The sequence below is a fragment of the Heterodontus francisci genome, unplaced genomic scaffold, assembly GCF_036365525.1.
Source record: "Heterodontus francisci isolate sHetFra1 unplaced genomic scaffold, sHetFra1.hap1 HAP1_SCAFFOLD_374, whole genome shotgun sequence".
NCBI classification, from domain to species: Eukaryota; Metazoa; Chordata; class Chondrichthyes; order Heterodontiformes; family Heterodontidae; genus Heterodontus; species Heterodontus francisci.
Window position 1 is genome coordinate 348,655 of NW_027140800.1, and position 72,089 is coordinate 420,743.

Here is a 72,089-nt window from a genome sequence, read left to right on the forward strand (position 1 = left end):
GATTCACTCAGTCATCGTACCTTCTGATACACCAGTGAGTTCACACTGGGGCGAGACCATTCACCTGCTCAGAGTGTGGGATGAGATTCAGTCAGTCATCCTGCCTGCTGATACAACAGTGAGTTCTCACTGTGGAGAGACCGTTCACCTGCTCAGAGTGTCGGAAGAGATTCACTCAGTCATCCTACCTTCTGAGACACCAGTGAGTTCACACTGGGGAGAGACCATTCCCCTGCTCATAGTGTTGGATGAGATTCACTCAGTCATCCTAACTGCTGATACAACAGTGAGTTAACAATGGGGAGAGACAGTTCACCTGCTCAGAGTGTGGGAAGTGATTCATTCAGTCATCCAACCTGCTGATATACCAGTGAGTTCACACTGGGGAGAGACTGTTCACCAGCTCAGAGTGTCGGAAGAGATTCACTCAGTCATCCTACCTTTTGATACACCAGTGAGTTCACACTGGGGAGAGAACATTCAGCTGCTCAGAGTGTGGGATGAGATTCACTCAGTCATCCTTCCTGCTGATACACCAGTGAGTTCACAGTTGGGAGAGACCGTTCACCTGTTCAGAGTGTGGGATGAGATTCAGTCAGTCATCCTGCCTGCTGATACAACAGTGAGTTCTCACTGTGGAGAGACCGTTCACCTGCTCAGAGTGTCGGAAGAGATTCACTCAGTCATCCTACCTTCTGAGACACCAGTGAGTTCACACTGGGGAGAGACCATTCCCCTGCTCAGAGTGTTGGATGAGATTCACTCAGTCATCCTAACTGCTGATACAACAGTGAGTTAACAATGGGGAGAGACAGTTCACCTGCTCAGAGTGTGGGAAGTGATTCATTCAGTCATCCAACCTGCTGATATACCAGTGAGTTCACACTGGGGAGAGACTGTTCACCAGCTCAGAGTGTCGGAAGAGATTCACTCAGTCATCCTACCTTTTGATACACCAGTGAGTTCACACTGGGGAGAGAACATTCAGCTGCTCAGAGTGTGGGATGAGATTCACTCAGTCATCCTTCCTGCTGATACACCAGTGAGTTCACAGTTGGGAGAGACCGTTCACCTGTTCAGAGTGTGGGAAGGGATTCACTCAGTCATCCTAACTGCTGATGCACCAGTGAGTTCACACAGGTGAGATACCGTTCACCTGCTCAGAGTGTGGGATGAGATTCACTCAGTCATCCTACCTGCTGATACACCAGTGAGTTCACACTGGGGAGAGACCATTCAGCAGCTCAGAGTGTGGGATGAGATTCACTCAGTCATCCTGCCTGCTGATACACAAGTGAGTTCACACTGGGGAGAGACCTTTCACATTTTCAGAGTGTCGGAAGAGATGCACTCAGTCATCCTACCAGCTGATACACCAGTGAGTTCAAACTGGGGAGAGACCATTCAGCTGCTCAGAGTGTGGGATGAGATTCACTCAGTCATCCAAACTGCTGATACACCAGTGAGCTCACACTGGGGAGAGACATTAAACCTGCTCAGAGTGTGGGAAAGAGATTCACTCTGTCATCCTACCTGCTGATACAACAGTGAGTTGAAAATGGGGAGAGACCGTTCAGCTGCTCAGAGTGTGGGAAGTGATTCACTCAGTCATCCAACCTGCTGACAGACCAGTGAATTCTCACTGGGGAGAGACCGGTCACCTGCTCAGAGTGTCGGAAGAGATGAACTCAGTCATTCCACCTTCTGATACACGAGGGAGTTCACACAGGGGAGAGACCATTCCCCTGCTCAGAGTGTTGGATGAGATTCACTCAGTCATCCTGCCTGCTGTTACACCAGTGAGTTCACACTTTGGAGAGACCATTCACCTGCTCAGCGTCTGGTAGGAGATTCAGTCAGGCATCCTACCTGCTGATACACAAGTGAGTTCACACTTGGGAGAGACCGTTCACCTGTTCAGAGTGTGGGAAGAGATTCACTCAGTTATCCTACCTGCTGATACACCAGTGCGTTCACACAGGGGAGAGACCGTTCACCTGCTCAGAGTGTGGGATGAGATGCACTCAGTCATCCTACCTTCTGATACACCAGTGAGTTCACACTGGGGATGGACAATTCAGCTGCTCAGAGTGTGGGAAGTGATTCACTCAGTCATCCTGCCTGCTGATACACAAGTGAGTTCACACTTGGGAGAGACCGTTCACCTGTTCAGCGTGTGGGAAGGGATTCACTCAGTCATCCTACCTGCTGATACACCAGTGCGTTCACACAGGGGAGAGACCGTTCACCTGCTCAGAGTGTGGGATGAGATACACTCAGTCATCCTGCCTGCTGATACACCAGTGAGTTCACACTTGGGAGAGACCGTTCATCTTTTCAGTGTGTGGGAAGGGATTCACTCAGTCATCCTACCTGCTGATACACCAGTGAGTTCACACTGGGGAGAGACCGTTCACCTGCTCTGAGTGTGGACAGAGATTCACTCAGTCATCCTACCAGCTGATACACTAGTGAGTTATCACTGGGGAGAAACCGTTCACCTTTTAAGAGTGTGGAATGGATTCACTCAGTCATCCTACGTTCTGATACACCAGTGAGTTCACAATGGGGACAGACCGTTCACCTGCTCAGCGTCTGGTAAGAGATTCACTCAGTCATCCTACCTGCTGAAACAACAGTGAGTTCAAAATGGGGAGAGACCATTCACTTGCTCAGAGTGTGGGAAGAGATTCACTCAGTCATCCAACCTGCTGATATACCAGTGAGTTCACACAGGGGAGAGACCGTTCACCTGCTCAGAGTGTGAGAAGGGATTCACTCAGTCATCTACCTGCTGATACACCAGTGAGTTAACACAGGGGAGATACCGTTCACCTGCTCAGAGTGTGGGATGAGATTCACTCAGTCATCCTACCTGCTGATACACCAGTGAGTTCACACTGGGGAGAGATCATTCAGCAGCTCAGAGTGTGGGATGAGATTCACTCAGTCATCCTGCCTGCTGATACACCAGTGAGTTCACACTGGGGAGAGACCATTCACCTGCTCAGACTGTGGGATGAGATTCACTCAGTCATCCGATCTGCTGATACACCAGTGAGTTCACACTGGGGAGAGACCTTTCACATTCTCAGAGTGTGGGAAAGAGTTTCACTCTGTCATCCTACCTGCTGATACACCAGTGAGTTCACACTGGGGAGAGACCGTTCACCTGTTCAGAGTGTGGGAAGGGATTCAAAGAACAAAGAACAAAGATAATTACAGCGCAGGAACAGGCCCTTCGGCCCTCCAAGCCTGCGCCGATCCGGATCCTCTGTCTAAACATGTCGCCTATTTTCAAAGGTTCTGTATCTCTTTTCTTCCTTCCCATTCATGTATCTGTCTAGATACATCTTAAAAGACTCCATCGTGCCCGCGTCTACCACCTCCGCTGGCAACGCGTTCCAGGTGCCCACCACCCTCTGCGTAAAGAACTTTCCACGCATGTCCCCCCTAAACATTTCCCCTTTCACTTTGAACTCGTGTCCTCTCGTAATTGAAACCCCCACTCTGGGAAAAAGCCTCTTGCTGTCCACCCCGTCTATACCTCTCATGATTTTGTACACCTCAATCAGGTCCCCCCTCAACCTCCGTCTTTCTAATGAAAATAATCCTAATCTACTCAACCTCTCTTCATAGCTAGCGCCCTCCATACCAGGCAACATCCTGGTGAAAGTCCTCTGCACCCTCTCCAAAGCATCCACATCCTTTTGATAATGTGGCGACCCGAACTGTACGCAGTATTCCAAATGTGGCCGAACCAAAGTCCTATACAACTGTAACATGACCTGCCAACTCTTGTACTCAATGCCCCGTCCGATGAAGGAAAGCATGCCGTATGCCTTCTTGACCACTCTATTTACCTGCGTTGCCACCTTCAGGGAACAGTGGACCTGAACACCCAAATCTCTCTGGACATCAATTTTCCCCAGGACTTTTCCATTTACTGTATAGTTCGCTCTTGAATTGGATCTTCCAAAATGCATCACCTCGCATTTGCCCTGATTGAACTCCATCTGCCATTTCTCTGCCCAACTCTCTAATCTATCTATATTCTGCTGTATTCTCTGACAGTCCCCTTCACTATCTGCTACTCCACCAATCTTAGTGTCGTCTGCAAACTTGCTAATCAGTCCACCTATACTTTCCCCCAAATCATTAATGTATATCACAAACAACAGTGGTCCCAGCACGGATCCCTGTGGAACACCACTGGTCACAAGTCTCCATTTTGAGAAACTCCCTTCTACTGCTACTCTCTGTCTCCTGTTGCCCAGCCAGTTCTTTATCCATCTAGCTAGTACACCTTGGACCCCAAGCGCCTTCACTTTCTCCATCAGCCTGCCATGGGGAACCTTATCAAACGCCTTACTGAAGTCCATGTATATGACATCGAAAGCCCTTCCCTCATCAACCAACTTTGTCACTTCCTCAAAGAATTCTATTAAGACATGACCTTCCCTGCACAAAACCATGTTGCCTATCACTGATGAGCCCATTTTCTTCCAAATGGGAATAGATCCTATCCCTCAGTATCTTCTCCAGCAGCTTCCCTACCACTGACGTCAGGCTCACCGGTCTATAATTACCTGGATTATCCCTGCTACCCTTCTTAAACAAGGGGACAACATTAGCAATTCTCCAGTCCTCCGGGACCTCACCCGTGTTTAAGGATGCTGCAAAGGGATTCACTCAGTCATCCTACCTGCTGATACACCAGTGCGTTCACACTGGGGAGAGATCATTCCCCTTTCGGAGTGTGGGAAAGGATTTCCTCAGTCATCCTACCTGCTGATACACCAGTGATTTCACACTGGGGAGAGACCATTCACCTGCTCAGAGTCTGGTAGGAGATTCACTCAGACATCCTACCTGCTGAAACAAAAGTGAGTTCACAATGGGGAGAGACCATTCACCTGCTCAGAGTGTGGGAAGTGATTCACTCAGTCATGCAACCTGCTGATACACCAGTGAGTTCTCAATGGGGAGAGACCGTTCACCTGCTCAGAGTGTCGGAATGGATTCACTCAGTCATCGTACCTTCTGATACACCAGTGAGTTCACACTGGGGCGAGATCATTCACCAGCTCAGAGTGTGGGAAAGTGATTCACTCTGTCATCCTACCTGCAGATACACCAGTGAGTTAACACTGGTCAGAGACCGTTCACCTATTCTGAGTGTGGACAGAGATCCACTCAGTCATCCTACCAGCTGATACACCAGTGACTTATCACTGGTGAGAGACCGTTCACCTGCTCAGATTGTGGGAAGGTATTCACTCAGTCATCCTACCTTCTGTTACACCAGTGAGTTCACACTGGGGAGAGACCATTCACCTGCTCAGAGTGTGTGATGAGATTCACTCAGTCATGCTGCCTGCTGATACACCAGTAAGTTCACACTGGGGAGATACCATTCACCTGCTCAGACTCTGGTAGGAGATTCACTCAGTCATCCTACCTGCTTATACAACAGTGAGTTGACAATGGGGAGAGACCATTCAGCTGATCAGAGTGTTGGAGGTGATTCACTCAGTCATCCAACCTGCTGATATACCAGTGAGTTCACACTGGGGAGAGACCGTTCACCTGCTCAGTGTACGGGAAGAGGTTCACTCAGTCATCCTATCTGCTGATACATAAGTGAGTTCACACTGGGGAGAGACCGTTCCCCTTTCAGAGTGTGGGAAAGGATTTACTCAGTCATCCTACCTGCTGATACACCAGTGGGTTCACACTGGGGAGAGACCATTCACCTGCTCAGCGACTGGTCGGAGATTCAGTCAGGCATCCCACCTGCTGAAACAACAGTGAGTTCACAATGGGGAGAGAGCATTCACTTGATCAGAGAGAGGGAAGAGATTCACTCAGTCATCCTAACAGCTGATACAACAGTGAGTTAACAATGGGGTGAGACCGTTCACCTGCTCTGAGTGAGGACAGAGATTCACTCAGTAATCCTAACAGCTGATACACCAGTGAGTTCACACTGGGGAGAGACGTTTCACATATTCAGAGTTTGGGAAAGAGATTCACTCTGTCATCCTCCCTGCTGATACACCAGTGAGTTAACACTGGGGAGAGACCGTTCACCTGCTCTGAGTGAGGACAGAGATTCACTCAGTAATCCTAACAGCTGATACCCCAGTGGGTTTTCACTGGGGAGAGACCATTCACCTGCTCAGAGTGTGGGATGAGATTCAGTCAGTCATCCTGCCTGCTGATACAACAGTGAGTTCTCACTGTGGAGTGACCGTTCAACTGCTCAGAGTGTCGGAAGAGATTCACTCAGTCATCCTACCTTCTGATACACCAGTGAGTTCACACTGGGGAGAGACCATCCAGCTGCTCAGAGTGCGGGAGGTGATTCACTCAGTCATCTCGCCTGCTGATACACAAGTGAGTTCACACTTGGGAGAGACCGTTCACCTGTTCAGAGTGTTGGAAGTGATTCACTCAGTCATCCTACCTGCTGATACACCAGTGCGTTCACACAGGGGAGAGACCGTTCACCTGCTCAGAGTGTGGGATGAGATGCACTCAGTCATCCTGCCTGCTGATACACCAGTGAGTTCACACTTGGGAGAGACCGTTCACCTGTTCAGAGTGTGGGAAGGGATTCGCTCAGTCATCCTACCTGCTGATACGCCAGTGAGTTCACACTGGGGAGAGACAATTCCCCTGCTCAGAGTGTTGGATGAGATTCACTCAGTCATCCTGCCTGCTGTTACACCAGTGAGTTCACACTGGGGAGAGACCATTCACCTGCTCAGAGTGTGGGAAGAGATTCACTCAGTCATCCTAACTGCTGATACAACAGTGAGTTAACAATGGGGAGAGACAGTTCACCTGCTCAGAGTGTGGGAAGTGATTCATTCAGTCATTCAACCTGCTGATATACCAGTGAGTTCACACTGGGGAGAGACCGTTCACCAGCTCAGAGTGTCGGAAGAGATTCACTCAGTCATCCTACCTTTTGATACACCAGTGAGTTCACACTGGGGAGAGAACATTCAGCTGCTCAGAGTGTGGGATGAGATTCACTCAGTCATCCTTCCTGCTGATACACCAGTGAGTTCACACTTGGGAGAGACCGTTCACCTGTTCAGAATGTGGGAAGGGATTCACTCAGTCATCCTAACTGCTGATGCACCAGTGAGTTCACACAGGTGAGATACCGTTCACCTGCTCAGAGTGTGGGATGAGATTCACTCAGTCATCCTACCTGCTGATACACCAGTGAGTTCACACTGGGGATAGACCATTCAGCAGCTCAGAGTGTGGGATGAGATTCACTCAGTCATCCTGCCTGCTGATACACAAGTGAGTTCACACTGGGGAGAGACCTTTCACATTTTCAGAGTGTCGGAAGAGATGCACTCAGTCATCCTACCAGCTGATACACCAGTGAGTTCAAACTGGGGAGAGACCATTCAGCTGCTCAGAGTGTGGGATGAGATTCACTCAGTCATCCAAACTGCTGATACACCAGTGAGCTCACACTGGGGAGAGACATTAAACCTGCTCAGAGTGTGGGAAAGAGATTCACTCTGTCATCCTACCTGCTGATAAACCACTGAGTTAACACTGGGGATAGACCGTTCACCTGGTCTGAGTGTGGACGGAGATTCACTCAGTCATCCTACCAGCTGATGCACCAGTTGGATATCACTGGCGAGAGACCGTTCACCTGTTCAGATTGTGGGAAGGGATTCACTCAGTCATCCAACCTTCTGATACACCAGTGAGTTCACACTGGGGAGAGACCATTCACCTGCTCAGAGTGTGGTAGGAGATTCACTCTGTCATCCTACCTGCTGATACAACAGTGAGTTGACAATGGGGAGAGACCGTTCAGCTGCTCAGAGTGTGGGAAGTGATTCACTCTGTCATCCAACCTGCTGATATACAAGTGAGTTCAAAATGGGGAGAGACATTTCACCTGCTCAGAGTGTGGGAAAGAGATTCACTCTGTCATCCTACCTGCTTATAGACCAGTGAGTTAACACTGGGGAGGGACCGTTCACCAGCTCTGAGTGAGGAAAGAGATTCACTCAGTCATCCTACCAGCTGATACACCAGTGAGTTATCACTGGGGAGAGACCGTTCACCTGTTCAGATTGTGGGAAGGGATTCACTCAGTCATCCTACCTTCTGATACACCAGAGAGTTTTCACTGGGGAGAGACCGTTCACCTGCTCAGAGTTTCGGAAGAGATTCACTCAGTCATACTACCTTCTGATACACCAGTGAGTTCACACTGGGGAGAGACCATTCAGCTGCTCAGAGTGTGGGAGGTGATTCACTCAGTCATCTCGCCTGCTGAGACACCAGTGCGTTCACACAGGGGAGAGACCGTTCACCTGCTCAGAGTGTGGGATGAGATATACTCAGTCATCCTACCTTCTGATACACCAGTGCGTTCACACAGGGGAGAGACCGTTCACCTGCTCAGAGTGTGGGATGAGATGCAATCAGTCATCCTACCTTCTGATACACCAGTGAGTTCACACTGGGGAGAGACCATTCAGCTGCTCAGAGTGCGGGAGGTGATTCACTCAGTCATCCTGCCTGCTGATACACAAGTGAGTTCACACTTGGGAGAGACCGTTCACCTGTTCAGCGTGTGGGAAGGGATTCACTCAGTCATCCTACCTGCTGATACACCAGTGCGTTCGCACAGGGGAGAGACCGTTCACCTGTTCAAAGTGTGGGATGAGATGCACTCAGTCATCCTACCTTCTGATACACCAGTGAGTTCACACTGGGGAGAGACCATTCAGCTGCTCAGAGTGTGGGAGGTGATTCACTCAGTCATCCTGCCTGCTGATACACAAGTGAGTTCACACTTGGTAGAGACCGTTCACCTGTTCAGCGTGTGGGAAGGGATTCACTCATTCATCCTACCTGCTGATACACCAGTGCGTTCGCACAGGGGAGAGACCGTTCACCTGCTCAGAGTGTGGGATGAGATTCGCTCTGTCATCCTGCCTGCTGATACACCAGTGAGTTCACACTTGGGAGAGACCGTTCATCTGTTCAGAGTGTGGGAAGGGATTCACTCAGTCATCCTACCTGCTGATACACCAGTGAGTTGACAGTGGGGAGAGACCGTTCACCTGCTCTGAGTGTGGACAGAGATTCACTCAGTCATCCTACCAGCTGATACACTAGTGAGTTATCACTGGGGAGAAACCGTTCACCTTTTCAGAGTGTGGAATGGATTCACTCAGTCATCCTACCTGCTGATACACCAGTGAGTTCACACTGGGGAGAGACCATTCCCCTGCTCAGAGTGTGGGAAGTGATTCACTCAGTCATCCAACCTGCTGATATACCAGTGAGTTCACACTGGGGAGAGACCGTTCACCTGCTCAGAGTGTGAGAAGGGATTCACTCAGTCATCCTACCTGCTGATACACCAGTGAGTTAACACAGGGGAGATACCGTTCACATGCTCAGAGTGTGGGATGTGATTCACTCAGTCATCCTACCTGCTGATACAACAGTGAATTCACACTGGGGAGAGACCAATCAGCAGCTCAGAGTGTGGGATGAGATTCACTCAGTCATCCGAAATGCTGATACACCAGTGAGTTAACACAGGGGAGATACCGTTCACATGCTCAGAGTGTGGGATGAGATTCACTCAGTCATCCTACCTGCTGATACACCAGTGAGTTAACACAGGGGAGATACCGTTCACATGCTCAGAGTGTGGGATGAGATTCACTCAGTCATACTACCTTATGATACACCAGTGAGTTCACACTGGGGAGAGACCATTCAGCTGCTCAGAGTGTGGGAGGTGATTCACTCAGTCATCTCGCCTGCTGATACACAAGTGAGTTCACAAATGGGAGAGACCGTTCACCTGTTCAGAGTGTGGACAGAGATTCACTCAGTCATCCTACCAGCTGATACACTAGTGAGTTATCACTGGGGAGAAACCGTTCACCTTTTCAGAGTGTGGAATGGATTCACTCAGTCATCCTACCTGCTGATACACCAGTGAGTTCACACTGGGGAGAGACCGTTCACCTGCTCAGAGTGTCGGACGAGATTCACTCAGTCATCCTACCTGCTGATACACCAGTGGGTTCACACTGGGGAGAGACCATTCACCTGCTCAGCGTCTGGTAGGAGATTCAGTCAGGCATCCCACCTGCTGAAACAACAGTGAGTTCACAATGGGGAGAGACCATTCACTTGCTCAGAGTGTGGGAAGAGATTCACTCAGTCATCCTAACTGCTGATACAACAGTGAGTTAACAATGGGGACAGACCGTTCACCTGCTCAGAGTGTGGGAAGTTATTCACTCAGTCATCCAACCTGCTGATATACCAGTGAGTTCACACAGGGGAGAGACCGTTCACCTGCTCAGAGTGTGAGAAGGGATTCACTCAGTCATCCTACCTGCTGATACACCAGTGAGTTAACACAGGGGAGATACCGTTCACATGCTCAGAGTGTGGGATGTGATTCACTCAGTCATCCTACCTGCTGATACACCAGTGAGTTCACACTGGGGAGAGACCATTCAGCAGCTCAGAGTGTGGGAAGTGATTCACTCTGTCATCCAACCTGCTGATATACAAGTGAGTTCAAAATGGGGAGAGACATTTCACCTGCTCAGAGTGTGGGAAAGAGATTCACTCTGTCATCCTACCTGCTTATACACCAGTGAGTTAACACTGGGGAGGGACCGTTCACCAGCTCTGAGTGAGGAAAGAGATTCACTCAGTCATCCTACCAGCTGATACACCAGTGAGTTATCACTGGGGAGAGACCGTTCACCTGTTCAGATTGTGGGAAGGGATTCACTCAGTCATCCTACCTTCTGATACACCAGAGAGTTTTCACTGGGGAGAGACCGTTCACCTGCTCAGAGTTTCGGAAGAGATTCACTCAGTCATACTACCTTCTGATACACCAGTGAGTTCACACTGGGGAGAGACCATTCAGCTGCTCAGAGTGTGGGAGGTGATTCACTCAGTCATCTCGCCTGCTGAGACACCAGTGCGTTCACACAGGGGAGAGACCGTTCACCTGCTCAGAGTGTGGGATGAGATATACTCAGTCATCCTACCTTCTGATACACCAGTGCGTTCACACAGGGGAGAGACCGTTCACCTGCTCAGAGTGTGGGATGAGATGCAATCAGTCATCCTACCTTCTGATACACCAGTGAGTTCACACTGGGGAGAGACCATTCAGCTGCTCAGAGTGCGGGAGGTGATTCACTCAGTCATCCTGCCTGCTGATACACAAGTGAGTTCACACTTGGGAGAGACCGTTCACCTGTTCAGCGTGTGGGAAGGGATTCACTCAGTCATCCTACCTGCTGATACACCAGTGCGTTCGCACAGGGGAGAGACCGTTCACCTGTTCAAAGTGTGGGATGAGATGCACTCAGTCATCCTACCTTCTGATACACCAGTGAGTTCACACTGGGGAGAGACCATTCAGCTGCTCAGAGTGTGGGAGGTGATTCACTCAGTCATCCTGCCTGCTGATACACAAGTGAGTTCACACTTGGTAGAGACCGTTCACCTGTTCAGCGTGTGGGAAGGGATTCACTCATTCATCCTACCTGCTGATACACCAGTGCGTTCGCACAGGGGAGAGACCGTTCACCTGCTCAGAGTGTGGGATGAGATTCGCTCTGTCATCCTGCCTGCTGATACACCAGTGAGTTCACACTTGGGAGAGACCGTTCATCTGTTCAGAGTGTGGGAAGGGATTCACTCAGTCATCCTACCTGCTGATACACCAGTGAGTTGACAGTGGGGAGAGACCGTTCACCTGCTCTGAGTGTGGACAGAGATTCACTCAGTCATCCTACCAGCTGATACACTAGTGAGTTATCACTGGGGAGAAACCGTTCACCTTTTCAGAGTGTGGAATGGATTCACTCAGTCATCCTACCTGCTGATACACCAGTGAGTTCACACTGGGGAGAGACCATTCCCCTGCTCAGAGTGTGGGAAGTGATTCACTCAGTCATCCAACCTGCTGATATACCAGTGAGTTCACACTGGGGAGAGACCGTTCACCTGCTCAGAGTGTGAGAAGGGATTCACTCAGTCATCCTACCTGCTGATACACCAGTGAGTTAACACAGGGGAGATACCGTTCACATGCTCAGAGTGTGGGATGTGATTCACTCAGTCATCCTACCTGCTGATACAACAGTGAATTCACACTGGGGAGAGACCAATCAGCAGCTCAGAGTGTGGGATGAGATTCACTCAGTCATCCGAAATGCTGATACACCAGTGAGTTAACACAGGGGAGATACCGTTCACATGCTCAGAGTGTGGGATGAGATTCACTCAGTCATCCTACCTGCTGATACACCAGTGAGTTAACACAGGGGAGATACCGTTCACATGCTCAGAGTGTGGGATGAGATTCACTCAGTCATACTACCTTATGATACACCAGTGAGTTCACACTGGGGAGAGACCATTCAGCTGCTCAGAGTGTGGGAGGTGATTCACTCAGTCATCTCGCCTGCTGATACACAAGTGAGTTCACAAATGGGAGAGACCGTTCACCTGTTCAGAGTGTGGACAGAGATTCACTCAGTCATCCTACCAGCTGATACACTAGTGAGTTATCACTGGGGAGAAACCGTTCACCTTTTCAGAGTGTGGAATGGATTCACTCAGTCATCCTACCTGCTGATACACCAGTGAGTTCACACTGGGGAGAGACCGTTCACCTGCTCAGAGTGTCGGACGAGATTCACTCAGTCATCCTACCTGCTGATACACCAGTGGGTTCACACTGGGGAGAGACCATTCACCTGCTCAGCGTCTGGTAGGAGATTCAGTCAGGCATCCCACCTGCTGAAACAACAGTGAGTTCACAATGGGGAGAGACCATTCACTTGCTCAGAGTGTGGGAAGAGATTCACTCAGTCATCCTAACTGCTGATACAACAGTGAGTTAACAATGGGGACAGACCGTTCACCTGCTCAGAGTGTGGGAAGTTATTCACTCAGTCATCCAACCTGCTGATATACCAGTGAGTTCACACAGGGGAGAGACCGTTCACCTGCTCAGAGTGTGAGAAGGGATTCACTCAGTCATCCTACCTGCTGATACACCAGTGAGTTAACACAGGGGAGATACCGTTCACATGCTCAGAGTGTGGGATGTGATTCACTCAGTCATCCTACCTGCTGATACACCAGTGAGTTCACACTGGAGAGAGACCATTCAGCAGCTCAGAGTGTGGGATGAGATTCACTCAGTCATCCTGCCTGCTGATACACCAGTGAGTTCACACTGGGGAGAGACCATTCACCTGCTCAGACTGTGGGATGAGATTTACTCAGTCATCCGAAATGCTGATACACCAGTGAGTTAACACAGGGGAGATACCGTTCACATGCTCAGAGTGTGGGATGAGATTCACTCAGTCATCCTGCCTGCTGATAGACCAGTGAGTTCACACTGGGGAGAGACCATTCAGCTGCTCAGAGTGTGGGAGGTGATTCACTCAGTCATCTCGCCTGCTGATACACAAGTGAGTTCACAAATGGGAGAGACCGTTCACCTGTTCAGAGTGTGGACAGAGATTCACTCAGTCATCCTACCAGCTGATACACTAGTGAGTTATCACTGGGGAGAAACCGTTCACCTTTTCAGAGTGTGGAATGGATTCACTCAGTCATCCTACCTGCTGATACACCAGTGAGTTCACACTGGGGAGAGACCGTTCACCTGCTCAGAGTGTCGGACGAGATTCACTCAGTCATCCTACCTGCTGATACACCAGTGGGTTCACACTGGGGAGAGACCATTCACCTGCTCAGCGTCTGGTAGGAGATTCAGTCAGGCATCCCACCTGCTGAAACAACAGTGAGTTCACAATGGGGAGAGACCATTCACTTGCTCAGAGTGTGGGAAGAGATTCACTCAGTCATCCTAACTGCTGATACAACAGTGAGTTAACAATGGGGACAGACCGTTCACCTGCTCAGAGTGTGGGAAGTTATTCACTCAGTCATCCAACCTGCTGATATACCAGTGAGTTCACACAGGGGAGAGACCGTTCACCTGCTCAGAGTGTGAGAAGGGATTCACTCAGTCATCCTACCTGCTGATACACCAGTGAGTGAACACAGGGGAGATACTGTTCACATGCTCAGAGTGTGGGATGTGATTCACTCAGTCATCCTACCTGCTGATACACCAGTGAGTTCACACTGGGGAGAGACCATTCAGCAGCTCAGAGTGTGGGATGAGATTCACTCAGTCATCCTGCCTGCTGATACACCAGTGAGTTCACACTGGGGAGAGACCATTCACCTGCTCAGACTGTGGGATGAGATTTACTCAGTCATCCGAAATGCTGATACACCAGTGAGTTAACACAGGGGAGATACCGTTCACATGCTCAGAGTGTGGGATGAGATTCACTCAGTCATCCTACCTGCTGATACACCAGTGAGTTAACACAGGGGAGATACCGTTCACATGCTCAGAGTGTGGGATGAGATTCACTCAGTCATACTACCTTATGATACACCAGTGAGTGCACACTGGGGAGAGACCATTCAGCTGCTCAGAGTGTGGGAGGTGATTCACTCAGTCATCTCGCCTGCTGATACACAAGTGAGTTCACAAATGGGAGAGACCGTTCACCTGTTCAGAGTGTGGGAAGAGATTCACTCAGTCATCCTACCTGCTGATACACCAGTGCGTTCACACAGGGGAGAGACCGTTCACCTGCTCAGAGTGTGGGATGAGATAGAACATAGAACATAGAACATAGAACATACAGCACAGAACAGGCCCTTCGGCCCACAATGTTGTGCCGATCCTTTGTCCTCTGTCAAGGACAATTTAATCTATACCCCATCATTCTCCTTTATCCATATACCTATCCAAAAGCCTTTTGAAAGTCCCTAAAGTTTCTGACTCAACAACTTCCCCGGGCAAGGCATTCCATGCCTCGACCACTCTCTGGGTAAAGAACCTTCCCCTGACATCCCCCTTATATCTCCCACCCTTCACCTTAAATTTATGACCCCTTGTAACGCTTTGCTCCACCCGGGGAAAAAGTTTCTGACTGTCTACCCTATCTATTCCCCTGATCATCTTATAAACCTCTATCATGTCACCCCTCATCCTTCTCCTTTCTAATGAGAAGAGGCCTAGAATGTTCAGCCTTTCCTCGTAAGACTTATTCTCCATTCCAGGCAACATCCTGGTAAATCTCCTCTGCACCCTCTCCAAGGCTTCCACATCCTTCCTAAAATGAGGCGACCAGAACTGCACACAGTACTCCAAATGAGGCCTTACCAAGGTCCTGTACAGCTGCATCATCACCTCACGGCTCTTAAATTCAATCCCTCTGCTAATGAACGCTAACACCCCATATGCCTTCTTCACAGCCCTATCCACTTGAGTTGCAACTTTCAATGATCTATGCACATAGACCCCAAGGTCTCTCTGCTCCTCCACATGCCCAAGAACCCTACCGTTAACCCAGTATTTTGCATTCATGTTTGTCCTTCCAAAATGGACGACCTCACACTTTTCAGGGTTAAACTCCATCTGCCACTTTTCAGCCCAGCACTGCAACCTATCCAAGTCCCTTTGCAGACGACAATAGCCCTCCTCGGTATCCACAACTCCACCAACCTTTGTATCATCTGCAAATTTACTGACCCACCCTTCGACTTCCTCATCCAAGTCGTTAATAAAAATCACAAACAGGAGAGGACCCAGAACTGATCCCTGCGGCACGCCACTGGTAACTGGGCTCCAGGCTGAGTATTTACCATCTAAGACCACTCTCTGCCTTCTATCAGTTAGCCAATTCTTAATCCAACTGGCCACATTCCCCACTATCCCATGCCTCCTGACTTTCTCCATAAGTCTACCATGGGGGACCTTATCAAATGCCTTACTAAAATCCATGTACACCACATCCACTGGTTTACCCTCATCCACTTGCTTGGTCACCTGCTCAAAGAATTCAATCAGGCTTGTGAGGCAAGACCTACCCCTCACAAAACCGTGCTGACTGTCCCGAATCAAGCAGTGTCTTTCCAGATGCTCAGAAATCCTATCCCTCAGCACCTTTTCCATCAACTTGCCTACCACCGAAGTAAGACTAACTGGCCTGTAATTCCCAGGGTTGTTCCTATTCCCTTTCTTGAACAGGGGCACAACATTTGCCACCCTCCAATCACCTGGTACCACCCCCGTCAGCAGAGAAGATGAAAAGATCATTGCCAACGGCTCTGCAATTTCATCCCTTGCTTCCCATAACATCCTTGGATATACCCCGTCAGGCCCGGGAGACTTGTCTATCTTCAAGTTATTCAAAAACCCCAACACATCTTCCCTCCTAACGAGCACTTCCTCGAGCTTACCAGTCTGTTTCACACCGTCCTCTTCAGTAATACACCCCTTCTCATTCGTAAATACCGAAGAGAAGTACTCATTCAAAACCTCACTTATCTCTTCCGGCTCAACACACAGTCTCCCGCTATTGTCCTTGACCGGACCTATGGTCCCCCTGGTCATCCTCATATTTCTGACATACGCGTAAAAGGCCTTGGGGTTTTCTTTTATCCTACCCGCCAAGCATTTTTCATGCCCTCTCTTAGCTCTCCTAATCCCTTTCTTCAGATCCTTCCTGGCCATCTTGTATCCCTCCAGAGCTATGCCTGTGCCCTTTTTCCTCAACTTTATATACGCATCCTTCTTCTTCCTAACAAGACTCTCAACCTCTCTTGTCAACCACGGTTCCCTCACATGACCATCCCTTCCCTGTCTGACAGGGACATGCTTATCAATGGCCCCTACTATCTGCTCCTTGAAAAAGTTCCACATTTCGACCGTGCCCTTCCCTGCCAGCATATGCTCCCAACTTATGCTCCTCAGTTCCTGCCTGACAGCATCATATCTACCCTTCCCCCAATTGTAAACCTTGCCCTGTTGCACATACCTATCCCTCTCCATTACCACAGTGAATGCTACAGAATTGTGATCACTATCTCCAAAGTGCTCGCCCACCAACAGCTCTATCACTTGCCCTGGTTCATTACCTAGTACCAAATCCAATATTGCCTCCCCTCTGGTCGGGCAGTCTACATACTGAGTCAGAAAAGCTTCCTGGACATACTGCACAAACACTACCCCATCCAAACTATTCGATCTAAAGAGTTGCCAATCAATATTTGGGAAGTTGAAATCCCCCATAATTACTACCCTGTGACTTCTGCTCCTTTCCAAAATCTGTTTCCCAATCTGCTCTTCCACCTCCGTGCTGCTATTGGGGGGCCTATAGAAAACTCCCATCAAGGTGACTGCTCCTTTCCTGTTCCTGACCTCAACCCACAGTGCCTCAGTCGGCAGATCCTCCTCGAAAATTCTTTCAGCAGTTGTTACACTATTTCTAACTAACAATGCCACCCCCCCACCTCTTTTACCACCATTCCTAATCTTATGAAAACATCTATAACCAGGTACCTCCAAGAACCATTCCTCCCCCTCACCTATCCACGTTTCAGTGATGGCCACAACATCGTAGTCCCAAGTGCCCATCCACGCCTTCAATTCACTCACCTTATTCCTGATACTTCTTGCGTTGAAGTATACGCACTTTAACCCTTCTCCGTGCCCATCTGTCTGTCCTCTGTGACAGTGCTACCTTCCCCAATACCTCACTACACTCTTTGTCTTTCTGAGTGGACCCACTGGTCCCTGGATTACAAGTCCGGTTCCCATCCCCCTCCCAAACTAGTTTAAACCCTCCCGAACAGTACTAGCAAACCTCCCTCCCAGGATATTGGTGCCCCTCTGGTTCAGATGCAGCCCGTCCTGTTTGAACAGGTCCCATCTTCCCCAGAATGCAGTCCAATTATCCAAGAACTGGAAGCCCTCCCTCCTACACCATTCCTGCAGCCACGTGTTCAGCTGTGCTCTCTCCCTATTCCTAGCCTCACTATCACGTGGCGCCGGCAACAAACCAGAGATAACAACTCTGTCCGTCCGAGCTTTCAGCTTCCAGCCTAACTCCCTAAACTCACTTCTAACATCTGTGCCACCCTTCCTTCCTACGTCGTTGGTGCCAATGTGCACCACGACCTCTGGCTGCTCCCCCTCCCCTTTAAGGATCCTGAAGGCGCGATCACAAACATCACGGACCCTGGCACCAGGGAGGCAACAAACCATCCGTGCGTCTCGCCTGCGCCCACAGAACCGCCTGTCCGTACTCCTCACCATCGAGTCCCCGATGACTAGTGCTCTCCCATTTTCCCTCCTTCCCTTCTGAGCCACAGTGCAGGACCCCGTGCCAGAGGCCCGGTCACTGCAGCCTGCCCCCGATAGGCCGTCCCCCCCAACAGTATCTAAAACTGTATACTTGTTGTTGAGGGGAACGACCACAGGAGATCCCTGCACTGACCTCTTCCCACCTCTAACTGTTACCCAGCTGCCTTTGATTTGTGGAGTAACGACCTCCGTGTAGCTTCTATCTATCAACCCCTCAGCTTCCCGAATGATCCTCAGTTCATCCAGCTCCAGCTCCAATTCCCTAACACGGTCTGATAGGAGCTGGAGACGGATGCACTTCCAGCAGGTGAAGTCGGCAGGGTCACCGGAGGTTCCCCTCACCTCGAACATTCTGCAGGAGGAGCAATACACTACACTGGCTGCCATTTCTTTTATTCAATTACCCCTTAGTTAAGTACAACTATAGATATTAACAAAAACAGTAAATAGCTTACTTTCTCAGTCCTTTTTGGTTAGAGGAGGAGGGTAAAAAGGGTCTTATTATTAGGTTAGAGGAGGAGGATGGGTGGGACACACTACATGCGTAGTGGCTCGGGTTTACTCAGCTCCGCACCTTTAAGGAAAATACCTACCCAGGAGTCCTCGCTGCCGACCAGCTTCCGGTTCCTCCGGCGCCAAAAGAAACTCAAAGACAAGGAAAACAGTAAGTAAAACAGTAAGTACTTACTTTTAAAACACAGCTCCTGATGCCTTCACTCACCCAACGAAGAGTCGCTACCTTCTCCTGCTGCTCCGCCGGGAAAAAAAAAAAAAAAAAAAAAAAAAAAAAAAAAAAAGATGCACTCAGTCATCCTACCTTCTGATACTCCAGTGAGTTCACACTGGGGAGAGACCATTCAGCTGCTCAGAGTGTGGGAGGTGATTCACTCAGTCATCCTGCCTGCTGATACACAAGTGAGTTCACACTGGGGAGAGACCTTTCACATTCTCAGAGTGTGGGAAAGAGATTCACTCTGTCATCCTACCTGCTGATACACCAGTGAGTTCACACTGGGGAGAGACCGTTCACCAGCTCTGAGTGAGGACAGAGATTCACTCTGTCATCCTACCAGCTGATACACCAGTGAGTTATCACTGGGGAGAGACCGTTCACCTGTTCAGATTGTGGGAAGGGATTCACTCAGTCATCCTACCTGCTGATACACCAGTGAGTTCACACTGGGGAGAGACCATTCACCTGCTCAGAGTGTGGGAGGTGATTCACTCAGTCATCCTGCCTGCTGCTACACAAGTGAGTTCACACTTGGGAGAGACCGTTCACCTGTTCAGAGTGTGGGAAGGGATTCACTCAGTCATCCTACCTGCTGATACACCAGTGCGTTCACACACAGGAGAGACCGTTCACATGCTCAGAGTGTGGAATGAGATACACTCAGTCATCCTGCCTGCTGATACACCAGTGAGTTCACTCTTGGGAGAGACCGTTCACCTGATCAGAGTGTGGGAAGGCATTCACTCAGTCACGCTACCTGCTGATACACCAGTGAGTTGACAGTGGGGAGAGACCGTTCACCTGCTCTGAGTGTGGAAGGGATTCACTCAGTCATCCTACCTGCTGATACAGCAGTGAGTTCACAATGGGGAGAGACCATTCACCTGCTCAGCGAGTCGGAAGAGATTCACTCAGTCATTCTACCTTCTGATACACCAGTGAGTTCACACTGGGGAGAGACCAATCCCCTGCTCAGAGTGTTGGATGAGATTCACTCATTCATCCTGCCTGATGTGACACCAGTGAGTTCACACTGGGGAGAGACCATTCACCTGCTCAGCGTCTGGTAGGAGATTCAGTCAGGCATCCTACCTTCTGAAACAACAGGGAGTGCACAATGGGGAGAGACCATTCTCTTGCTCAGAGTTTGGGAAGAGATTCACTCAGTCATACTACCTGCTGATACACCAGTGAGTTCACACTGGGGAGAGACCGTTCACCTGCTCAGAGTGTCGGAAGAGATTCACTCAGTCTTACCAACCTTTTGATACACCAGTGAGTTCACACTGTGGAGAGACCATTCAGCTGCTCAGAGTGAGGGATGAGATTCACTCAGTCATCCTGCCTGCTGATACAACAGTGAGTTCACACTTGGGAGAGACCGTTCACCTGTTCAGAGTGTGGGAAGGGATTCACTCAGTCATCCTAACTGCTGATACACCAGTGAGTTCACACAGGGGAGATACCGTTCACCTGCTCAGAGTGTGGGATGAGATTCACTCTGTCATCCTACCTGCTGATACACCAGTGAGTTCACACTGGGGAGAGACCATTCAGCAGCTCAGAGTGTGGGTTGAGATTCACTCAGTCATCCTGCCTGCTGATACACAAGTGAGTTCACACTGGGGAGAGACCGTTCACTTTTTCAGAGTGTCGGAAGAGATTCACTCAGTCATCCTACCTGCTGATACACCAGTGATTTCAAACTGGGGAGAGACCAATCAGCTGCTCAGAGTGTGGGATGAGATTCACTCAGTCATCCAAACTGCTGATGCACCAGTGAGTTCACAATGGGGAGAGACATTAAACCTGCTCAGTGTGTGGGTAAGAGATTCACACTGGGGAGAGACCGTTCATCAGCTCTGAGTGAGGACAGAGATTCACTCTTTCATCCTACCTGCTGATAAACCAGTCAGTTAACACTGGGGATAGACCGTTCACCTGGTCAGAGTGTGGACGGAGATTCACTCAGTCATCCTACCAGCTGATACACCAGTTACTTATCACTGGGGAGAGACCGTTCACCTGTTCAGATTGTGGGAAGAGATTCACTCAGTCATCCTACCTTATGATACACCAGTGAGTTCACACTGGGGAGAGACCATTCACCTGCTCATAGTGTGGGATGAGATTCACTCAGTCATCCGACGTGCTGATACACCAGTGAGTTCACTTTGGGGAGAGACCATTCACCTGCTCAGAGTGTGGGATGAGATTCAGTCAGTCATCCTGCCTGCTGATACACCAGTGAGTTCACAATGGGGAGAGACCGTTCACCTGCTCAGAGTGTCGGAAGAGATTCACTCAGTCATCCTACCTTCTGATAAACCAGTGAGTTCACACGGGGGTGGGACCATTCAGCTGCTCAGAGTGTGGGATGAGATTCACTCAGTCATCCTACCTGCTGTTGCACCAGTGCGTTCACACTGGGGAGAGACGATACACCTGCTCAGCGTCTGGTTGGAGATTCACTCAGTCATCCTAACTGCTGAGACAGCAGTGAGTTAACAATGGGGACAGACCGTTCACCTGCTCAGAGTATGGGAAGTGATTCACTCAGTAATCCAACCTGCTGATATACCAGTGAGTTCACACTGGGGAGAGACCGTTCACCTGCTCAGAGTGTCGGAAGAGATTCACTCAGTCATCCTACCTTCTGATACACCAGGGAGTTCACACACGGGAGAGACATTTCACCTGCTCAGACTGTGTGAAAGAGATTCCCTCTCTCATCCTACCTGCTGATACACCAGTGGGTTAACAGTGGGGAGAGACCGTTCACCTGTTCAGATTGTGGGAAGGGATTCACTCAGTCATCCTACCTGCTGATACACCAGTAAGTTCACACTGGGGAGAGACCGTTCACCTGTTCAGATTGTGGGAAGGGATTCACTCAGTCATCCTGCCTGCTGATACACCAGTGAGTTCACACTGGGGAAATACCATTCACCTGCTCAGACTCTGGTTGGAGATTCACTCAGACATCCTACCTGCAGAAACAAAAGTGAGTTCACATTGGGGAGAGACCGTTCAGCTGCTCAGAGTGTGGGATGAGATTCACTCAGTCATCCTACCTGCTGATACAACAGTGAGTTGACAATGGGGAGAGACCGTTCACCTGCTCAGAGTGTGGGAGGTGATTCAATCAGTCATCCTAACTGCTGATACAGGAGTGAGTTAACAAGTGGGACAGACCGTTCAACTCCTCAGAGTGTGGGACGTGATTCACTCAGTCATCCAACCTGCCGGTATACCAGTGAGTTCACACTGGGGAGAGGCCACTCACCTTCTCAGAGTGTGGGATGAGATTCACTCAGTCATCCTACCTGCTGATACACCAGTGAGTTCACACGGGGGAGAGATCATTCAGCTGCTCAGAGTGTGGGATGAGATTCACTCAGTCATCCTGTTTGCTGATACACCAGTGAGTTCACACTTGGGAGAGACCGCTCACCTTCTCAGAGTGATGGATGAGATTCACTCTGTCATTCTACCTGCTGATGCACCAGTGGGTTCACACTGGGGAGAGACCTTTCAACTGCTCAGAGAGTGGGAAAGAGATTCACACTGTCATCCTACCTGCTGATGCACCAGTGAGTTGACACTGGGGAGAGACCGTTCACCTGCTCTGAGTGTGGACAGAGATTCACTTCGTCATCCTACCTGCGGATACACCAGTGAGTTCACACAGGGGAGATACCGTTCACCTGCTCAGAGTGTGGGATGAGATTCACTCAGTCATCCTACCAGCTGATACACCAGTGAGTTCACACTGGGGTGAGACCAGACAGCATCTCAGAGTGTGGGATGAGATTCACTCAGACATCCTGCCTGCTGATACACCAGTGAGTTCACACTGGGGAGAGACCGTTCACCTTTTCAGAGTGTCGGAAGAGATTCACTCAGTCATCCTACCTGCTGATACACCAATGAGTTCATACTGGGGAGAGACATTTCACCTGCTCAGAGTGTGGGAAAGAGATTCACTCTGTCATCCTACGTGCTGATAAACAAGTGAGTTAACACTGGGGAGAGACCGTTCACCTGGTCAGAGTGAGGAGGGAGATTCACTCAGTCATCCTACCAGCTGATATACCAGTGAGTTATCACTGGGGAGAGACCGTTCACCTGTTCAGATTGTGGGAAGGTATTCACTCAGTCATCCTACCTTCTGATACTTCAGTGAGTTCACACTGGGGAGAGACCATTCACCTGCTCAGAGTGTGGGATGAGATTCACTCAGTCATCCTACCAGCTGATACACCAGTGAGTTCACACTGGGGTGGGACCATTCAGCTGCTCAGAGTGTGGGATGAGATTCACTCAGTCATACTGCCTGCTGACACACAAGTGATTTCACACTTGGGAGAGACCGTTCACCTGTTCAGAGTGTGGGAATTGATTCACTCAGTCATCCTACCTGCTGATACATCAGTGCGTTCACACAGGGGAGAGACCGTTCACCTGTTCAGAGTGTGGGAAGAGATTCAATCAGTCATAGTACCTGCTGATACACCAGTGAGTTGACAGTGGGGAGAGACCGTTCACCTGCTCTGAGTTTGGACAGAGATTCACTCAGTCATCCGACCAGCTGATATACCAGTGTGTTATCACTGGGGAGAGACCGTTCACCTGCTCAGCGTGTCGGAAGAGATTCACTCAGTCATTCTACCTTCTGATACACCAGTGAGTTCACACTGGGGAGAGACCATTCCCCTGATCAGAGTGTTGGATGAGATTCACTCAGTCATCCTGCCTGCTGTTGCACCAGTGAGTTCACACTGGGGAGAGACCTTTCACCTGCTCAGCGTCTGGTTGGAGATTCAGTCAAACATCCCACCTGCAGAAACAACAGTGAGTTCACAATGGGGAGAGACCATTCACTTGCTTAGAGTGTGGGAAGAGATTCACTCAGTCATCCTAACAGCTGATACATCAGTGAGTTAACAATGGGGAGAGACCGTTCACCTGCTCAGAGTGTGGGAAGTGATTCACTCAGTCATCCAACCTGCTGATTTACCAGTGGGTTCACACTGGGGAGAGACCTTTCACCTGCTCAGAGTGTGGGAAAGAGATTCACTCTGTCATCCTGCCTGCTGATACACCATTGAGTTAACACTGGGGAGAGACCGTTCACCTGCTCTGAGTGAGGACAGAGATTCACTCAGTCATCATACCAGCTGATACACCAGTGCGTTATCACTGGTGAGAGACCGTTCACCTGTTCAGATTGTGGGAAGGGATTCACTCAGTCATCCTACCTGCTGATACACCAATGAGTTCATACTGGGGAGAGACATTTCACCTGCTCAGAGTGTGGGAAAGAGATTCACTCTGTCATCCTACGTGCTGATAAACAAGTGAGTTAACACTGGGGAGAGACCGTTCACCTGGTCAGAGTGAGGAGGGAGATTCACTCAGTCATCCTACCAGCTGATATACCAGTGAGTTATCACTGGGGAGAGACCGTTCACCTGTTCAGATTGTGGGAAGGGATTCACTCAGTCATCCTACCTTCTGATACTTCAGTGAGTTCACACTGGGGAGAGACCATTCACCTGCTCAGAGTGTGGGATGAGATTCACTCAGTCATCCTACCAGCTGATACACCAGTGAGTTCACACTGGGGTGGGACCATTCAGCTGCTCAGAGTGTGGGATGAGATTCACTCAGTCATACTGCCTGCTGACACACAAGTGATTTCACACTGGGGAGATACCATTCACCTGCTCAGACTCTGGTAGGAGATTCACTCAGTCATCCTACCTGCTGAAACAACAGTGAGTTCACAATGGGGAGAGACCATTCAACTGCTCAGAGTGTGGGAAGAGATTCACTCAGTCATCCTACCAGCTGATACACCAGTGCGTTATCACTGGTGAGAGACCGTTCACCTGTTCAGATTGTGGGAAGGGATTCACTCAGTCATCCTACCTTCTGATACACCAGTGAGTTCACACTGGGGAGAGACCATTCACCTGCTCAGAGTGTGGGATGAGATTCACTCCGACATCCTGCCTGCTGATACAAAAGTGAGTTCACACTGGGGAGATACCATTCACCTGCTCAGACTCTGGTAGGAGATTCACTCAGTCATCCTACCTGCTGAAACAACAGTGAGTTCAAAATGGGGAGAGACCATTCAGCGGCTCAGAGTGTGGGAAGAGATTCACTCAGTCATCCTACCTGCTGATACAACAGTAGAGTTCACAATGGGGAGAGACTGTTCACCTGCTCAGAGTGTGGGAGGTGATTCAATCAGTCATCCAACCTGCTGATATACCAATCAGTTAACACTGGGGAGAGACCGTTCACCTGCTCAGAGTGTCGGAAGAGATTCACTCAGTCATCCTACTTTTTGATACACTTGTGAGTTCACACTGGGGAGAGACCATTCAGCTGCTCAGAGTGTGGGATGAGATTCACTCAGTCATCCTGCCAGCTGATACACCAGTGAGTTCACACTTGGGAGAGACCGTTCACCTGTTCCGAGTGTGGGAAGGGATTTACTCAGTCATCCTACCTGCTGATACCCCAGTGAGTTGACAGTGGGGAGAGACCGTTCACCTGCTCTGAGTGTGGACAGAGATTCACTCAGTCATCCTACAAGCTGATACACCAGTGTGTTATCACTGGGGCGTGACCGTTCACCTGCTCAGCGTGTCGGAAGAGATTCACTCAGTCATTCTACCTTCTGATACACCAGTGAGTTCACACTGGGGAGAGACCATTCCCCTGCTCAGAGTGTTGGATGAGATTCACTCAGTCAACCTGCCTGCTGTTACACCAGTGAGTTCACACTGGGGAGAGACCATTCACCTGCTCTGCGTCTGGTTGGAGATTCAGTCAGGCATCCCACCTGCTGAAACAACAGTGAGTTCACAATGTGGAGAGACCATTCACTTGCTCAGAGTGTGGGAAGAGATTCACTCAGTCATCCTAACTGCTGATATACCAGTGAGTTCACACTGGGGAGAGACCTTTCACCTGCTCAGAGTGTGGGAAGTGATTCACTCAGTCATCCAATCTGCTGATATACCAGTGAGTTCACACTGGGGAGAGACCTTTCACCTGCTCAGAGTGTGGGAAAGAGATTCACTCTGTCATCCTACCTGCTGATACATCAGTGAGTTAACACTGGGGTGAGACCGTTCACCTGTTCAGATTGTGGGAAGGGATGCACTCAGTCATCCTACCTTCTGATACACCAGTGAGTTCACACTGGGGAGAGACCATTCACCTGCTCAGACTCTGGTAGGTGATTCACTCAGTCATCCTACCTGCTGAAACAACCGTGAGTTCACAATGGGCAGAGACCATTCAGCTGCTCAGAGTGTGGCAAGAGATTCACTCAGTTATCCTACCTGCTGATACAACAGTGAGTTGACAATGGGGAGAGACCGTTCACCTGCTCAGAGTGTGGGAGGTGATTCAATCAGTCATCCAACCTGCTGAGATACCAATCAGTTCACACTGGGGAGACACCGTTCACCTGCTCAGAGTGTCGGAAGAGATTCACTCAGTCATCCTACCTGCTGATACACCAGTGAGTTCACACTGGGGAGAGACCGTTCACCTGCTCAGCGTGTCGGAAGAGCTTCACACATTCATTCTACCTTCTGATACACCAGTGAGTTCACACTGGGGAGAGACCATTCCCCTGCTCAGAGTGTTGGATGATATTCACTCAGTCATCCTGCCTGCTGTTACACCAGTGAGTTCGCACTGGGGAGAGACCATTCACCTGCTCAGCGTCTGGTTGGAGATTCAGTCAGGCATCCCACCTGCTGAAACAACAGTGAGTTCACAATGGGGAGAGACCATTCACTTGCTCAGAGTGTGGGAAGAGATTCACTCAGTCATCCTAACTGCTGATACAGCTGTGAGTTAACAATGGGGACAGACCGTTCACCTTCTCAGAGTGTGGGAAGTGATTCACTCAGTCATCCAACCTGCTGATATACCAGTGAGTTCACACAGGGGAGAGACCTTTCACCTGCTCAGAGTGTGGGAAAGAGATTCACTCTGTCATCCTACCTGCTGATACACCAGTGAGTTAACACTGGGGAGAGACCGTTCACCCACTCTGAGTGAGGACAGAGATTCACTCAGTCATCCTACCTTTTAATACACTAGTGAGTTCCACTGGGGAGAGACCATTCAGCTGCTCAGAGTGTGGGATGAGATTCACTCCGTCATCCTGCCTGCTGATACACCACTGAGTTCACACTGGGGTGATACCATTCACCTGCTCAGACTCAGGTAGGAGATTCACTCAGTCATCCTACCTGCTGAAACAACAGTGAGTTCACAATGGGGAGAGACGATTTAGCTGCTCAGAGTGTGGGAAGAGATTCACTCAATCATCCAACCTGCTGATTTACCAATCAGTTCACACTGGGGAGAGACCTTTCACCTGCTCAGTGTGTGGGAAAGAGATGCACTCAGTCATTCTACCTGCTGATACACCAGTGAGTTCACACTTGGGAGAGGCCGTTCACCTGTTCAGTGTGTGGGAAGGGATGAAATCAGTCATCCGTCCTGCTGATACGCAAGTGAGTTCACACTGGGGAGAGACCGTTCACCTGCTCAGTGTACGGGAAGAGTTTCACTCAGTCATCCTACCTGCTGATACACCAGTGAGTTCACACTGGGGGGAGACCATTCACCTGCTCAGAGTCTGGTTGGAGATTCACTCAGACATCCTACCTGCAGAAACAAAAGTGAGTTCACATTGGGGAGAGACCATTCACCTGCTCAGAGTGTGGGAAGTGATTCACTCAGTCTTGCATCCTGCTGATACACCAGTGAGTTCACACTGGGGAGAGACCGTTCTCCTGCTCAGAGTGTCGGAAGAGATTCACTCAGTCATGCTACCTTCTGATACACCAGTGAGTTCACACTGGGGAGAGACCATTCACCTGCACAGACAGTGGGATGAGATTCACTCAGTCATCCAAACTGCTGATACACCATTGAGTTAACACTGGGGAGAGACCGTTCACCTGCTCTGAGTGTGGATATAGATTCACTCAGTCATCCTACCAGCTGATACACCAGTGAGTTATCACTGGTGAGAGACCGTTCATCTGTTCAGATTGTGGGAAGGGATTCACTCAGTCATCCTGCCTGCTGATGCAACAGTGAGTTCACACTGGGGAGATACCATTCACCTGCTCAGACGCTGGTAGGAGATTCACTCAGTCATCCTACCTGCTGATATACCAGTGAGTTCACACTGGGGAGAGACCGTTCTCCTGCTCAGAGTGTCGGAAGAGATTCACTCTGTCAGCCTACCTTCTGATACACCAGTGAGTTCACACTGGGGAGAGACCATTCACCTGCTCAGACTGTGGGATGAGATTCACTCAGTCATCCAGCCTGCTGATACACCAGTGAGTTCACACTGGGGAGAGACCATTCACCTGCTCAGAGTGTGGGAAGAGATTCACTCAGTCATCCTACCTGCTGATATACCAGTGAGTTCACACTGGGGAGAGACCGTTCACCTGCTCAGAGTGTGGGAAGGGATTCACTCAGTCATCCTACCTGCTGATACACCAGTGAATTCACACAGGGGAGAGACCGTTCACCTGCTCAGATTGTGGGATGAGATTCACTCAGTCTTCCTACCTGCTGATACACCAGTGAGCTCACACTGGGGAGAGAACATTCAGCTGTGCAGAGTCAGGTAGGAGATTCACTCAGTCATCCCACCTGCTGAAACAACAGTGAGTTCACATTGAGGAGAGACCTTTCACCTGCTCAGAGTGTGGGAAGTGATTCACTCAGTCATCCAACCTGCTGACACACCAGTGAGTTCACACTGGGGAGAGACCTTTCACCTGCTCAGAGTGTGGGAAAGAGATTCACTCTGTCATCCTACCTGCTGATACACCACTGAGTTAACACTGGGGAGAGACCATTCACCTGCTCAGAGTCTGGACGGAGATTCACTCAGTCATCCTACCTGCTGAAACAACAGTGAGTTCACATTGAAGAGAGACCATTCACCTGCTCAGAGTGTGGGAAGTGATTCACTCAGTGTTCCTACCTGCTGATACACCAGTGAGTTCACAGTGGGGAGAGACCTTTCACCTGCTCAGAGTGTGGGAAAGAGATTCACTCTGTCATCCGACCAGCTGATACACCAGTGTGTTATTACTGGGGAGAGACCGTTCAACTGTTCAGATTGTGGGATTGGATTCACTCAGACATCCTACCTGCTTATACACCAGTGAATTCACAATGGGGAGAGACCATTCACCTGCTCCGAGTGTGGGAAGAGATTCACTCTGTCATCCTACCAGCTGATACACCAGTGTGTTATTACTGGGGAGATACCGTTCAACTGTTCAGATTGTGGGAATGGATTCACTCAGTCATCCTACCTGCTGATACACCAGTGAGTTCACACTGTGGAGAGACCGTTCACCTGCTCAGAGTGTGGAAAGAGATTCACTCAGTCATCCTACCTGCTGATACAACAGTGAGTTGAGACTGGAGAGAGACCATTCAACTGCTCAGAATGTGGGCAGAGATTCGCTCAGTCATCCTGCCTGCTGAGACACCAGTGAGTTCACACTGGGGTGAGACCTTTCACCTGCTCCGAGTGTGGGAAGAGATTCACTCAGTCATCCTACCTGCTGATACACCAGTTTGTTAACACTGGGGAGAGACCGTTCACCTGCTCAGATTGTGGGATGAGATTCACTCAGTCATCCTACCTGCTGATACACCAGTGAGCTCACACTGGGGAGAGACCATTCACCTGCTCAGAGTGTGGAAAGAGATTCACTCAGTCATCCTACCTGCTGATACAACAGTGAGTTGAGACTGGAGAGAGACCATTCAACTGCTCAGAATGTGGGCAGAGATTCGCTCAGTCATCCTGCCTGCTGAGACACCAGTGAGTTCACACTGGGGTGAGACCTTTCACCTGCTCAGAGTGTGGGAAGAGATTCACTCAGTCATCCTACCTGCTGATACACCAGTTTGTTAACACTGGGGAGAGACCGTTCACCTGCTCAGATTGTGTGATGAGATTCACTCAGTCATCCTACCTGCTGATACACCAGTGAGCTCACACTGGGGAGAGACCATTCACCTGCTCAGAGTCTGGTAGGAGATTCACTCAGTCATCCCACCTGCTGAAACAACAGTGAGTTCACATTGAGGAGAGACCATTCACCTGCTCAGAGATTGGGAAGTGATTCACTCAGTCATCCAACCTGCTTATACACCAGTGCGTTCACACTGGGGAGAGGCCTTTCACCTGCTCAGAGTGTGGGAAAGAGATTCACTCTGTCATCCTACCTGCTGATACACCAGTGAGTTAACACTGGGGAGAGACCATTCACCTGCTCAGAGTCTGGTAGGAGATTCACTCAGTCATCCTACCTGCTGATACAACAGTGCGTTGAGACTGGAGAGAGACCATTCAACTGCTCAGAATGTGGGCAGAGTTCGCTCAGTCATCCTGCCTGCTGATACACCATTGAGTTCACACTGGGGAGAGACCTTTCACCTGCTCAGAGTGTGGGAAGAGATTCACTCTGTCATCCTATCTGCTGATACACCAGTTTGTTAACACTGGGGAGAGACCGATCACCTGCTCACAGTGTGGACAGTGATTCACTCAGTCATCCTACCCGCTGATACACCAGTGAGTTCACACTGGGGAGAGTCCATTCCCCTGCTCAGAGTGTAGGAAAGGTTTCACTCAGTCATCCTACCTGCTGATACACCAGTGAGTTCACAATGGGGAGAGACCGTTCACCCGCTCTGAGTGTGGGAAGAGATTCACTCAGTCATCCTACCTGCTGATACAACAGTGAGTTGACAATGGGGAGAGACCGTTCACCTGCTCAGAGTGTGGGAAGTGATTCACTCAGTCATCCAACCTGCTGATATACCAGTGAGTTCACACTTGGGACAGAACGTTCACCTGCTCAGAGTGTGGGATGAGATTTACTCAGTCATCCTACCTGCTGATACACCAGTGAGCTCACACTGGGGCGAGACCGTTCACCTGTTCAGATTGTGTGAAAGAGATTCACTCAGTCATCCTGCCTGCTGATACACCAGTGAGTTCACACTGGGCAGGGACCGTTCACCTGCTCAGAGTGTAAGAAAGAGATTCACTCAGTCATCCTACCTCCTGATACACCAGTGAGTTCACACTGCGGTTTGTCCATTCACCTGCTCAGAGTGTGGGAAGAGATTCACTCCGTCATTCTGCCTGCTGATGCACCATTGAGTTCACACTGGGGAGAGACCATTCAGCTGCTCAGAGTGTGGGATGAGATTCACTCAGTCATCCTGCCTGGTGATACACCAGTGATTTCACCCTGGGGAGAGACCTTTCACCTGCTCAGAGTGTGGGAAAGAGATTCACTCTGTCATCCTACCTGCTGATACACTAGTGAGTTAACACTGTGGAGAGACCGTTCACCTGCTCAGAGTGTGGACAGAGATTCACTCAGTCATCCTACCAGCTCATATAACAATGAGTTATCACTGGGTAGAGACCGTTCTCCTGTTCAGAGTGTGGGAAGGGATGCATTCAGTCATCCTACCTGCTGATACACCAGTGAGTTCACACTTGGTAGAGACCGTTCACCTGCTCATGGTGTGGGAAGACATTCACTCAGTCATCCTACCTGCTGATACACCGGTGAGTTAACACTGGGGAGAGACCATTCACCTGCTCAGAGTCTGGACGGAGATTCACTCAGTCATCCTACCTGCTGAAACAACAGTGAGTTCACATTGAAGAGAGACCATTCACCTGCTCAGAGTGTGGGAAGGGATGCATTCAGTCATCCTACCTGCTGATACACCAGTAAGTTAACACTGGGGAGAGACCATTCAACTGCTCAGAGTCTGGACGGAGATTCACTCAGTCATCCTACCTGCTGAAACAACAGTGAGTTCACATTGAAGAGAGACCATTCACCTGCTCAGAGTGTGGGAAGTGATTCACTCAGTCATCCAACCTGCTGATACACCAGTGAGTTCAGACTGGGGAGAGATCTTTCACCTGCTCAGAGTGTGGGAAAGAGATTCACTCTGTCATCCTACCTGCTGATACACCACTGAGTTACCACTGGAGAGAGACCATTCACCTGCTCAGAGTCTGGACGGAGATTCACTCAGTCATCCTACCTGCTGAAACAAGAATGAGTTCACATTGAAGAGAGACCATTCACCTGCTCAGAGTGTGGGAAGTGATACACTCAGTCATCCAACCTGCTGATACACCAGTGAGTTCACAGTGGGGAGAGACCTTTCACCTGCTCAGAGTGTGGGAAGAGATTCACTCTGTCATCCTACCAGCTGATACACCAGTGTGTTATTACTGGGGAGAGACCGTTCAACTGTTCAGATTGTGGGAAGAGATTCACTCAGACATCGTACCTGCTTCTACACCAGTGAGTTCACAATGGGGAGAGACCATTCACCTGCTCAGAGTGTGGGAAGAGATTCACTCTGTCATCCTACCAGCTGATACACCAGTGTGTTATTACTGGGGAGAGACCGTTCAACTGTTCAGATTGTGGGAATGGATTCACTCAGTCATCCTACCTGCTGATACACTAGTGAGTTCACACTGGGGAGAGACCGTTCACCTGCTCAGAGTGTGGAAAGAGATTCACTCAGTCATCCTACCTGCTGATACAACAGTGAGTTGAGACTGGAGAGAGACCATTCAACTGCTCAGAATGTGGGCAGAGATTCGCTCAGTCATCCTGCCTGCTGAGACACCAGTGAGTTCACACTGGGGAGAGACCTTTCACCTGCTCAGAGTGTGGGAAGAGATTCACTCAGTCATCCTACCTGCTTTCGTAGGTGAGGACCTGGAAACACAAGTCGTGGGAGTCAATTGCCAGCGTTCGCCAGAGCTGGCGGGCAGCCATAAAGACGGGGCTAAAATATGGCGAGTCGAAGAGGCTTAGTAGTTGGCAGGAAAAAAGATAGAGGCGCAAGGGGAGAGCCAACTGTGCAACAGCCCCGACAAACAAATTTCTCTGCAGCACCTGTGGAAGAGCCTGTCACTCTAGAATTGGCCTTTATAGCCACTCCAGGCGCTGCTTCACAAATCACAAACCACCAGGCGCGTACCCATTGTCTCTCGAGATAAGGAGGCCAAAGAAGAATTGACAAAGAGAAGGTGAGGACCTGGAAACAATCATTATTATAGAAGAGGTAGTGTTGGGCAAGCTTATGGAGATAAGGATTGATAAGTCTCCTGGCCCTGATGTAATGCATCCCAGGGTACTAAATGAGATGGCGGGAGAAATAGCAGGTGCACTGACGGTAATTTTCCAAAATTCGCTGGACTCTGGGGTAGTCCCAGTTGATTGGAAAACAACAGATGTGACGCCTCTGTTTAAAAAGGGAGGTAGACAAAAGATGGGGAATTATAGACCGGTTAGCTTAATCTCTGTAGTGGGGAAGATGCTTGAGTCTCTTATCAAGGAAGAAATAGCAGGGCATCTCGATAGAAATTGTCCCGTTGGGCAGACACAGCATGGGTTCATGAAGGGCAAGTCATGCTTGACAAATCTTTTGGAATTCTATGATGACATTACGAGCAAGGTGGACAATGGGGACCCAGTGGATGTGGTGTACCTAGATTTCCAAAAGTCCTTCGACAACGTGCCACATAAGAGGCTGCTGCATAAGATAAGGATGCATGGCGTTAGGGGTAAAGTATTAGCATGGATAGAGGATTGGTTGACTAACAGGAAGCAGAGAGTGTGGAAAAATGAGTGCTATTCTGGTTGGCAATCAGTCACGAGTGGTGTGGCTCAGGGATCGGTGTTGGTACCACAATTATTTACAATTCATATAGATGATTAGGAGTTGGGGACCACGTGTAGGGTGTCAAAGTTTGCAGATGACACTAAGCTGAGTGGCAGAGCAAAATGTGCAGATGACTGTGAAACTTTGCAGAGGAACATAGATACATTGAGTGAGTGGGCAAAGGCTGGCAGATGGAATACAATGTTAATAAATGTGAAGTCATTCATTTGGGTAGGAGTAACAGTAAAAAGTATTATTACTTGAATGGTAAAAAGTTGCAGCATGCTGCTATGCAGAGGGACCTGGGTGTCCTTGTGCATGAATCGCAGAAGGTTGGTCTGCAGGTGCAGCAAGTAATTAGGAAGGCAAATGGAATTTTGTCCTTCATTGCTAAAGGGATTGAGTTTAAAAGCAGAGAGGTTATGTTTCAGCTGTACAAGGTACTGGTGAGGCCGCACCTGGAGTACTGTGTGCAGTTTTGGTCTCCTTACTTGAGAAAGGATATACTGGCACTGGAGAGGGTGCAGAGGAGGTTCACTAGGTTGATTCTGGAGTTGAGGCTTATGAGGAGAGACTGAATAGATTGGGATTATATTCATTGCAGTTCCAGAAGAATGAGGGGGGATCTTATAGAAACATATAAAATTATGAAGGGAATAGATAATATACAAGTAGAGAGGATGTTTCCACTGGCAGGTGAAGCTAGGACAAGAGGGCATAGCCTCAGGATTAGAGGGAGCAGGTTTAGGACAGAATTAAGAAGTAACTTCTTCACCCAGAGGGTTGTTAATCTATGGAATTCCTTGCCCAGTGAAGTAGTTGACTTTTCTTCAGGAAACGTCTTTAAAGCTAAGCTAGATACCTTTTTGAACAATAAAGGAATTAAGGGATCCGGTGGGAGCGCGGGTAAGTGGATATGAGTCCATGAAAAGATCAGCCATGATCTTATTGAACGGCGGAGCAGGTTCGAGGGGCTGGACGGCCTACTCCTGCTCATAGTTCTTATGATCTTATGATCTTATGAAATAGGGCACAGTCTCGACAAGAGGTCAAGGTAGGGCACAGTATAGACTAGATGTCAAAGTAGGGCCATTCTGGGAGATTATGTCAAATTTTAAAATGCTTACATGCAGAAAAAGGTGAGACTTTGAAAGCAGACAGTGAAAACAGCTCCTGTGTAGATTTGTCTCGTAATGAGATAAAGAATCTCGAAATGGAAAAATATTGAGATAAAGCAGTCAAAACAAAGGGATACGAATTGCACAAATTTGAAAGGTTAGCAACCATCAAAAAATATTCTTGGTTGGTTCAGAAAGGCATCCTTCAATACAAGAGTAGTCATTGTTTGGGAGAGGGGAAGGCTAACTGGAAAGCTGCCAGGTTGAAGAAGTCCAGTTTTTGATACTGTACGACACAGATTTTTCGCACAACAATGAGACAAGAGAAAGAGATTGATCAATAAGTTGAAGAGAAAAACTGCAAGGGAAAGAGCTTTGTACTTTGCCATCCAGTCTCTGATACTGTTGCTGGAACTAGGGGTCACTGTTTAAAAATAAGGGGACGTCCATTTAAGACAGAGATCAGGAGAATTATTTTCTCTCAGAGGGGAATGATTCTTTGGAATTCTTTTCCTCAACAAATGGTGGAAGCAGAGTCTCGGAATATTTTGAAGCCAGAGGTGGATAGTTTCTTGATAAGCAAGGGGTTGGAAGGTTGTCGGGGGTCGGTGGAAATGAGGAGTAATCACTTCAGACATGACCATACTGAATGGCGGAGTAGTCTGGAAGGGCAGAGTGGCCTGCTCCTGCTCCTAATTCGTATGTTAGTATGTTCATATGCATTATCTGTGTTAGGCTGTTAATTACTGTCTGAGCTAGTGCCTATGGTTTATATGAAAACTGAACAAACTTGTCTTTACATTTATCTCAATAAAGTCGATTCACATCAAGCTTGGTACTGCAAAGTCTTTTCCCACCTTAGAAGGGGCTATAAACGACCTCTTTCTTATTGAATCTTACATTATGACACCCCAGATGGGACTTGACACATTGCAAAATCTTTTTAACAGAAAAGAAGGATCTCGAGTTCGTGAGACTGGCCAACATGCATCTTGGGAGGAAAAATCATTTTGGCGAATGTGGAGAAAGTAATGCCCCCACAAGTGATCAAAGGCACTTATAAGAAAATATATAAAGAGAATAAATGAATTCATGTTGTTAAAGATCATAAACGAGTCTTCGAGGAGAAATAAAGTAAGTTATAAAGTTCATTCAAGATAAGGTAGGCCAGAAAGTGTTTTTCAATCGATATGTTTTCCAAAGAAGTTACATAAAGTGACACATCTGAGAATGTTTTGCTCTTTTCCCTTTGGGGACAAGCAAAGAAATAAACTCCGCAGCAGCTGTTGTTTGTATTTAATTCACCATACAACGTTTGCATTGCTGAGAGTAAAATTTATATATTGAATATTATTAGACTTTCAATTTCTAAACTGACAAATAAAATTGGACAGATTAACAGATTGGGTTTTGGGGCAGAGCGACAGTGGATTGTTTGTGCTATTTTTTTTAAAACAGGTGCCAATAGTTTCCAGGGTCATATGAGAACTGATACCACAGCAAGAGGTCCAGCAGCTTTATGAATTACAGAACTTATCTGCAGACATCAAATGTCACAGCATTGTCACAATTTGGGTTAAAGGCTTTGCCTTTTCAAAAACTTTGGTTATTTGTTATCTTTTGAAACCAAGAGTTTGAGAAGGAGAGATAGTTGCAGCGTTTCTGTCATTAATGTAAAACTCCACGCAATACCGCCAAGTCCGGCATTAAAAATAGGAATCCATTTGCAAAATTAAATTTATATGAGTACTTATCTCAAGCAATCAAAGGAGAATTCATTTGAACTTAAAGGAGATCTGCAGAATCCTGGTGAATAAGAGAGGAGCAGTGGGAAAGGAGTGGAATTAAAAAGCACTAAAACCAGGTGAATAAGAGAGGAGCAGTGGGACAGGAGTGGATTAAAAAGCACCAAAACCTGGTGAATAAGAGAGGGGCAGTGGGGGTGGAGAAGAATTAAAAAGCACTAACACCAGGTGAATAAGAGAGGATCAGTGGGGGAGGAGAGGATTTAATAAGCACCAAAACCTGGTGAAAAGGAGAGCAGCAGTGGGAGAGGAGTGGATTTAAAAAGCTCCGAACCTGGTGAATAAGAGAGGAGCAGTGGGAGAGGAGAGGAATTAACAAGCACCAAAAGCTGGTGAATAACAGAGAAGCAGTGGGAGAGGAGTGGATCTAAAAAACACTGAAATCTGGTGAATAAGAGAGGAGCAGTGGGGGAGGAGTGGATTTAAAATACACTAAAATCTGGTGAATAAGAGAATAGCAGTGGGGGAGTAGTGGATTTAAAAATAACTAAAACCTGGTGAATAAGAGAGTAGCAGCGGGAGAGGAGTGGATTTAAAAATAACTAAAACCTGGTAAATAAGAGAGGAGCAGTGGGAGAGGAGTGGATTTAAAAATAACTAAAACCTGGTAAATAAGAGAGGAGCAGTGGGAGAGGAGTGGATTTAAAAAGCACCGAAACCTGGTGAATAAGAGAGGAGCAGTGGGAGAGGAGTGGATTTAAAAAGCATCAAAACCTGTTGGATAAGAGAGGAGCAGTGGGAGAGGAGCGGATTTAGAACGCACCGAAACCTGCTGAATAGGAGAGGAGCGGTGGGAGAGGAGTGGATTTAAATAGCATCAAAACCTGGTGAATAAGAGAGGAGCAGTGGGAGAGGAGTGGTTTTAAAAAGCATCAAAACCTGGTGAATAAGACAGGAGCAGCGGGAGAGGAAGGGATTTAGAACGCACCGAAACCTGCTGAATAAGAGAGGAGCAGTGGGGAGGAGTGGATTTAAAAAGCACCAAACCTGGTGCATAAGACAGGAACAGTGAGAGAGGAGCGGATTTAGAAACCACCGAAACCTGGTGAATAAGAGAGGAGCAGTGGGAGAGGAGTGGAATTAAAAAGCACTAAAACCTGGTGAATAAGAGAGGAGCAGTGGGAGAGGAGTGGATTTAAAAAGCACTGAAACCTGGTGAATAAGAGAGGGGCAGCGGAGATGGTGAGAGTGGCTCAGAAACTGCAGTGAGACAGGGACACCAGCAGATGGAGATGTTGAGAGGGGGCAGTAACTGCAGTGAGACAGGGACACCAGCAGATGGAAATGGTGAGCGGGGTCAGTAACTGCAGTGAGACAGGGACACCAGCAGATGGGGATGGTGAGAGGGGCATAGTAACTGCAGTGAGACAGGGACACCAGCAGATGGAGATGGTGAGAGGAGGACAGAAATTGCAGTGAGACAGGGACAGCAGCAGATGGGGATGGTGAGAGGGAGCAGTAACTGCAGTGAGGCAGGGACACCAGCAGATAGAGATGGTGAGAGGGGGGACAGTAACTGCAATGTGGCTGGGAGACCAGCAGATGGAGATGATGAGAGGTGGAGAGTAACTTCAGTGATACAGGGACACCAGCAAATGGAGATGGTGAGAGGGGACAGTAACTTCAGTGAGACAGGGACACCAGCAGAAGGAGTTGATAAGAGGAGGCAGATAGCTGCAGTGAGGCAAGGACACCAGCTGATGGAGATGGTGAAAGCAGGGAAAGTAACTGCAGTGAGACAGGAACACCAGCAATGCAGATGATGAGGGGGGACAGTAACTGCAGTGAGACAGGGACACCAGCAGATGGGAATGGTGAGAGTGGGCGGTAACTGCAATGAGACAGGGACACCAGCAGATGGAGATGGTGAGAGGAGGACAGTAATTGCAGTGAGACAGGGACAGCAGCAGATGGAGATGGTGAGAGGGGGCATTAACTGCTGTGAGGCTGGGAGACCAGCAGATGGAAATGGTGAGAGGGGACAGTAACTTCAGTGAGACAGGGACTCCAGCAGATGGAGATGGTGAGAGGGGACAGTAACTTCAGTGAGACAGGGACACCAGCAGAAGGAGATGATAAGAGGAGACAGATATCTGCAGTGAGGCAAGGACACCAGCGGATGGAGATGATGAAAGCAGGGAAAGTAACTGCAGTGAGCAGGAACACCAGCAATGCAGATGGTGAGGGGGGACAGTAACTGCAGTGAGACAGGGACACCAGCAGATGGGTATGGTGAGAGGGGGGCAGTAACTGCAGTGAGACAGGGACACCAGCAGATGGAGATGGTGAGAGGGGGACCGTAACTGCAGTGACACAGCGACACTAGCAGATGCAGATGGTGCGAGGGGGTCAGTAACAAAGAACAAAGAACAAAGAAAATTACAGCACAGGAACAGTCCCTTCGGCCCTCCAAGCCTGCGCCGATCCAGATCCTCTATCTAAACATGTCGCCTATTTTCTAAGGGTCTGTATCTCTTTGCTTCCGACCCATTCATGTATCTGTCTGGACACATCTTAAAAGACGCTATCGTACCCGCGTCTACCACTTCCGCTGGCACCGCATTCCAGGCACCCACCACCCTCTGCGTAAAGAACTTTCCACTCATATCTCCCCTAAACATTTACCCTCTCACTTTGAAGTCGTGACCCCTAGTAATTGAACCCCCACTCTGGGAAAAAGCTTCTTGCTATCAACCCTGTCCATACCGCTCATGATTTTGTACACCTCAATCAGGTGCCCCCTCAACCTTCGTCTTTCTAATGAAAATAATCCTATTCTACTCAACCTCTCTTCATAGCTAGCGCCCTCCATACCAGGCAACATCCTGGTGAACCTCCTCTGCACCCTCTCCAAAGCATCTACATCCTTTTGGTAATGTGGCGACCAGAACTGCACGCAGTATTCCAAATGTGGCCGAACCAAACTATTATACAACTGTAACATGACCTGCCAACTCTTGTGCTCATTTCCCCGTCCGATGAAGGAAAGCATGCCGTCTGCCTTCTTGACCAATCTATTGACCTGCGCTGCCACCTGCAGGGAACAATGGACCTGAACACACAAATCTCTCTGTACATCAATTTGCCCCAGGACTTTTCCATTTACTGTATAGTTCACTCTTGAGTTGGATCTTCCAAAATGCATCACCTCGCATTTGCCCTGATTGAACACCATCTGCATTTCTCTGCCCAACTCTCCAATCTATCTATATTCTGCTGTATTCTCTGACAGTCCGCTTCACTATCTGCTACTCCACCAATCTTAGTGTCGTCTGCAAACTTGCTAATCAGATCACTGATACTTTCCTCCAAATCATTAATGTATATCACAAACAACAGTGGTCCCAGCACGGATCCCTGTGGAACACCACTGGTCACACGTCTCCATTTTGAGAAACTCCCTTCGACTGCTACTCTCTGTCTCCTGTTGCCCAGCCAGTTCTTTATCCATCTGGCTAGTACACCTTGGACCCCATTCGACTTCACTTTCTCCATCAACCTACCATGGGGAACCTTAACAAACGCCTTACTGAAGTCCATGTATATGACATCTACAGCCCTTCCCTCATCAATCAACTTTGTCACTTCCTCAAAGAATTCTATTAAGTTGGTAAGACATGACCTTCCCTGCACAAAACCATGTTTCCTATCACTGATAAGCCCATTTTCTTCCAAATGGGAATAGATCCTATCCCTCAGTATCATCTCCAGCAGCTTCCCTACCACTGACGTCAGGCTCACAGGTCTATAATTACCTGGATTATCCCTGCTATCCTTCTTAAACAAGGGAACAACATTAGCAATTCTCCAGTCATCCGGGACCTCACCCGTGTTTAAGGATGCTGCAAAGATATCTGTTAGGCCCCAGCTATTTCCTCTCTCGCTTCCCACAGTAACCTGGGATAGATCCCATCCCGACCTGGGGACTTGTCCACCTTAATGCCTTTTAGAATACCCAGCACTTCCTCCCTCATTATGTCGACTTGACCTAGAGTCATCAAACATTTATCCCTAACCTCAACATCCGTCATGTCCCTCTCCTCGGTGTCTACCGAAGCAAAGTACTCGTTTAAAATCTCACCCATTTTCTCTGACTCCACGCATAACTTTCCTCCTTTGTCCTTAAGTGGGCCAATCCTTTCTCGAGTTACCCTCTTGCTCCTTATATATGAATAAAAGGCTTTGGGATTTTCCTTCACCCTGTTTGCTAAAGATATTTCATGACTCCTTTTAGCCCTCTTAATTCCTCGTTTCAGATTGGTCCTACATTCTCGATATTCTTTCAAAGCTTCGTCTTTCTTCAGCCGCCTACACCTTATGTATGCTTCCTTTTTCCTCTTAGCTAGTCTCACAATTTCACCTGTCATCCATGGTTCCCTAATCTTGCCATTTCTATCCCTCATTTTCACAGGAACATGTCTCTCCTGCACGCTAATCAACCTCTCTTTAAAGGCCTCCCACATATCAAATGTGGATTTACCTTCAAACAGCTGCTATCAATCCACATTCTCCAGCTCCTGCCGAATTTTGCTATAGTTGGCCTTCCCCCAATTTAGCACTCTTCCTTTCGGACCACTCTCGTCTTTGACCATGAGTATTCTAAAACTTACGGAATTGTGATCGCTATTCCCAAAGTAGTCCCCTACTAAAGCTTCAACCAATTGGCCGGGCTCATTCCCCAACACCAGGTCCAGTATGGCCCCTTCCCGAGTTGTACTATTTACATACTGTTCTAGAAAACCCTCCTGGATGTTCCTTACAAATTCTGCTCCATCTCGACCTCTAACACTCAGTGAATCCCAGTCAATGTTGGGAAAATTAAAATCTCCTATCGCCACCACCCTGTTGCTCCTACATCTTTCCATAATCTGTTTACATATGTGTACCTCTATCTCACGCTCGCTGTTGGGAGGCCTGTAGTACAGCCCCAACATTGTTACCGCACCCTTCGTATTTCTGAGTTCTGCCGATTTTGCCTCACTAATCGAGTCATCCATAGTGCCCTCCTTCAGCACAGCTGTGATATCCTCTTTGACCAGTAATGCAACTCCTCCACCCCTTTTACCTCCCTCTCTATCCCGCCTGAAGCATCGGTTTCCTGGGATATTTAGTTGCATTTCATGCCTTTCCCTCAACCAAGACTCAGTAATAGCAATAACATCATACTCCCAGGTACTAATCCAAGCCCTAAGTTCATCTGCCTTACCTACTACACTTCTTGCATTAAAACAAATGCACCTCAGACCACCAGTCTCTTTGCATACATCATCTGCTCCCTGCCTACTCTTTCCCTTTGTCACGCTGACTTCAATATATAGTTGCTTACAGGCTTTAGTTACTACCTCCTTACTGTCCACTGACCTCCTCATTTGGTTCCCATCCCCCTGCCACATTAGTTTAAACCCTCTCCAACAGCGTTAGCAAAGGCACCCCCAAGGACATGGGTTCCAGTCCGGCCCATGTGTAGACCGTCCAATTTGTAATAGTCCCACCTCCCCCAGAACCGTTCCCAATGTCCCAAAAATCTGAACCCATCCCTCCTGCACCATCTGTCAAGCCCCGCATTCATCCTGACTAATCTTTCATTTCTCCTCTGACTATCACGTGGCACTGGTAGCAATCCTGAGATTACTACCTCTGAGGTACTAGAACATAGAACATAGAAAAATACAGCACAGAACAGGCCCTTCGGCCCACGATGTTGTGCCGATCCTTTGTCCTCTGTCAAGGACAATTTAATCTATACCCCATCATTCTCCTTTATCCATATACCTATCTAAAAGCCGTTTGAAAGTCCCTAAAGTTTCTGACTCAACAACTTCCCCAGGCAAGGCATTCCATGCCCCGACCACTCTCTGGGTAAAGAACCTTCCCCTGACATCCCCCTTATATCTCCCACCCTTCACCTTAAATTTATGACCCCTTGTAACGCTTTGCTCCACCCGGGGAAAAAGTTTCTGACTGTCTACCCTATCTATTCCCCTGATCATCTTATAAACCTCTATCATGTCACCCCTCATCCTTCTCCGTTCTAATGAGAAGAGGCCTAGAATGTTCAGCCTTTCCTCGTAAGACTTATTCTCCATTCCAGGCAACATCCTGGTAAATCTCCTCTGCACCCTCTCCAAGGCTTCCACATCCTTCCTAAAATGAGGCGACCAGAACTGCACACAGTACTCCAAATGAGGCCTTACCAAGGTCCTGTACAGCTGCATCATCACCTCACGGCTCTTAAATTCAATCCCTCTGCTAATGAACGCTAACACCCCATATGCCTTCTTCACAGCCCTATCCACTTGAGTTGCAACTTTCAACGATCTATGCACATAGACCCCAAGGTCTCTCTGCTCCTCCACATGCCCAAGAACCCTACCGTTAACCCAGTATTTTGCATTCGTGTTTGTCCTTCCAAAATGGACGACCTCACACTTTTCAGGGTTAAACTCCATCTGCCACTTTTCAGCCCAGCACTGCAACCTATCCAAGTCCCTTTGCAGACGACAATAGCCCTCCTCGGTATCCACAACTCCACCAACCTTTGTATCATCTGCAAATTTACTGACCCACCCTTCGACTTCCTCATCCAAGTCGTTAATAAAAATCACAAACAGGAGAGGACCCAGAACTGATCCCTGTGGCACGCCACTGGTAACTGGGCTCCAGGCTGAGTATTTACCATCTAAGACCACTCTCTGCCTTCTATCAGTTAGCCAATTCTTAATCCAACTGGCCACATTCCCCACTATCCCATGCCTCCTGACTTTCTCCATAAGTCTACCATGGGGGACCTTATCAAATGCCTTACTAAAATCCATGTACACCACATCCACTGGTTTACCCTCATCCACTTGCTTGGTCACCTGCTCAAAGAATTCAATCAGGCTTGTGAGGCAAGACCTACCCCTCACAAAACCGTGCTGACTGTCCCGAATCAAGCAGTGTCTTTCCAGATGCTCAGAAATCCTATCCCTCAGCACCTTTTCCATCAACTTGCCTACCACCGAAGTAAGACTAACTGGCCTGTAATTCCCAGGGTTGTTCCTATTCCCTTTCTTGAACAGGGGCACAACATTTGCCACCCTCCAATCACCTGGTACCACCCCCGTCAACAGAGAAGATGAAAAGATCATTGCCAGCGGCTCTGCAATTTCATCCCTTGCTTCCCATAACATCCTTGGATATACCCCGTCAGGCCCGGGAGACTTGTCTATCTTCAAGTTATTCAAAAACCCCAACACATCTTCCCTCCTAACGAGCACTTCCTCGAGCTTACCAGTCTGTTTCACACCGTCCTCTTCAGTAATACACCCCTTCTCATTCGTAAATACCGAAGAGAAGTACTCATTCAAAACCTCACTTATCTCTTCCGGCTCAACACACAGTCTCCCGCTATTGTCCTTGACCGGACCTACGGTCCCCCTAGTCATCCTCATATTTCTGACATACGCGTAAAAGGCCTTGGGGTTTTCTTTTATCCTACCCGCCAAGCATTTTTCATGCCCTCTCTTAGCTCTCCTAATCCCTTTCTTCAGATCCTTCCTGGCCATCTTGTATCCCTCCAGAGCTATGCCTGTGCCCTTTTTCCTCAACCTTATATACGCATCCTTCTTCTTCCTAACAAGACTCTCAACCTCTCTTGTCAACCACGGTTCCCTCACATGACCATCCCTTCCCTGTCTGACAGGGACATGCTTATCAATGGCCCCTACTATCTGCTCCTTGAAAAAGTTCCACATTTCGACCGTGCCCTTCCCTGCCAGCATATGCTCCCAACTTATGCTCCTCAGTTCCTGCCTGACAGCATCATATCTACCCTTCCCCCAATTGTAAACCTCGCCCTGTTGCACATACCTATCCCTCTCCATTACCACAGTGAATGCTACAGAATTGTGATCACTATCTCCAAAGTGCTCGCCCACCAACAGCTCTATCACTTGCCCTGGTTCATTACCTAGTACCAAATCCAATATTGCCTCCCCTCTGGTCGGGCAGTCTACATACTGAGTCAGAAAAGCTTCCTGGACATACTGCACAAACACTACCCCATCCAAACTATTCGATCTAAAGAGTTGCCAATCAATATTTGGGAAGTTGAAATCCCCCATAATTACTACCCTGTGACTTCTGCTCCTTTCCAAAATCTGTTTCCCAATCTGCTCTTCCACCTCCCTGCTGCTATTGGGGGGCCGATAGAAAACTCCCATCAAGGTGACTGCTCCTTTCCTGTTCCTGACCTCAACCCACAGTGCCTCAGTCGGCAGATCCTCCTCGAAAATTCTTTCAGCAGTTGTTACACTATTTCTAACTAACAATGCCACCCCCCCACCTCTTTTACCACCATTCCTAATCTTATGAAAACATCTATAACCAGGTACCTCCAAGAACCATTCCTCCCCCTCACCTATCCACGTTTCAGTGATGGCCACAACATCGTAGTCCCAAGTGCCCATCCACGCCTTCAATTCACTCACCTTATTCCTGATGCTTCTTGCGTTGAAGTATACGCACTTCAACCCTTCTCCGTGCCCATCTGTCCTCTGCGACAGTGCTACCTTCCCCAATACCTCACTACACTCTTTGTCTTTCTGAGTGGACCCACTGGTCCCTGGACTACAAGTCCGCTTCCCATCCCCCTCCCAAACTAGTTTAAACCCTCCCGAACAGTACTAGCAAACCTCCCTCCCAGGATATTGGTGCCCCTCTGGTTCAGATGCAGCCCGTCCTGTTTGAACAGGTCCCATCTTCCCCAGAATGCAGTCCAATTATCCAAGAACTGGAAGCCCTCTCTCCTACACCATTCCTGCAGCCACGTGTTCAGCTGTGCTCTCTCCCTATTCCTAGCCTCACTATCACGTGGCGCTGGCAACAAACCAGAGATAACAACTCTGTCCGTCCGAGCTTTCAGCTTCCAGCCTAACTACTTTTTAATTTGGCTCCTAGCTCCCTAAATTCTGCTTGCAGGACCTCATCCCGTTTTTTACCTATATTATTGGTGTCTATGTGCACAACGACAACTGGCTGTTCACCCTCCCCCTTCAGAAAGTTCTGCAGCCGATCTGAGACATCCCTGACCCGTCCACCTGGGAGGCAACATACCATTCGAGAGTCTCGTTTTCGACCACAGAACCTCCTATCTACTCCCATTACAATCGAATCCCCTATACTATAGCCCTTCCACACTTTTTCCCGCCCTTCCGAACAGCAGAGCCAGCCACGGTGCAATGAACCTGGCTACTGCTGCCTTCCCCCGTTAAGCCATCTCCCTCAACAGTATCCTAAACGGTATACCTGTTTTGGAGGGAGATGACCGCAGGGGACACCAGCACTGCCTTCCTGCTCTTTCTCTGCCTTTTGGTCACCCATTCCCTTTCTCCCTCAGCAATCCTAATCTGTGGTGTGACCAATTCGCTAAACGTGCTATCCACGACGTCCTCAGCATCGCGGATGCTCCAAAGTGAGTCCATCCGCAGCTCCAGAGCCGTCATGCGGTCTAACAAGAGCTGCAGCTGGACACACTTCCTGCACGTGAAGGAGTCAGGGACATCAGCCGTGTCCCTGAGCTCCCACATTGATCAAGATGAGCAGAACACGGGTCTGAGATATCCTGCCATTTTTAATCTTAAGCATAACCTAGATAAATGAAAAAGGAACTAAAGATTTTTACCAATCTCACGATAAAAAAAAAGAGAAACGGAAAAAGCCTTGCCTTATCTACACACCACCGAGTCCTTTTATTTTGGTTAGAGGAGGAGGGCGGGTGGGAGCCACTACACGTGAAGTGTCACGGGTTCAGAAATAGCCCAAATATAGAGGTTTTTACTTCCCCAGCAGCCCCCTGGACCGCCGAAAACAAAAGGAAAATTAAGTTTAAGTTGAAACTGACCTTCCCAGCTGAATACTCGCTCAGCACTCTCTGCTTCCAAATAAGCTGCTGCAATGAAACGCAAGTTGTTTTAAACAGCTCAAATTTATAGGTTTTTACTTACCCAGCAGCCCCCTGGTCCGCCGAAAACAAAAGGAAAATTAAGTTTAAGTTGAAACTGACCTTCCCAGCTGAATACTCGCTCAGCACTCTCTGCTTCCAAATAAGCTGCTGCAATGAAAGGCAAGTTATTTTAAACAGCCCAAATATATAGGTTTTTACTTACCCAGCAGCCCCCTGGTCCGCCGAAAACAAAAGGAAAATTAAGTTGAAGTTGAAACTGACCTTCCCAGCTGATCACTCGCTCAGCACCCTCTGCTTCCAAATAAGCTGCTGCAATGAAAGGCAAGTTATTTTAAACAGCCCAAATATATAGGTTTTTACTTACCCAGCAGCCCCCTGGTCCGCCGAAAACAAAAGGAAAATTAAGTTGAAGTTGAAACTGACCTTCCCAGCTGATCACTCGCTCAGCACCCTCTGCTTCCGAATAAGCTGCTGCAACGAAAAGGCAAGTTATTTTAAACATCCCAAATATATTGGTAACTGCAGTGAGACAGCGACACCAGCAGATGTCGATGGTGAGAGGCGGCAGAAACTGCAGTGAGACGGGGATGGAGATGAAGACTCGGGGGGAAGGAATGCAGTGAGACAGGGACACCAGCAGATGGAGATGGGGAGATGGGGACAGTAACTGCAGTGAGACAGGGACACCAGCAAATGGAGATGGCGAGAGGGGGGACAGTAACTGCAGTGAGACAGGGACTCCAGCAGATGGAGATGATGAGAGGGGGGCCGTAATTGCAGTGAGACAGGGACACCAGCAGATGGAGATGGTGAGAGGGGGGTTGTAACTGCAGTGAGACAGGGACAGCAGCACATGGAGATGGTGAGATGGGGACAGTAGCTGCAGTGAGACAGGGACACCAGCAAATGGAGATGGCGAGAGGGGGAACAGTAACTGCAGTGAGACAGGGACACCAGCAGATGGAGATGATGAGAGGGGGGCAGCAACTGCTGTGAGACAGGGACACCAGCAGATGGAGATGGTGAGAGGTGGTCAGTAACTGCAGTCAGACAGGGACACCAGCAGCTGGAGATGGCGAGAGGGGGAACAGTAACTGCAGTGAGACAGGGACACCAGCAGATGGAGATGGTGAGAGGTGGTCAGTAACTACAGTGAGACAGGGACACCAGCAGGTGGAGATAGTGAGAACATTAGAACAATAGAACATAACAGCGCAATACAGGCCCTTCGGCCCTCGATGTTGCGCCGACCTGTGAAACCATCTGACCTACACTATTCCATTTTCATCCATATATCTATAAAATGACCACTTAAATGCCTTTACAGTTGGCGAGTCTACTACTGTTGCTGGCAGGTCGTTCCACGCCCCTACTGCTCTCTGAGTAAAGAAACTAACTCTAACATCTGTCCTATATCTATCACCCCTCAACTTAAAGCTATGTCCCCTCCTGTTTGCCATCACCATCCGAGGAAAAAAACTCTCACTATCCACCCTATCTAACCCTCTGATTATCTTATATGTCTCTATTAAGTCACCTCTCCTCCTCCTTCTCTCCAACGAAAACAACCTCAAGTCCCTCAGCCTTTCCTCGTAAGAACTTCCATCCATACCAGAGAACATCCTAGTAAATCTCCTCTGCACCCTTTCCAAAGCTTCCACATCCTTCCTATAATGCGGTGACCAGAACTGCACGCAATACTCCAGGTGCAGCCTCACCAGAGTTTTGTACAGCTGCAGCATGACCTCGTGGCTCCGAAACTCGATCCCCCTACTAATAAAAGCTAACACCCCATATGCCTTCTTAACAGCCCTATTAACCTGGGTAGCAACTTTCAGGGATTTATGCACATGGACACCAAGATCTCTCTGCTCATCTACATTATCAAGAATCTTCCCATTAGCCCAGTACTCTGCATTCCTGTTACTCCTTCCAAAGTGAATCACCTCACACTTTTCCGCATTAAACTCCATTTGCCATCTCTCAGCCCAGCTCTGCAGCCTATCTATGTCCCTCTGTATCCTACAACATCCTACGGCACTATCCACAACTCCACCGACCTTCGTGTCATCCGCAAATTTACTAACCCACCCTTCTATACCCTCTTCCAGGTCATTTATAAAAATGACAAACAGCAGTGGCCCCAAAACAGATCCTTGCGGTACACCACTAGTAACTAAACTCCAGAATGTACATTTGCCATCAACCACCACCCTCTGTCTTCTTTCAGCTAGCCAATTTCTGATCCAAAGCTCTAAATCACCTTCAACCCCATACTTCCGTATTTTCTGCAATAGCCTACCGTGGGGAACCTTATCAAACGCCTTACTGAAATCCATATACACCACATCCACTGCTTTACCCTCATCCACCTGTTTGGTCACCTTCTCGAAAAACTCAATAAGGTTTGTGAGGCACGACCTACCCTTCACAAAACCGTGCTGACTATCGCGAATGAACTTATTCTTTTCAAGATGATTATAAATCCTATCTCTTATAACCTTTTCCAAAATTTTACCCACAACCGAAGTAAGGCTCACAGGTCCATAATTACCAGGGCTGTCTCTATTCCCCTTCTTGAACAAGGGGACAACATTTGCAATCATCCAGTCTTCCGGCACGATTCCTGTCGAGAATGACGACATAAGTATCAAGGACAAAGGCTCTGCAATCTCCTCCCTGGCTTCCCAGAGAATCCTAGGATAAATCCCATCTGGCCCAGGGGACTTATCTATTTTCACACTTTCCAAAATTGCTAACATCTCCTCTTTGTGAACCTCAATTCCATCTCGCCTAGTAGACTGAATCGCAGTAGTCTCCTCGACAACATTTTGTTTCTCTAGTGTAAATAATGGCGAAAAATATGCATTTAACGCTTCCCCTATCTCCTCTGATTCCACACACAACTTCCAACTACTATCCATGATTGGCCCTAATCTAACTCTAGTCATTCTTTTATTCCTGATATACCTATAGAAAGCCTTAGGGTTTTCCTTGATCCTATCCGCCAATGACTTCTCGTGTCCTCTCCTTGCTCTTCTTAGCTCTCCCTTTAGATCCTTCCTGGCTAGCTTGTAACTCTCAAGCACCCGAACTGAGCATTCACGTCTCATCCTAACATAAGCCTTCTTCTTCCTCTTGACAAGCGCTTCAACTTCTTTAGTAAACCACGGCTCCCTCGCTCGACAACTTCCTCCCTGCCTGACAGGTACATACTTATCAAGGACACGCAGTAGCTGCTCATTGAATAAGTTCCACATTTCGATTGTGCCCATCCCCTGCAGTTTCCTTCCCCATCCTAAGCATCATAAATCTTGCCTCATCGCATCATAATTTCCTTTCCCCCAGCTATAATTCTTGCCCTGCGGTATATACCTGTCCCTGCCCATCGCTAAGATAAACCTAAACGAATTGTGATCACTATCACCAAAGTGCTCACCTACATCTAAATCTAACATCTGGCCGGGTTCATTACCCAGTACCAAATCCAATGTGGCATCGCCCCTGGTTGGCCTGTCTACATACTGTGTCAGAAAACCCTCCTACACACACTGGACAAAAACTGACCCATCTAAAGTACTCGAACTATAGTATTTCCAGTCAATATTTGGAAAGTTAAAGTCCCCCCATAACCACTACCCTGTTACTCTCGCTCCTGTCGAGAATCATCTTCGATATCCTTTCCTCTACATCTCTGGAACTATTCGGAGGTCTATAGAAAACTCCCAACAGGGTGACCTATCCTCTCCTGTTTCTAACCTCGGCCTATACTACCTCAGTAGACGAGTCCTCAAACGTCCTTTCTGCCGCTGTAATACTCTCCTTGATTAGCAATGCCACACCCCCCCCCCCCCCCACTTTATCATCTTCTCTGTTCTTACTGAAACATCCAAATCCCGGAATCTGCAACATCCATTCCTGCCGCTGCTCTACCCATGTCTCCGAAATGGCCACTACATCGAGATCCCAGGTACCAACCCATGCTGCAAGCTCACCCACCTTATTCCGGATGCTCCTGGCGTTGAAGTAGACACACTTTAAACCAAGTTCTTGCTTGCCAGTGCCCTCTTGCGTCCTTGTAAACTTACCCCTGACCTTACTACTCTCAACATCCTGTACACTGGCACTACAATTTAGGTTCCCATTCCCCTGCTGAATTAGTTTAAACCCCACTAGCAAATCTCCCCCACCCCCCCACCCCCGGGATATTGGTACCCCTCTGGTTCAGGTGAAGACCATCCTGTTTGTAGAGGGCCCACCTACCCCAGAAAGAGCCCCAATTATCCAGGAAACCAAAACCCTCCCTGCTACACCATCCCTGCAGCCACCTGTTCAACTCCTCTCTCTCCCTATTCCTCGCTTCGCTAGCACGTGGCACGGGCAACAACCCAGAGATAACAACTATGTTTGTTCTCGCTCTAAACTTCCACCCTAGCTCCCTGAATTTCTGCCTTAAATCCCAATCTCTCTTCCTACCTATGTCGTTGGTGCCTATGTGGACTACGACTTGGGGCTGCTCCCCCTCCCCCTTAAGGATCCCAAAAACACGATCCGAGACATCACGAACCCTGGCACCTGGGAGGCAACACACCAACCGTGAGTCTCTCTCATTCCCACAGAACCTCCTATCTGTTCCCCTAACTATGGAGTCCCCAATGACTAATGCTCTGCTCCTCTTCCCCTTTCCCTTCTGAGCAACAGGGACAGACTCTGTGCCAGAGACCTGTACCCCATTGCTTACCCCTGGTAAGTCGCCCCCGCAACAGTATCCAAACCTGTTGTTGAGGGAAACGGCCACAGGGGATCCCTGTACTGCCTGCTGTTTCCCTCTCCTTCCTCTGACGGTAACCCATCTATCTACTTCTTTTACCTGAGTTGTAACTACCTCCCTATAACTCCTCTCAATAACCCCCTCCGCCTCCCGAATGATCCGAAGTTCATCCAGCTCCAGCTCCAGTTCCCTAACGCGGTTCTCGAGGAGCTGGATGCAGATGCAGTCAGCAGGGACACTCTTGGCGACACTTACCTCCCACATTCTGCAGGAGGAACATACAACTGCCTTAACCTCCATTCCCACTATTCTAAATTCCCAACAAATCTACTGAAAAACCAAAAAAAAGTCAAAACTTGTTAGCTTAGCAATCTGACGGACAGAACTTTTTAAATAGAAAGCTTACCTTATCAACACACCAGAGTCCTTTTTTTTGGTTAGAGGAGGAGGTTGGGTGGGAGACACTACATTTGTCGTGTCTCGGGTACAGCCACCGCCCAAATATATAGTTTTTACTTACCCAGCAGTCCCCTGGTCCCCCGAAAACAAAAGGGAATTAACTTTCACTTGCACTGAAACTGTCCTCCCAGCTGCAAGTTCGCTCTGCACCTCCGCTTCTGTCAAAGCTGCTGCACCAAAAGGTGAGAGGGGGAAAGTAGCTGCAGTGAGACATGGACACCAGCAGATGGAGATGGTGATAGGGGGACAGTAACTGCAGTGAGACAGGAACACCAGCAGATGGAGATGGTGAGAGGGGGGCAGAGCAAGTCCCAACTCAATAGCTCAGATTCTCAATATTCTTATCTCTGAATCAGATTAAAAATAATGATAGGGCTCAGTGCTGTGAATATAAAATGTACTTTCTGTCCTGTGGGGAGTGTCGTGAATGGAATATGAAATGTGGTTTAGTTCCAGTGTTTATCTCTTTCTATGATTTCACTAATTTAACAATGAGATTGAGAGGGTATTTCACCCCCTTCTTCAGCTTCTGTCTGAATTTACTCTGGGTCACAATGTAAATACATGTGTTGGTGCAGGAACTGAGAAGCTGCAGCATCTTTGATGTGCGTTCAGTGATATAGGGAGGGTCAGTGAAGGAGGAATTATACCGAATATCTGCAATGCGCCCATAAATGATGAACACAACCTGGATCACCCATAACAATATAAAACTGCTGGATATACTGAAGAGTAAAATAATTGATTTTCTCCGATTCTCCATCTCTGGGTCCTTGTGATTCTCTCCATTGCTGTGGCGCCAGAATCGCCTGCGGACATTACTGGAGAATAAAATTCGTCTGACCGTCAGAACATTGAACAGCAAAATCAGAAAGACAGGGACACAAGGGGTCAAAACATAATGAAACAATTCAAATGTGATCCATGTGGGGGAAGTGAAGAAGCTCAGTTTATAAACAAAACCCATGGGAACATTATCAATAATGTAATCTTGTTCCACTGTAAAGTACCAGGGGACAGACACTAAACCGCCCAGCACACTCACTGTTCCTGCAACCGCAGCCGCTGTTTTCTCGGTGCAATATTTTGTTTTTAGCTTCTCACAGCAAATGGCCACAAATCGATCAAAGGTGAAAGTGACTGTGAGCCAAACAGAAATAAATGTGGATGCAGAAATCAGAACAACATTGAGAGAAAAAACAGGAGTAATGTTCAGGAATGTATCTGGGAAATAAATTAAAACAATTCACAACAATATGGGACCAGTGATAATGACCAGGAGATCAGACACTGTCATTCCCACCAGGTGGACAGTGATACATTTGGAGAGACCGCACTTTCCTCGGGACAGGATCACAATCGCCGCCAAGTTAACTGGAACAGAGAGAAAAGGAAGCAGAGAAATTACTGATCAGACCTGGAGACAAAGCAGCAGTTTGACAGGATCAGAGCTGAAATTTCCAGTTTGTTGCTGCATTGAACGATGAAAACTGATTCATTGACCTTGGCAGTGCTTTGTCACAGTGAAATGTTTAAAACACAATTATTAATAATGAATTGGGAAATTGATACAGAAAGTGAATATGGTCAACACTGGATCTACTGGAAGTAATGAGTGTGGATGCAGTGCAGGTGGGGAAATGTGAAGATGTTTCACAGAGATGGAATCCAATGGGTTAAATGGGAATTTGTCTCCAGATTATTGGTCAGGAAGGTTTGGAGCCAGTGGAGGTTGCAGCTGGTTTGTTGCTGTGGGTTCAGAGAGCTGACAGGGGCTGGTAGAGAATGGGAAAAGGCTGAGAGATGCTGCAATGAGTTTCAGGGTTAGGATTTATTTGGAAGAGGCGGCTGGTGGTGGAACAAGTGAGTGAGTTGGGAGGGAGGTAAGGAAAAGGACATGTTGGAGCGGAGGGGAGACAGGAGCCGATGGTTTGTACAGGCAATTAAATATAAATTTAAATATATTTCTGATATCAACCTCACTCTTTATTGCATTCAGCAGTCACAGAGATTTTAAAGTGCAGTATTTAAATAATGACTTACCGTCAGTGAACAACTGATTCTATGATGTTTATTCAGTCACTAAGTAAGGAAAAGGAAATTTCTACAAAACATGATAAGACCCAGACATAAATAAACACAGAGGATCAATTCCAACAGTAAAATGAGCACAATCTGACAGCAAACAACTTCAACCCACAGGTTCTCTCACTAACTGTTCTGGATATTTCAGCACTTTATGACAGTGAATTATTCACACTGCTGCTTCTTTCTCTTTACTTCTAATTATCTCTTTCCCTCGCTTTCCTTCTCCCTGCTTCTTTTCTCCTTCCCTATCTCTCTGGAGTGCTCACACCCTGCAAGCTGTTACTTAAAGCCGTTTTTCACATACGATTTATTCCTAACATTCAGTGCCTGTGTTCTGTTCACCAGCCCCGTGTTCATTGATTCTATTCTCAGAGTCAGTTTGTTCAATGGTGAAACATCTGAATAATTTACTGTGTCTACAGAACACCCAAGTCTCCACCTGTTCACCTACACTCTCCACTTCATCTACAATACATGGATTAAACAGGATTTAAAGCTTCTTCCACATTAACTTCACAATCATTGAAATTCCTTCTCCTGGATTTATAAAGTACACCGTTAGAATGTGGGATTGTTTAATTAATAAAACACCAACATCAGCGCTGCAGCTGATAATCTACAGATAAATGGAAAGACTCCTGATTCCAACTGATAGAGTGTAAACCCCAATAAAACATCAGATCAATACATTCTCTTTTGAAATGAATTCCAGTGACAGTGAAGGCTCCACAGTGAAGCAGAGAAGGAGATGTGAAAGAGGCAGCAGCAAACTCAGTTCAGTAGCAAGACCTCTGAAGCAACTTCAGACACACATAATATGAAATAATATTTTATGACAGTGATAATGAATAAATACATTGAAATCCCAGTTAAACTGAACCATATTAATGCGCATGGAGGACTTTGTTCTGTCCCCTTGTCACACTGACACTGTGACTTGTCTCATTAGCAATCAGTGAAAAAGCAATCATAAAAATATTCCAGGACCAGTTAGTTGCACATCTTGAAACTATGACAATCTCCTGATGATCTGATTCTTGATCCGAACCGAGACATCTGATTCAAATACTTTCAATACACAGAATAATCCAGTAACAATGTCAGGGTTACTTAAACCAATACAATTGAATACAGCTCCTGCAAGATGGAAAGAGTAAACAATGAGGAGATTCAATCAGTAAATTGATGGAAACACACACTGTGAAATAATGCTGAGTGCAGCAGCAGAGTTAATATCGATTTGCACCATTAACAGCTGAGATACTGGCTTACCAGGAACTCCAGTTGCTGCAAGTACAGGATAATAAATGCCTTCTATCTGATAGATTACTGGATAGACCATTTCTCAGAAGCTGAGGCTTCTGTTAGCCTGGAACCCACAGCTCCAGCAGACACTCTGAGCTAATCCATTCCAATGGGTCCTGATTTATACAGTGGATAAGTCTCCACTGACACGGTTATACCCCTGATCATTGCTATTAGTTACACTCACCTGAACAAACACATTACATCAGCAGCTTTGACTCTGATGTAAATAATGTGATGGATAAAACACAATAATTTCAATGGTAATGATATTTTCTTCGCAAGACCTCTCTCGGGACTAGACCTGAAATCTGTACTCATACTGTACAGATGCTACAATTATGAGTGGAGTCATTTTCATTTTCCATATTATTGTATTGACCTTGTTCACTCCTGGCATTCCTATTGTAAATGTAACTAACTGCCTGCAGTGTGCACTGAATCCAGGGACAAAAACAATCCCGTCTTAGTCTGTTCCTGCCTTTTCCCAGTTAAACTGTGAACTTTGAGTCTCTGATTCGGGACCACGTTCGGGGTTACAGTCCAGAAACTATTGTGGGTGATATTAGGGGACAGACACTGTACACGCCAATTGGGAGGCAGTCATGGAGTGACAATATTACTGGGCTAGTAATCCAGAGGTCCAACCCAAGGGCCTGGGGACAGGGGTTCAAATCGTACCATGGCAGCTGCTGTAATTTAAATCCAATCAATTAACAAAAGTCTGCAATTGAAAGCTAGTTTCTGTAATGGTGCCATAATACTATCATAGATTGCTGTAAAAACTCATTTGGTTCGCTAATTCCTTTCAGGTATGGAAATCTGCCATCCTTACCTGGTCTGGCCTACATGTGGCTGCAGACCCAGAGCAATGTGGCTGACTCTTAACTGCTCTCTGAAATGGCCCAGCAAGTTGTCAAGGTCAACAACTGCTGACCTTGTCAGCGGAGCTCACATCACATGAAATAATAAAAGAAAATCTTGTCTCCACTATTTCACTGCAGATATTTCCCTGTTTATTCTATAGTGGTTAATGCCTACAGTAAAATTACAACTGCACCAACTCCTGACTCCTTTCCTCCAGGTCACTGCGAACCAGACCCCCAGTCCTCTAAGTATTTAAATTTATAATTCTAAACATTGGGTTAACATTCTTCCATGTCCTCACCACTCCTCATCTCCGGCCACTCCTCCAAGCCTGTGGCCAACCCATCTGTGATCTCCCCATACCTCTGACATTGGTATTTTTCAGTGGGATTGCACCTGCCTGGTTCCAATATTGCTGATCTGATTGTAACTAGAGCATCTCCAGCAATGGCCTCTCTTCCCACACCAGCACTGTTACCTCTGGAGACCCTGAACTTTCTATTCTTGTTCCATCCTCTTCCTCATTCACTCACTGCCCATTGGCCACATCATCTACAGATATGGGGAAAGCTTCCAAATGTGTGCTGACAAGACCCGTCTCCAGCTCTCTAGATCCTCCACTTCCTCTGTGTTATCAGACTGTAAAAGTCTGCTCCCATGAGCTGCAATTTCCTCCAATTAAACATAGCACAGAGCGAAGCCTCCACTTTTGGTTCCACCACAAACTCCACTCCCTTGTCATTGATTCCATCACCATTCCTAGCTGTTGTATAAGACTAAATATGATGTTGTGTAAAATATGCTCCCTATTCATCCCTGACCTGAGCTTCGGACCTGATGTTGTCTCCGTCAGAAATGACACCTCCTTCCACCTCTGTAACATCTCCAGCCTCTGTCCCTGCCCCTGCCTTCAGGCACTGAAAAGGCTCAATCGCGCATCTGTGTAAGGTTATTAGGTTACTAAATGCAAATAACCAGGTTACTAATTGTTAAAAATTGCGAATCTACCTATTATATCTAACAATTGACGTTTATTGTAAACTAACACTTAGCTTCATTCGAACAATTCATTGCAGTATGGTAAAGTGGGGAAACTTAGGAAATAGGGCATAGTATAGGAAACATTTCAAGGGAGAGGGATTCTGGGAGATTATGGCAAGTTTTAAATTGCTTATTTGCAGCAAAAGGGTGAGACATTGAGAGCAGACAGTGAAATCAACCTGTGTAGATTTGTCTCGTAATGAGATTAAAAAAACAACTCAAAATGTAAAAGCATTGCAATAAAGTAGTCAAGACAAACGGATACTAATTGCACAAATTCAAAAGGCTAGCAACCATCACAAAATTATAGTTGGTTGGTTCAGAAAGGCAACCTTTAATGCAAGAATTATCACTGATTGGGAGAGGGGAGGGTTAACTGGAAAGCTGCCAGAATAAAAGGAGTCATGGCTTTGATACCGTATGGCAGAGAATGTTCAAACAACAATGAGACAAGAGAGAGGGACCCACCAATGACCTGAAGGGCAAAAACTGAAAGAGAAAGTGTTCTGCGCTCTGCTGCCCAATCTCTAATATGGGGACTAGGAGTAGGGGTCACTGTTTAAAAATAAGGCAGAGAGATTTTTTTTCTCTCAGATGGTCGTGAGTCTTTGTAATTCTCTTCCTTAATTCGTCATCTGGTGGAAGCAGAGTCTTTGAATATGTTCAAGGCAGAGATAGATAGATTCTTGATAAGCAAGGGGATCGAGGTTTATCGGGTGGAAATGTGGAGTAATCAGTTTAGCCATGAACTTATTGAACGGCAGAGCAGGCTGGAAGGGCCGAATGGCCGAATCCTGCCCCTAATTCGCATGTTCGTATGTAGTATCTGAGTTAGACTGTTTATTACTGCCTGAGCATGTGACTGTGGTTAATCTGAAAACTCAACAAACTTGTCTTTCCCTTTATCTCTCAATAAAGTCGATTTACAGCATGCTTTGTGCTGTCAAGTCTGTTACCACCTTAGAAGAGTGCATACACCACCCCTATCTTATTGCTTGTTAAATTGTGACACCCCAGATGGGACTTGGCACATTGTGAATGCTTTTTGAGGGAATAGAAGGATCTCGTGTTCGTGGGACTGGCCATCTTGGGAGGAAAACCCTTTTGGCGAATGTAGAGAAATTAATGGACCCACCAGTGATCAAAGGCACTTATACGAAAATATATAAAGAGAATAAATGAATTCATGCTGTTCAAGATGATGAAGGAGTCTTCGAGGAGAAATAGAAGGAAGTTATAAACTTCATTCAAGATATGGTAGGGCAGAAGAAATCTTTCAATTGAGATTTTTTTCAACTAAGTTATATAAAGTGATGCATCTGAGAATGTTTTGCTCCGCCCCCTTTGGAGTCAAGCAAATAGATTAACCCCGCTGCAGCTGTATTATTCATTTAATTCACCACACAACATTTGCATTGCTGAGAGTAAAATTTATATATTGGACATTAGTAGACTTTCAATTTCTAAATTGACAAATAAAATTGGACAAATTAAATCATTGGGTTTTGGGGCAGAGCTACAATGGATTCTATGTGGTTTTTTGAACAGGTGACACTAGTTTCCAGGGTCACATGAGAACTGATACCACAGCAAGAGAACCATCAGCTTTAAGAATTACAGAAGTTATCTGCAGACATCAAATGTCACAGAATTGTCACAGTTTAGTTTAAAGGCTTTGCCTTCTCTAAAACTTTGGCTATTATTTATCTTAATATCATTAATTACGATTGAGAAGGAGAGATAGTTTCAAGCATTTCTGCCTTTAATGTAAAGCTCCATGCAATAACACAGAGCCTGGGCAAAAGAAATAGGAATCCATCAGCAAAGAGAGGAGCAGCGGGAGAGGAGTGGATTTAAAATGCCCCAAAACCTGGCAAATAAAGGAAAAGGAGTGGGAGACGAGTGGATTTAAAAAACACCAAAACCTGGTGAATAAGAGAGGAACATCAGGAGAGCAGTGGATTTAAACATCACCAAAACCTGGTGAATAATAGAGGTGCCGTGGGAGAGGAGTGGATTTAAAATGCATCAAAACCTGGTGAATAAGAGACAAGGAGTGGGAGAGGAGTGGATTTAAAAAGCACCAACACCTGGTGAATACGAGAGGAGCCGTGGGAGAGGAGTGGATTTAAAATGCATCAAAACCTGGTGAATAAGAGACAAGGAGTGGTAGAGGAGTGGATTTAAGCATCACCAAAACCTGGTGAATAAGAGAGGAGCAGTGGGAGAGGAGTGGATTTAAACATCACCAGAACCTGGTGAACAAGGGAGGAGCAGCGGGAGAGGAGTGGATTTAAAAAATACCAAAATCTGGCGAATAAGAGATGAACAGAGGAGAGGAGTGGATTTAAAAAGCACCAATATCTGGCGAATAAGAGGGGAGCAGTGGGAGAGGAGTGGATTTAAAAAACACCAATATCTGGCGAATAAGAGATGAGCAGTGGGAGAGGAGCGGATTTAAAAAACACCAATATCTGGCGAATAAGAGGGGAGCAGTGGGAGAGGAGTGGATTTTAAAAAGCACAAAAAAACTGGTGACTAAGAGAGAAGCAGTGGGGGAGGAGTGGATTTATAAAGCACCAAAACCTGGTGAATAAGAGAGGAGAAATGGGAGAGGAGTGGATTTAAAAAGCACCAAAACCTGGTGAATAAAAGATGAGAAGTGGGAGAGGAGCGGATTTAAAAAGCACCAAAATCTGGTGAATAAGGGAGGAGCAGAGGGAGAGGAGTGGTTTTAAAAAGCACCAAAACCTGGTGAATTAGAGATGAGCAGAGGAAGAGGAGCGCATATAAAAAGCACCAAATCCTGGTGAATAAGAGAGAAGTAGATGGAGAGGAGCAGATTTAAAAAAACACCAAAACCTGGTGAATGGGAGAGGATGTTGTCTGGAATGAAGAATTTTTGGTTTGAGGAAAGGTTAAACCGGCTGAAATTGATTTCTTTGGGACAGAGTTGGCTGAATGGGAGATTTAATGGAGGTGTATAAAATGATGATGGGCCTAGACAGAATCGATAGGATGGACCTATATCCCTTAGAAGAGGGGTCGATCAGCAGGGACCATAGATTTAAATTAATTGGTTGAGGAATTAGAAGCGAGCTGAGGGGTACTTTAGGCCTCTTTTTGTGCCCTATCTTTTATATGGTTCTATTGTTCGATATGCACTTCAAGGAATAATTTCTTCATGTCTACCCTGTCCCTGAGTATTTTTTTCACTCAGCGGCTGGTGGGGGTCTGGAACTCACAGCCTGAAAGGATGTTACGGACATAAATCCTCATCATATCAAAAAAGAAACACTTGGATATTCACTTGAAGTGATAATATTTCCACTTCTGCACTGTCCCATCGAATATACTCAGAGAAGGTGCAGCATGGGTTAGATACAGAGTAAAGCTCCGTTTAAACATTCCCCGGAGTGTCGGATTAACCCGGGTCACTCACTGTGCCCGGCTCAGCCTCAAGACTGACCTGCGTCAGTCACTGAGACGCTCCTGTATCACTTGCCTTAACAGAAGTGGATGCCGGGTTTGGGATTAGGACGACTGCTTGTGTGGAGGATAAGCATCACGAATCCCTCAGAGAATCAGAACAGGCCAGTGAGACTCAGAAAAGGAAACTTGTGTTGAATTTGTGAGTCTTGCATTGTGGAATGCTTTAGTATTAGGTGAGAATGTTGAGCCAGTGAAATTTTGCCCCAGTGGGATGAGTGGATACTATATGACTTTATTACAACAGTAAGGCACCGTGTGTACTGTAAATATGGACTGAAATAACAACTTTCAGCTGAATACTATGACTACAGTTATACCTGCTATCCAGTGAGAATGTACATAAGACACGATGGGATGAAGTCAAAGTGGTCACTGTTGAATTTGCCAGCTTGATCTTTGTGGGAACACAAGGGTTAAGAAAGTTAAAAATATTAAATGGTCAATTCGCTTGTTTGAGTAAACACTCAACAGAAATGGGTATGGAATTTCCTATGTGCTGCATTCCTACTCCTACATCTACTCTGTCCGGACCCCTCATGATTTTGAACACCTCTATCAAATCTAATCTCAAGTTTCTCTTCTCTATGGAGAACAACCCCTGTTTCTCCAATCTATCCACGTAACTGAAGTCCCTCATCCCTGGAACATTTCTCTTGCATCTGTTCTGCATTCTCTCTAATGCCCTCACATCCTTCCTAAAGTACGGTGTCCAGAATTGGACACAATACCAGTTGAGGATGAAGCAGTGTTTTATAAAGCTTCATCATAACCTCCTTGCTTTTATACTCTAAGCCTCTATTAACAAAGCCAGGGATGCCACATGCCTTTTAACCACTTTCTCAACTCGCCCTGCCACCTTCAATTTGTGCACAGATATCCCCAGGTCTCTCTGTCCCTGCACCCACTTTCTTCTGTTCTTAGGTTCTCATAACAGAGAGGAACAGGAGGACAGGGAGATCTAGAAAGAAGGAGGGGAGAGAGAGAGCAAACAAACAGGAAACACGTATGGGAACACCACCACCTGCAAGTTTCCCTTAAGTCATACACCATCCTGACTTGGAACTATATCGCCGCTCGTTCACTGTAACTGGGTCAAATTCCTGGATCTCGCTTCCGAACAGCACTGTGGGTGTACCTACCCGACATGGACTTCAGCGGTTCAAGAGGAAGGCTCAACACCACCTTCTCAAGGGAAGTTATGAATGGGCAATAAATGCTGTCCTTGCCACTAATGCACACATCCAACAAATGAATAAAGAAAATAAAAATTTGACACAGAGTCGCTTCAGGAGATATAGACCAGACGACCAAAAACCTGGTCAGAGGTTGCTTTGAGGGAGAATCTTCAAACAGGGAAGAGAGTTAATGAGACGGGGAAGTTTAGGAAAGGAATTCCAGAGTTAGGGCCTTGGCAGCTTGAAGGCACGGCCAACAATGGTGGAACAATTCAAATTGGGGATGTTCAAGAGGCCATAATTAGAGAATCACATATATTGGTGGATTGTGGAGCTGGAGGAGATTGCAGAGATAGTGAGGGGTCATTTGTGGAAGACACTTCCAAAATTCCACCATCCATTGTGTGTAGAAGTGTTAATAAATGTCACCCTTGAAAGGGTCTTCGACTAATGATCGATTTTTCGACTGTGCCCCTCGTCCAAGACTCCTCCAACCGGTGAGAAGAGTTTATCTCTATCTACCCCATCAGTTTCCAATATTGTCTTGTAAACCTTGATCAATTCACCCCATACCGTTCGAAATTTCAGGGATACAGAGTAAAGCTCCGTCCAAACTGTCACTTCAATTGCTGCCAAGCCAAGTGCATCTTGGGGTTATCTACAGAGCAAACCTCTGTCCTCTCTGTTCTATCAAACAGTTGCAGGGCAGGTACAGTGTGGGGTTAGATACCGAGTCAAGCTGCCTCTATATATTCCTCTCTTTCTCCTTCTCCATCCAGATGGAGAGAATAACAGTGAGAAAGACAGGGATAGATTAAAAATTTTAAGGGACTGCACACGGGACAAAACAAAATTGCCATGCACAACAACTACATTTTCTGGGAACACTGGAGCCAGCTGTAGCTCAGTGGGTAATAATCCTACCTCTGAGTTCTCCGTTTGTGTGTTCAAGGCTGAACACAAAATCTAGGCTGATGCCACCCAACAGAAAATCAGAACAGACCAGCGAGACTCAGAAAAGGAAACTTGTGTTGAATTTGTGAGCCTCGCTTTCTGTAATGTTTTAGTGTTTGGTCAGAATGTTGACCCAGTGAAATTTTGCCCCTGTGGGATGAGAGTTATCTGCATAGAGATTATAACATCTTATTGCAACATGAAGATACCACGCGTACTGAGTATAACAACATTTGCAGCGTCCCATCATATAAAATACTTTGCTGGGTGTGGGATCAGGGTTTGATATTTCTGAAACACTGAGGTAAACTCGAACTTTTAATCAGCCCTGGGAGGAAAGTCAACCTTGAGACTTTCAAACAGTAATCAATGTCAGATTTGATCAATTATTAGGTATTAATCAATTACAGTATACAAATCAGACAGAATATGCCGTTAAAGAGCGGGATATGGGTTTCCTACCAGCCTGCAGAAGGAAGTGCACCCTCTGCAGTTGTGGTATCACCTAAATGATGACTTTCTGTCTGTCTTCACTGAGAAAGATAGAAGAAATCTTTCAGAATTCGAGATCCAAGGGATTAGGTGGAATGGGGAATTGAAGGACATTGGTATTAGTAAGAAGGTTGTATTGGAGAAATTAATGGGGCTGAAGGTTGAGAAGTTGCCAGGACCTGATATTCCAGATTTATTTTTTTAAGAAAAAACAGAATTCATATTCACAACAGCCTAGTGTGGGATTTGAACTCCTGCTTTTTCAATCATCTGATCAGGCTTTCAAAATAAAACCCATGAAAAGAGATTCCGTTTGTTGTCTGACTATCTCGGGTTTTGTATATTGTTCCCTTCTCCTCTTCTTCTATGTGTCTGAAGTCTTTGATGTTTGTCAGACATTGGTCAACTACTTCATTTGGTGTTGTGTAACTACCTTCAATTCTGTGTATCTGCAAGGGACGCGATTCAAATTTTCACCTTATTGCATCAACCAAAACCTGCAGGTCCATGCAAACACCCCTATTTCCTGTCTCTGCAAAGATAGCTCACACTTCCACAATGTAGGAATGTCTGAATGGAAACAGCTTTGATACATTTCCCAACACGTTTGCTAACACATTTCAGGATGAAGCTAAATTCAACTGACCAGATTCCAAGTCCCAAATAGAATCTTTAAGATTTAAATAGTGTCACAAATGAAATCCCAGATCTCTTTGCCACTGCACCGATTTTAAAATCGAACGTTTCAGTTTATATCGCTTCTCTTCAGCCTTCCTTCCAAAATGCATCATTTTACATTTCTCAGCGTTGAGTTTAACCCACCATGTGTATGACCATTTCACCAGACTGTCTCTATCCTTCTGAAATCTGCTACTATTCCCTTCCCTGTTTATTACATTGCAGATGGCACAATGTTGAAGTAATGCCCTGTATACCCAAATCTAAGTCATTAATATATCTCAAAAGGATCAGTGGTCCTAATCCAAACTCCTGGGGAATATCACTGTGCAAACGTCTCTACTCGGTTTTCCTACCAGTGGAGGCGGAAGTTGCGGGCGTGGTTCTTCATGCATGCTCGATAACTGTCTTCACAAAAGAGGGGACGGTGCAAACATAGTAGTCAATGAGGAGGGGTTTGAAAGATTGAATGGGATAAACAATGAGAAGGGAAGTATAAAGGGGTTTTGCATCTTTGAAAGCTGATAATTCACCAGGCTCAGACTGTTGAGAGATACAAGGGAGGAAATAGCAGAGGCTTTGACCATCATTTTCCAATCCTCTCTGGTTACAGGCGTGGTTCCAGAGGACTGGAGGACTTCTAATGTTGTACTGTTGGTGAACAAGGGAGAAAGTAAAAGACTGAGTGATGACAGGCCACCCAGACTAATCACAGTGGAGGGCGAATCATTGGGTACAAGGGAATAATTAACTCCTTTCTAGTACTGTGTGTCTCCATGTCTGTGTCTCTGTCACATTTTAAGTACTAACCTCACATTAGTGAGGAGTCAGTCTCTGAAATAAATGTCCCAATGTTGTGGTAACATAGAATGACCACCGAGAACAATCCTAAAATGGCTGACTAATGTTTGTGGATTTTCACAGATGTTTGAGAGGAGAGTGAGTGAGGCAGACAGACAGAAAAAGAGACAAAGAGGGACACAGACCGAGACACTGACAGTGACAGGAGGATATTTGTCGTTGGACAGAGGAAGAGGAGGAGGCCATTTTGCCCCTCAACCCTCTTCTGCCATTCACTGAGCTCATGGCTGATTTGTGATCTAATTCCATGTACCTGTCTTTGCCCCTTAATACTTTTGGTTGACAAAAATCTATCAAACTCAGATTTAAAAATTAACAAGTGTCTCAGCATCAATTGCCGTTCGTGAAAGAGATTTCCAAACTGATACCACACCTGGTGTATTGAAGTGTTTCTTAATTTCACTCCCGAAAGATTTTTAGACCACGTTTATATTATTAGACTATGCCCCCAAGTTCCTGACAGCCAGTGGGAATAGTTACTCTCTGTCGACCCAATCAGTTTCCCTCATTATCTTGAAAACATTCATCAAATCATCCCATAACCTTCTAAATTCCAGGGATACACAGTAAAGCTCCAGCTACACTGTCCCATTAAACATTCCCAAACCAAGAACAATGTTGGGTTTGATACAGAGTAAATTTCCCTCTACGCTGCCCCATCACATACTCCCAGGACAGGAACATCATGGGGTGGATACAGAATGAATCTCACTCTACACTGTCCAAAACAGACACAAAGAGAGACAGAAAGAGGGAAACAGAGAGACATAGACTGACAGGGTGACTGACAGAGAAAGAAGGATATTTTTAAGATCGGATATTGGAAGAGGAGGATGTAATTTAACCCCACAACCCTGTTCCAGCATTCAATGAGACCAGGGCTGATCTGTGATCTAGCTTACACCATATATCCTGACTTTGCTCCTTATCTCTTACTCTCTTTGGTTAACAAGAATCTTTCAATCACAGATTTTAAAATTCACCAATAATCCAAAATGAAATTTCCACAACCAATATCATGATGGTGTGATGGCTCCCATTGTGGAATAGCTTGCTGGATGTTTAAATTAGAGGCTATTCCTTCTGGATCATCAAAAGTGTCCGCCTGCGCCCCAACCTCTTCGATATTTGTCCCTCTCCTGATGTTTTTTCTCTCCATACCTAACTCTAATATCTTTGTGCACACAGCAGTAAAGGATTAAATCAAATTAATATGTATTATATTCTCCCTTTCAGTCCACCGCAACAACCTCTCTCTCTCCAACCTTATCCCTCTGTACAGCCCTCTCTCTGTCTGCATATCTAACCCTCTCTCCCTCTGTCTCCCTCTTAGCGTCAGAGATAGTAGGAGGGAGAGATAGAGAGAGGAAGGCAGAGAAAGACACAGAACAACACCAGCTTCTCCAATCTATCCACGTAACTGAAGTCTCTCATCCCTGGAACCAGGCTTGTGACTCTTTTCTGCACCCTCTCTAATGCCTCCATATCGTTCCTCAAGTGCAGTGCGCAGAATTGGATACAATACTCCAGGCGAGGCCAAACCAGTGTTTTGCACAGGTCTGACACAGCCTCATTGCTTTTGTACTCTATATCTCTTATTTATAAAGCCCAGGACACCTTATGCCTTTTAACCACTTTCTCAACCTTCTCTGCCACCTTCAGTGATGTGTGTACAAATGCCAACTACCCGCTCCAGATCTGTCTATTTCTGCACCTCATTTAAAATTGAACCCTCTAGTTTATATCCTCATGCTTCCTATCTGTGGTGACAGAAGATGTGGACATGGTTCTTCGTGAATATTTTACATCAGTCTTTACGAAGGAGGGGACGACGCAGACATTGTAGTCAATGAGGAGCGATTTGAAATATTGAATAGGATAAACAGTGAGAGAGGAAATATTCAGGGGTTTAGCATCTTTGAAAGCTGATAATTCACTAGATGCAGACTGCTAAGAGGTGCAAGTGAGGAAATAGCAGAGGCTCTGACCATCATTTTCCAATCCTCTCTGGTTAAAGGCGTAGTGCCAGAGGACTGGAGGACTGCTAATGTTGTACAAGGGAGAAAGTAATAGACTGAGTAATTTCAGGCCACCCAGCCTAATCACAGTGGAGGACAAATTATTGGGTATAAGGGTGAGTATTCACTCCTTTCTAGTACTGTGTGTCTCAGTGTCTCCATGTCTGTGTCTCTGTCATGTTTTGAACACTAACCTTACATTAGTGAGGAGTCAGTCTCTGAAATAAATGTCCCAGTGTTGTGGTAAAATAAAATGGCCACCGAAAACCAATCTAAAATGGCTGACTGATGTGTGTGGATTTCCACAGATGTGAGGGGAGAGAGAGAGAGACAGGCAGAAAGAGAAACAAAGAGGGAGACAGAGACCAAGACGCAAAGAGTGATAGCAGTATATTTGTCGGAGGACAGAGGAAGAGGAGGAGGCCATTTGGCCCCTCAACCCTGTTCTGTCATTCACTGAGCTCATGGTTGATGTTTGATCTAACTCCATGTACCTATCTTTGCCCCTTACATACTTTTGGTTGACATACATCTATCAAACTCAGATTTATAAATTAACAAGTGTCTCAGCATCAATTGCTGTTTGTGCAAGAGAGTTCCAAACTGAAACCACACCTGGTGTGTTGAAGTGTTTCTTCATTTCAATCCTGAAAGGTTTTTAGACTACGTTTATATTTTTAGACTATGCCCCCACGTTCCTGTCTCTGCAGCCAGTGGGAATTGTTACTCTCTGTCCACCCTATCAGTTTCCCTTATTATCTTGAAAACAATCAACAAATCACTCCTTAGTCTTCAAAATTCCAGGGATACAGAGTAAAGCTCCAGCTACACTGTCCCATTTAACATTCCCAAGCAAAGCGTAATGTTGCCTTTGACACAGAGTAAATTTCCCTCTACACTGTCCCATTACACACTCCCAGGGCAGGAACATCATGGGTGGATACAGAGTGAATCTCACTCTACACTGTCCGAAACAGACAAAGAGAGAGACAGAAAGAGAGAAACAGAGAGACATAGACTGACAGGGTGACAAAAAGAGAAAGAAGGGTACTTCACAGGGGATATTGGAAGAGGAGGATGCAATTTAACCCCACAACCCTGTTCCTGCATTCAATGAGATCATGGCTGATCTGTGATCTAACTTACACCATATATCCTGCCTTTGCCCCTTAACCTTTGGTTAACAAGAATCTATCAATCACAGATTTAAAAATTAACCAATATGCCAGCATGAAATTTGCACAACCAATATCATGAGGGTGTTTCGGCTCCCACAGTGCCATTGCTTGCTGGATGTTTAAAATGGAGGCTATTCCTTCTGGATCATCAAAAGTATCCTCCTGGGCCCCAACTTCATCTACATTTCCCCCTCTCCCGATGCTTTTTTCTCTCCATATCTATCTCTTAAATGTTTGTGTGCACAGCAGTGAAGGATGACATCAAATTAAAATCTCTTACATTATCCTTTCCATCCACCTCAAATAACTCTCTCTCTCCAACTTTGTCCCTCTCTACAGCCCTCTCTCTGCCTTCATATCTAACCCTCTCTCCCTCTGTCTCTCTCCTAATCTCAGAGATCGCAGGAGGGAGAGACAGAGAGAGAATGTTGAAGGAACTGTACTCTGTTCCTGAGCTGTGCTGAAGCTGCTCTGGGAGTGTTTGATGGGCTACATTAATCAGCCGTGTACAGTCCTGTATCAGGCTGTGAAGAAGCAGGGCATGTTCAGTACACAATGGGTCAAAGGGAATGATTCACTCCTGTCTGCTACTGAGAAGAGAGACTGACCTTAACATCAAGGCAGCATTTGACAAAGTGTGGCATCGAGAAGCCCGAGTAAAACTGAAGTCAGTGGGAATCGGGGGAAAACTCTCCACTGGTTGGAATCATACCGGGCGGCACAGTGGCGCAGTGGTTAGCACCGCAGCCTCACAGCTCCAGCGACCTGGGTTCAATTCTGGGTACTGCCTGTGTGGAGTTTGCAAGTTCTCCCTGTGTCTGCGTGGGTTTCCTCCCACATGCCGAAGACTTGCAGGTTGATAGGTTAATTGGCCATTATAAATTGCCCCTAGTATAGGTAGGTGATAGGGAAATATAGGGACAGGTGGGGATGTGGTAGGAATATGGAATTAGTGTAGGGTTAGTATAAATGGGTGGTTGATGGTCGGCACAGACTCGGTGGGCCGAAGGGCCTGTTTCATTGCTGTATCTCTAAAACTAAAACATACCGAGCACAAAGGAAGATGGTTGTGGTTGTTGGAAGTCAATCATCTCAGTCCCAGGCCTTCACTGCAGGAGTTTATCAGAGTAGTGTCCTCAGCCCAACCATCTTCAGCTGAGATCCCAGCAGAAAGTGCTGGATATACTGAGCAGGGCAAGCAGCATCTGTGGAGAGAGAAACAGAGTTAGTGATTCAGCTCGAAACTTTCCAGATTTCCTGCATCCACAGTGATCGCGTCTTCAGGATCCTTAAAGGGGAGGGGGAGCAGCCAGAGGTCGTGGTGCACATTGGCACCAACGACGTAGGAAGGAAGGGTGGCACAGATGTTAGAAGTGAGTTTAGGGAGTTAGGCTGGAAGCTGAAAGCTCGGACGGACAGAGTTGTTATCTCTGGTTTGTTGCCGGCGCCACGTGACAGTGAGGCTAGGAATAGGGAGAGAGCACAGCTGAACACGTGGCTGCAGGAATGGTGTAGGAGGGAGGGCTTCCAGTTCTTGGATAATTGGACTGCATTCTGGGGAAGATGGGACCTGTTCAAACAGGACGGGCTGCATCTGAACCAGAGGGGCACCAATATCCTGGGAGGGAGGTTTGCTAGTACTGTTCGGGAGGGTTTAAACTAGTTTGGGAGGGGGATGGGAACCGGACTTGTAATCCAGGGACCAGTGGGTCCACTCAGAAAGACAAAGAGTGTAGTGAGGTATTGGGGAAGGTAGCACTGTCACAGAGGACAGATGGGCACGGAGAAGGGTTAAAGTGCGTATACTTCAACGCAAGAAGCATCAGGAATAAGGTGAGTGAATTGAAGGCGTGGATGGGCACTTGGGACTACGATGTTGTGGCCATCACTGAAACGTGGATAGGTGAGGGGGAGGAATGGTTTTTGGAGGTACCTGGTTATAGATGTTTTCATAAGATTAGGAATGGTGGTAAAAGAGGTGGGGGGGTGGCATTGTTAGTTAGAAATAGTGTAACAACTGCTGAAAGAATTTTCGAGGAGGATCTGCCGACTGAGGCACTGTGGGCTGAGGTCAGGAACAGGAAAGGAGCAGTCACCTTGATGGGAGTTTTCTATAGGCCCCCCAATAGCAGCAGGGAGGTGGAAGAGCAGATTGGGAAACAGATTTTGGAAAGGAGCAGAAGTCACAGGGTAGTAATTATGGGGGATTTCAACTTCCCAAATATTGATTGGCAACTCTTTAGATCGAATAGTTTGGATGGGGTAGTGTTTGTGCAGTATGTCCAGGAAGCTTTTTTGACTCAGTATGTAGACTGCCCGACCAGAGGGGAGGCAATATTGGATTTGGTACTAGGTAATGAACCAGGGCAAGTGATAGAGCTGTTGGTGGGCGAGCACTTTGGAGATAGTGATCACAATTCTGTAGCATTCACTGTGGTAATGGAGAGGGATAGGTATGTGCAACAGGGCAAGGTTTACAATTGGGGGAAGGGTAGATATGATGCTGTCAGGCAGGAACTGAGGAGCATAAGTTGGGAGCATATGCTGGCAGGGAAGGGCACGGTCGAAATGTGGAACTTTTTCAAGGAGCAGATAGTAGGGGCCATTGATAAGCATGTCCCTGTCAGACAGGGAAGGGATGGTCATGTGAGGGAACCGTGGTTGACAAGAGAGGTTGAGAGTCTTGTTAGGAAGAAGAAGGATGCGTATATAAAGTTGAGGAAAAAGGGCACAGGCATAGCTCTGGAGGGATACAAGATGGCCAGGAAGGATCTGAAGAAAGGGATTAGGAGAGCTAAGAGAGGGCATGAAAAATGCTTGGCGGGTAGGATAAAAGAAAACCCCAAGGCCTTTTACGCGTATGTCAGAAATATGAGGATGACCAGGGGGACCATAGGTCCGGTCAAGGACAATAGCGGGAGACTGTGTGTTGAGCCGGAAGAGATAAGTGAGGTTTTGAATGAGTACTTCTCTTCGGTATTTACGAATGAGAAGGGGTGTATTACTGAAGAGGACGGTGTGAAACAGACTGGTAAGCTCGAGGAAGTGCTCGTTAGGAGGGAAGATGTGTTGGGGTTTTTGAATAACTTGAAGATAGACAAGTCTCCCGGGCCTGACGGGGTATATCCAAGGATGTTATGGGAAGCAAGGGATGAAATTGCAGAGCCGCTGGCAATGATCTTTTCATCTTCTCTGCTGACGGGGGTGGTACCAGGTGATTGGAGGGTGGCAAATGTTGTGCCCCTGTTCAAGAAAGGGAATAGGAACAACCCTGGGAATTACAGGCCAGTTAGTCTTACTTCGGTGGTAGGCAAGTTGATGGAAAAGGTGCTGAGGGATAGGATTTCTGAGCATCTGGAAAGACACTGCTTGATTCGGGACAGTCAGCACGGTTTTGTGAGGGGTAGGTCTTGCCTCACAAGCCTGATTGAATTCTTTGAGCAGGTGACCAAGCAAGTGGATGAGGGTAAACCAGTGGATGTGGTGTACATGGATTTTAGTAAGGCATTTGATAAGGTCCCCCATGGTAGACTTATGGAGAAAGTCAGGAGGCATGGGATAGTGGGGAATGTGGCCAGTTGGATTAAGAATTGGCTAACTGATAGAAGGCAGAGAGTGGTCTTAGATGGTAAATACTCAGCCTGGAGCCCAGTGACCAGTGGCGTGCCGCAGGGATCAGTTCTGGGTCCTCTCCTGTTTGTGATTTTTATTAACGACTTGGATGAGGAAGTCGAAGGGTGGGTCAGTAAATTTGCAGATGATACAAAGGTTGGTGGAGTTGTGGATACCGAGGAGGGCTATTGTCGTCTGCAGGGGGACTTGGATAGGTTGCAGTGCTGGGCTGAAAAGTGGCAGATGGAGTTTAACCCTGAAAAGTGTGAGGTCGTCCATTTTGGAAGGACAAACATGAATGCAAAATACTGGGTTAACGGTAGGGTTCTTGGGCATGTGGAGGAGCAGAGAGACCTTGGGGTCTATGTGCATAGATCATTGAAA

The 72,089-nt window shown here is 47.1% G+C and overlaps 4 pseudogenes; all 4 read left to right on the forward strand.

The window, feature by feature from the left end:
* Positions 1 to 1,920: 1,920 nt before the first annotated feature.
* On the forward strand, positions 1,921 to 2,472 carry LOC137361169 (zinc finger protein 239-like; annotated as a pseudogene).
* A 5,375-nt stretch (positions 2,473 to 7,847) lies between these two features.
* On the forward strand, positions 7,848 to 21,522 carry LOC137361170 (zinc finger protein 271-like; annotated as a pseudogene).
* A 565-nt stretch (positions 21,523 to 22,087) lies between these two features.
* LOC137361171 (zinc finger protein 585A-like) lies at positions 22,088 to 28,886 on the forward strand (annotated as a pseudogene).
* A 157-nt stretch (positions 28,887 to 29,043) lies between these two features.
* On the forward strand, positions 29,044 to 35,995 carry LOC137361172 (zinc finger protein 665-like; annotated as a pseudogene).
* The last annotated feature ends 36,094 nt before the right edge of the window (positions 35,996 to 72,089 follow it).